Raw genomic sequence first — 72,089 nt, 5'->3', positions numbered from 1 at the left:
GCAAATTTAAGATGCCATTCCTCACTCAATCTGGCAATCTGACTCTCTCTCTGCAAATTTAGGCATCTTAAAATGTTTTTATTAATGCCAAATAAAATATCCAGCACAAATTATATATGATAGACATAAATTAATAATTTATAAATTTTATTTTAAACACGTTTTTAGTTAGCGGGACTGCAGCTTATCACCGCTCCCGCTCGCACCTGCATTGTGCACTCCCCCTCCCGCCCGCGCCCGCATATGTGCACTCCTGCTCCCGCTCACGCCCGCAATGAGCTTTCAAAATTTGTCCCGCACCGCACTGCTTTGCGGCGGGTCCCGCAAGTCCCGCAGGACACCCGCGGGAGTGCAGGGCTCTATCATGAACATTAACATTAGCCAATGTGAGAGAGGCCTTCAGTTGCTTAGAAGTTACCCTGGGGTCCTTTGTGAACTCGCTGACTATTACACACCTTGCTCTTGGAGTGATCTTTGTTGGTCGACCACTCCTGGGGAGGGTAACAATGGTCTTGAATTTCCTTCATTTGTACACAATCTGTCTGAATGTGGCTTGGTGGAGTCCAAACTCTTTAGAGATGGTTTTGTAATCTTTTCCAGCCTGATGAGCATCAACAATGCTTTTTCTGAGGTCCTCAGAAATCTCCTTTGCTTGTGCCATGATACACTTCCACAAAACACGTGTTGTGAAGATCAGACTTTGATAGATCACTGTTCTTTAAATAAAACAGGGTGCCCACTCACACCTGATTGCCATCCCATTGATTGAAAACACCTGACTCTAATTTCACCTTCAAATTAATTGCTAATCCTAGAGGTTCACATATTTTTGCCACTTACAGATATGTAATATTGGATCATTTTCCTCAATAAATAAATGACCAAGTATAATATTTTTGTCTCATTTGTTTAACTGGGTTCTCTTTATCTACTTTTAGGACTTGTGTGAAAATCTGATTGTTTTAGGTCATATTTATGCAGAAATATAGAAAATTCTAAAGGGTTCGCAAACTTTCAAGCCCCACTGTACGTGCTGTACAAGGTGTCCAAATTTAAGTGTCTAAATTTATTGTTCAGAATAAAAAGTTTGTTCTTTAAAAAAAGTTTCCATGTAAACATCTGACTAGGTCTATTAACATTCCTCAGAGCTTTGTGTGTAAAATAGTCTGGGGCTTGTACGCAACAAGATGAATGCGATTTGGGAAAATCTGTGGTCCAATAGAAGATATGGTCCAAGATGAGAGGCTGTCATAAGTGTAGATCAACTTCTTGTTTCTAGTTGTATTTCAACAAAAATGATTTTTGTGTGATGTAATGAACTTACAGCATTTTGGGGAAAAAAAGTGTCATGGATATGTCACATTTTTGAAAAAAAAAATCAGTTTTCTTTAAAAATAAAATTTTAAAAATAAAAATTTAGATTTGCATTGTTAATGTTATAAACAACCTCATAGTGTTATATTAAAGGCTCAAACAGAAAAAAAATATGGTTTTCATGCTACCAATTTTTTTTGGTAAAGAAAATATTTTTTTTTCTCAAGTTTATCACCATGAATTTATCACATTTTAGAACCAAACTCTTCATATAGACCTGGCGTAAACCATTACTTGTGGCTGTTGTCATATTTATATCACAACATAGGAGGATGCATTGATTTAAAATGTGATTAAGTTTTGGACTAGATCTCATTTAGAGATATAATGAACTAATGACCACCTGCTAACTATCAGAAACAGGTAATAAAAAAATATTATCAAAGATTTCAACACAGAATAATAAGTTATTTTTGTGCTGCCAGTACTTGTCACTAGAGTGAACAGGTGAGCAGTATCACTTACCTTCTCTTCCTTCATGTGATACTCAGTCTCAAATCTCACTTTAAGGTCCTCAAACTGTTTAAGGCCTTCCTTAGCTGTGTGATATGTGCAAATAGACATTGAAAGCATTTTAATTATTTAATTATCCTTACATCTTGAATGTACCATATATTCTCAAAACTTGGACTCCTCATTTGTTTACCTTTTAACATTTCTAGCTGGTCAGCCTTTGCTTGCAGCCGCAGATTTTCAAATGCAGCAACCATCCTCTGAAGGAGGAAAGACAACCAAATTTGAAAAGTTTGAAAACCATCACAATGGTTGTGAAAGACTGTAAACTAAAACACAATGCCAATTAACCATTTATCTTTGAAATTAGTCAAATGTGAGATTTGTTTGAAATGCATGTACAACAGTGCTTGAAAGTTTGTGAACCCTTTAGAATTTTCTATATAATGCCAACTTTACTAATCATGGCATGAAGCTTGCCATGTAACTCAATCACTTCTTTCTTTTTTTTCCTGACCACCACACATAGTACTGACATGCACAATAACACACCACCATTTTAAAGGAACAGTCCACCGTACTTCCATAATGAAATATGCTCTTATCTGAATTGAGACGAGCTGCTCCGTACCTCTCCGAGCTTTGCGCGACCTCCCAGTCAGTCAGACGCAGTCAGACGCGCTGTCACTCCTGTTAGCAATGTAGCTAGGCTCAGTATGGCCAACGGTATTTTTTGGGGATGTAGTTAGATGCGACCAAACTCTTCCGTGTTTTTCCTGTTTACATAGGTTTATGTGACCAGTGATATGAAACAAGTTCAGTTACACAAATTGAAATGTAGTGATTTTCTATGCTATGGAAAGTCCGCACTATAATGATAGGCGTACTAACACCTTCTGCGCGCTTCGGCAGCGCATTGATACGGAGCTCAGATATCAATGCGCTGCCGAAGCGCGCAGAAGGTGTTAGTATGCCTGTCATTATAGTGCGGACTTTCCATAGCATAGAAAATCGCTACGTTTCAATTTGTGTAACTGAACTTGTTTCATATCACTGGTCATATAAACCTATGTAAACAGGAAAAACGCGGAAGAGTTTGGTCGCATCTAACTACAGCCCCAAAAAATACCATTGGCCATATTGAGCCTAGCTACATTGCTAACAGGAGTGACAGCGCATCTGACTGCGTCTGACTGACTGGGAGGTCGCGCAAAGCTCGGATAGGTACGGAGCAGCTCGTCTCAATTCAGATAAGAGCATATTTCATTATGGAAGTATGGTGGACTGTTCCTTTAAATCCCATTTTGACATTGATTCTGGGTCATATGTCCTTTAAGTCAAAGCCAGACACTACAATTGTTTTTCATATTATAAAAAAAAAATAAATTCACCTGAATGTTTTCATGGTTTTGCAAGAAGAGACCATGAGTTTCTTCTCTTTCTGCCTCAACTAAAGAATCAAATTACATTGTTGTTTTAACATGGAAAAATATTATTACAATTATATATTTTGCAAGGCAATGATGTCCTGAATGCATCAGAATTTTACAGTGTCACTTACACAGGTTCATTCTCTCAGTAGATCTTTCAAAAGTGTCCTTTAGAATGTTGCACAAATTTCTTGTTGCATTACTTCTGTAAGGTTTAAAAGATATATTTATTATAGTCATTAGTAATTAAATATAACATTTATTGAGTTAAAATATGTTATACATACTTATTCCTCATATCTTCATTTTCATTTAGTTGTTCCTCTAATTTCATGCTGAGACTTTCATTTTCAAACTGTAACAAGAGTGATAAAAAAAAATATATACATAGTCACTAGATGCTATTTTTCTTGCATATAATTGAATAAAAAAAGTTTCATTGGATAAAACGCAAAATCAAAGGCTATGTTCAAACAGGCAACCAAAACCAATTTGCCTGTTCAGACCTTTACTCGGATATCTGATTGGGCTGACACAGTAATGGAGCAGGTGGCTGCAGTGGCAGTCAGTAGTGTATGAGTAATAGTATAACATTAGACACTAAAGATTTACATATATCTATTTTCATACCCTTACATAAATATTAAAATACAAATAATTAAATATTGAAATTTGTAACAGATCTGGTCACAATAGCCAGTCACATATGCAGTACATACTACAGCAATTTAAAATAAAGAGGGGGGGAAAAAAAAGGATGGCACGCAAACTTAGGTGACTAGCACTACAATTATGCGAGATTCTTCCGATTAATTGTACGTATGCTGAAACAATACGTGGAATTTGATTTGACAGGTCAGACTGAGTCACACTTTTTTAACTTTAACACGCAACCAGGAGCCAGTTTTCTCTCTTATTCGAGAGAGGAGCTACTGGCCCTGGAAACAATGGGACGAGCCGGGATACGACACCCCATCCCGGCCGAGCTGAGGAGGAAACCCAGGGGCTGCAAGGCTGGAGCTAAGCTAAAGGCTAGGCTAGTGGACAACCATCCTACAACCATCCTAGCGCTACAAACCATCCATTCCCTCCGTTATCATGGGGAATGTGAACTTGCTGCCGAATAAAGTCGACGAGCTTTCCTCTCTGAACAACCAGCGGATTTACCAGGAGAGCAGCTTATTTATCTTTACGGAGACATGGCTAACACACCTTGTACTGGATGCTAACGTGGACCTGCGGGGATTCAGTGCTGTGAGAGCCGACAGAGACACTAACACATGCGGGAAAAGCAAAGGTGGGGGACTCATCATTTATGTTAACAACCACTGGTGTAACCCGGGACATATCTCCGTAAAGACAGTTTTATGTTGCCCGGACTTGGAGCTGCTAGCCGTTAGCCTGCGGCCATATTATTTGCCGAGGGAGTTCAGTCACGTGATTACCATCTGTGTTTACATCCCTCCGAGGGCTGACGCAGCCGCTGCATGTGAGAGGATTCACTCTGTCACAGCAAGGCTGCAGACACAGCACCCTGAGGCATTTATCATCATTTCTGGGGACTTTAATCATGCTACGTTGGACTCTACTTTGGCTGCTTTTTACCAGGCTGTGGATTGTCCAACAAGGAACAACAGAACAATTGACTTGCTGTATGCTAATGTGAGGGATGCATACAGAATCACACCCCTCCCCCACTAGGGACGTCTGACCACAACCTGGTTCTTCTACAGCCGAAGTACACCCCCCTGGTTCAAAGGCAGCCTGCAACAACTAGCTCCATCAGGAGGTGGTCCCCTGAAATGGAAGATGCCCTCAGGGACTGTTATGACATCACGGACTGGGATGTGCTGCTTAGCCCACACTGTGAGAACATAGAGGGGCTGACACACTGTCTGATGGATTACCTTAACTTCTGTGCAGACATGGTCTCCCCCGCTAAGACTCTACGGTGTTACCCTAATAACAAGTCATGGGTAACACAGGAAGTCAAAGCTGTCCTCAACAGGAAGAAGGCTGCCTTCAGGAGCAGGGATAGGGAGGCAATGAAAGCAGCACAGCAGGAGGTAAAACGCTGCGTGAGGGAAGCTAAGGACAGCTACAGGAGAAAGGTGGAGCAGAACCTGAAGGAGAACAGCATGAGGGAGGTCTGGGAAGGTGTGAAAAACATCACAGGCCACAATACAAAGACCAGAGTCGTTGAGGGGACAGTGGAGAGGGCGAATAAGTTGAATGACTTTTTCCAATCGGTTCAACCAGCCCACGTCCCCCCCACCCTCTCCCTCACTGCAGCCATCTCTCCTTCTTCCCTCAACACACCTCCCTCCAGTCATCACAGCAACCCCCTCCTCCCCCACCTCAGCACAGACTCCTCCATGCATTACTGCAGACCAGGTCAGAGGTCAATTGAGGAAGCTTCACCCCAGGAAAGCAGCAGGCCCGGACAAGGTGTGCCCCAGACTACTGAAGACCTGTCCTGCTGAACTGGGTGAGCCACTCCAACGCATCTTCAACCTTAGCCTGGAGCTGGGGAGAGTGCCAACCCTCTGGAAGACATCATGTATTGTTCCAGTTCCCAAAAAGAATCGGCCCAGCGAGCTGAACGACTTCTGACCAGTGGCACTCACTTCACATCTGATGAAGACGTTGGAGCGGCTCTTCCTCAGCCTCTTCAGACCCCAGGTACAACATGCCCAGGACTGTCTGCAGTTTGCGTACCGGGCAGGTGTCGGTGTGGAAGACGCCATCCTCTACCTGCTACACTGAGCCCACTCGCATCTGGATAAGGGAAATGGCACAGTGAGGATCCTCTTCTTGGAATTCTTGAGTGCCTTCAACACCATCCAGCCCCTACTGCATCAGGACAAACTGAAGAGGATGCGAGTGGACCCCTGCCCAGTCACCTGGATCTCCAGCTACCTCACTGACAGGCCGCAGTACGTCAGGCTGAAGGACATCACATCTGACACTGTGATTAGCAGCACTGGAGCACCCCAGGGCACAGTGCTGGCCCCTCTTCTCTTCACCCTGTACACCGCGGACTTCTGCTACAACTCGGAGCTGTGTCACATTCAGAAGTTTGCCGATGACACAGCCATTGTTGGGTGTATCACTGACGACAGAGAGGAGGAGTATAGGAGCCTGGTGAGGGACTTTGCTGTGTGGTGCAATAGGAACCATCTGCAGCTCAACACCTCAAAGACCAAGGAGCTGGTCATTGACTTTGGGAGGTCCAGACCAAGGTCACGACCAGTTCTGATCGAGGGAGTCGAGGTGGAGGCTGTGGATTCCTACAAGTACCTCGGGCTGTGGCTGGACAGCAAGCTGGACTGGACTTGCAACACCAAACACTTATACAGGAAGGGACAGAGCAGGCTATACTTCCTTAGGAGGCTGCGGTCCTTTAACATCTGCAGGAAACTCCTGTGGATGTTCTATGAGTCTGTGGTCGCCAGTGTCCTGTTTTACACCGTGGTGTGCTGGGGGGGAAGCACATCCAAGAAGGACACATCCAGGCTGGACAAACTGATCAGGTGGGCCGGCTCTGTGGTCGGCATGAAGCTGGACTCTCTGGTGACGGTGGCAGAGAAGAGGTCTATGGACAAACTATTGAACATCATGGACGATGCCAGTCACCCTCTGCACACCGTCATCAGCAACCAGAGGAGCCTGCTCAGTGACAGAATGCTCCTTCCCAAGTGCAAGACGAACAGACTTAAAAACTCCTTTGTCCCTCACACCATCAGACTGTACAACTCCTCTCTGAGGGGGAGAGGGGTAACAGGAGGACAGAGGATGGGAAAGAGTAGTAGCCTAGCCTAACAATAAGCAATACCGGACAATGTGCAATATAATGTGCAATATAAAGTGCAATATCTCTCCTGCCACCCCCCCTTCCCCCCCCTCCTTCCCCCCTCTCCCCCATATCTTATTCTTTTTATATTTGTATATGTAAATACTTAATTTATTTTAATTTATCTAGAAGTTTTCTCTATTTATTTTCTCTGTTTATCTGTAATGATGCTGCTGGAATCTTAATTTCCCTGAGGGAACCCGCCCAAAGGGATCAATAAAGTTTTATCTAATCTAATCTAATCTAATCTAATCTAATCTAATCTAATCTAATCTAACCTAACATGTCCTGAATTCCAAGTTTAATCAGATTTGACACTTCATACAAAAATGTAGATTGACTCCAATCAGAAGTCAGGTTTTCTACATGTTTTTGCCATTCAGACTGCAGAAATTCTTTCCCAATCAAGGAATGCCAGATAATTAGATTTAAGCAGCCTGTCTGATCATAGCCATACATACCTGAAGTTCTTGAATGGCTTTGCGCTGTGTCTCAATTGTCCTTCTGTTCTCCTGAAGCTTTCTCTCTTTTTGTGCAATATCATTGTCCATTTTCAATTTCCATGCTTTTATTTTTTCAGCCTCTTCAAACAGTTTGGAATACAACTGACTAGATCTTAACGATGTCTGCCAAAATGTACAGAAAATAGTAATGAAATCAATCCTTACACTTGATCTTATACCAAAAACACAAACATGAATAATTCACTCACCTCTTCTTTCCCCATTGGCATCACAGCAATCCTCTTTGTGACTTCTTTAAAATAGTAAATTTGAAATATTATACCAAAAAACATTTGGTACACATCAAAATAATTAACATTTCTACTGCTTTGCTACTGAACATCTGTTAACTTATTTATTTATTTATTTATTTATTTATTTTTAAATAACCTCTCGACATGAAAAAAAAAAAAACCCTCTGCACCTTTACCTGGTCTTGGGGACTCTGGAGGCAACACCATCTTGGTACTTGAAATGGTCTCTTTCTCAAAACATTTATTAAAACTCTGAAGAAAAAACATACACATGCCAGGTAATATATTCAACTATAGTAAAATCAACAATAAAATGAAGAGTAAAATGAACATTATTTCTGATGAAATTCTACCCACCTGAACTGGTGCCATAAAGCTACTGTTATTTTCAAACAGCCCAGGGTCTTGAGGTTTTACAGCTGATACCTGACCAAGCTTGGTTCTTGGAGGCACTAACAGTTTAAAGTTAAATGGTTTTTCCATGCTGTAACATAATGAAAAAATAAAAAGAATTAGCTAACTGTCTCTTGAACAATAAGTTTTTTGAAAAGTAAACAGGCATTGCCAGTAATTGCTGTTTTTCTATTTCAAAGTGTGCTAGTACAATTGCATTTTAGACATGGGGGCGGGGCTACAAACTCCACACAGAAAGGCCCCCATCAGCCAGTGGGCTTAAACACAGAACCTTCTTGCTGTGAGGTGACAGTGCTAACTACTACACCACCATGCTGCCCTCCAGTAAATGTTTATTAGGGCCCGAGCCCTATGGGCGAAGGCCCTATTGTTCTTGTAAGAGTTCACTATTATTAGGGCCCGAGCCCTATAGGGCGAAGGCCCTATTGTTCTTGTAAGAGTTCACTATTATTAGGGCCCGAGCCCTATGGGCGAAGGCCCTATTGTTCTTGTAAGAGTTCACTATTATTATTCTTCCGTCTTCTTTATTTTTCTCCGCTGTTGGGCCATTTTCGGGGCGCTTGCCATGGGCGAAAACGCACGAAATTTGGCGCCAGTTCCGAGAATTGCCACCGCTACTCAGAACCACAAGCCCAAACTTGGCCGGGGCTCAGGGCCTCTATAGCGCCCCCTAAGTCGTTGTGATTTTGCTCTCCCGCATTAAGGTGCCTGGTTGCCATGTAGTTTGTAGTAGTGGCATGCCATTTGGTACGCATATGTGTCGCACTAAGCCGGACAAAAATGTAATGCCAATGCATTAGCCACGCCCAACAGGAAGTGAGGTAATTTCACTTTTGTGCCAAATGCATGGCCACGAAGACGGCGCAACTCCTCCTAGACCGTTCATAGGAATGTCACCAAAATTGATACACATCATCTACAGACATGGGTGACAAAAGTTACTAAATACGTTTCACGTAGCATAAACCGTTCAGAAGTTATACGTCAATCAATTTTCGATGCAAAATTTTACATGCTTAAAAATTCATAACAAATCTTCTTATTGCTCAAAACTGCTCATACTTCACACGCTAATCACTCATTGGGCTTCTGACATGTTACCCAATTTCTGTGATATTTCGCCACTGGGGGCGCTATTTTTGGGCAAAAATTCCAATCTTTCCTCAAATTTGGTCAAACTTCACGGCCACCCTCTTACTACCTCCCATGTCATGTATACCACATTTTGGGAATTTTCGTCCATGGGGGGCGCTGTTTTTGGCTGACGCAATTGCTCCAAAATGGGTTTTTGGTAAATAATTCCATAATGCTTTTCCTTCACACCACTACCTTGTGATAGTGCGTTGCTGTTGTAGACACTTATTTTTCCAACTCATAATCGCTCATGTACAGCATAGCGCCACCTACTGACATGGGAAAAACCAAAAAATTTATTCTTCAAAAATCTATATCTCATCTTCTATTTACTCAATTGTCATCAAACTTCATACACAAACTCTTCATAGCTCACCTGACAAGTACGCCAAATTATGTGCACTTTCGCACCTGGGGGTGCTGGTTATGGCGGAAATGATATTGCAGCTTCTGATTTGTCAAACTTGGCAAGCAAACTCTTTACAGGACCCTTATTGGGGCGCTTGCCATGGTCGACAACGCACGAAATTTGGCTCCTCTTTCTTAGACTGCCACCGCTACTGAGAACCAGAAGCCCAGATCCAGGCGGGCCTCAGGGCCTCTATAGCGCCCCCTAACTCGTTGTGATTTTGGCCTCCCGCATTAAGGTGCCTGGTTGCCATGTAGTTTGTAGTAGTGGCATGCCATTTGGTACGCATATGTGTCGCACTAAGCCGGACAAAAATGTAATGCCAATGCATTAGCCACGCCCAACAGGAAGTGAGGTAATTTCACTTTTGTGCGAAATGCATGGCCACGAAGACGGCGCAACTCCTCCTAGACCGTTCATAGGAATGTCACCAAAATTGATACACATCATCTACAGACATGGGTGACAAAAGTTACTAAATATGTTTCACGTAGCATAAACCGTTCAGAAGTTATACGTCAATCAATTTTCGATGCAAAATTTTACATGCTTAAAAATTCATAACAAATCTTCTACTTGCTCAAAACTGCTCATACTTCACAGGCAGATCATTCATTGGGCTTCTGACATGTTACCCACTTTCAGTGATATTTCGCCACTGGGGGCGCTATTTTTGGGCAAAAATTCCAATCTTTCCTCAAATTTGGTCAAACTTCACGGCCACCCTCTTACTACCTCCCATGTCTTGTATACCACATTTTGGGAATTTTCGTCCATGGGGGGCGCTGTTTTTGGCCGACGCAATTGCTCCAAAACGGGTTTTTGGTAAATAATTCCATAATGCTTTTCCTTCACACCACTACCTTGTGATAGTGCGTTGCTGTTGTAGACACTTATTTTTCCAACTCATAATCGCTCATGTACAGCATAGCACCACCTACTGACATGGGAAAAACCAAAAATTTTATTCTTCAAAAATCTATATCTCACCTTCTATTTACTCAATTGTCATCAGACTTCATACGCAAACTCTTCATAGCTCACCTGACATGTACGCCAAATTTTGTGCACTGTCGCCCCTGGGGGTGCTGGTTATGGCAGAAATGATATTGCAGCTTCTGATTTGTCAAACTTGGCAAGCAAACTCTTTACAAGACCCTTATTGGGGCGCTTGCCATGGTCGGTGTAATGTCTCTTGCCGAAGAAGCTGTGGAAGGTTTTTCTCCGGGACGCATGCCCCCGCCCCCCTTGGCCACTGGCGCGAGGGCCCGTCGAGGCCGCTTGCGGCTTTAATTATTCTTCCGTCTTCTTCTTCTTCTTTATTTTTCTCCGCTGTTGGGCCATTTTCGGGGCACTTGCCATGGGCGAAAACGCACGAAATTTGGCGCCAGTTCCGAGAATTGCCACCGCTACTCAGAACCAGAAGCCCAAACTTAGCCGGGGCTCAGGGCCTCTATAGCGCCCCCTAAGTCATTCTGATTTTGGCCTCCCGCATTAAGGTGCCTGGGTGCCATGTAGTTTGTAGTAGTGGCATGCCATTTGGTACGCATATGTATCTCTCTAAGCCGGACAAAAATCTAATGCCAATGCATTAGCCACGCCCAACAGGAAGTGAGGTAATTTCACTTTTGTGCGAAATGCATGGCCACGAAGACGGCGCAACTCCTCCTAGACCGTTCAGAGGAATGTCACCAAAATTGATACACATCATCTACAGACATGGCTGACAAAAGTTACTAAATACGTTTCACGTAGGATAAACCGTTCAGAAGTTATACGTCAATCAATTTTCGATGCAAAATTTTACATGCTTAAAAATTCATAACAAATCTTCTGATTGCTCAAAACTGCTCATACTTCACACGCAAATCACTCATTGGGCTTCGGACATGTTACCCAATTTCTGTGACATTTCGCCACAGGGGGCGCTATTTTTGGGCAAAAATTCCAATCTTTCCTCAAATTTGGTCAAACTTCACGGCCACCCTCTTACTACCTCCCATGTCATGTATACCACATTTTGGAAATTTTCGTCCATGGGGGGCGCTGTTTTTGGCCGACAGAATTGCTCCAACACGGGTTTTTGGTAAATCATTCCATAATGCTTTTCCTTCACACCACTACCTTGTGATAGTACATTGCTGTTGTAGACACTTATTTTTCCAACTCATAATCGCTCATGTACAGCATAGCGCCACCTACTGACATGGGAAAAACCAAAAAATTTATTCTTCAAAAATCTATATCTCATCTTCTATTTACTCAATTGTGATCAAACTTCATATGCACACTCTTCATAGCTCACCTGACATATACGCCAAATTTTGTGCACTTTCGCCACTGGGGGCGCTATTTTTGGGCAAAAAATCCAATCTTTCCTCAAATTTGGTCAAACTTCACGGCCACCCTCTTACTACCTCCCATGTCATGTATACCACATTTTGGGAATTTTCGTCCATGGGGGGCGCTGTTTTTGGCCGACGCAATTGCTCCAAAACGGGATTTTGGTAAATAATTCCATAATGCTTTTCCTTCACACCACTACCTTGTGATAGTACGTTGCTGTTGTAGACACTTATTTTTCCAACTCATAATCGCTCATGTACAGCATAGCGCCACCTACTGACATGGGAAAAACCAAAAAATTTATTCTTCAAAAATCTAAATCTCATCTTCTATTTACTCAATTGTCATCAAACTTCATACGCAAACTCTTCATAGATCACCTGACATATACGCCAAATTTTGTGCACTTTCGCCCCTGGGGGTGCTGGTTATGGCAAAAATGATATTGCAGCTTCTGATTTGTCAAACTTGGCAAGCAAACTCTTTACAAGACCCTTATTGGGGCGCTTGCCATGGTCGACAACGCACGAAATTTGGCTCCTTTTTCTTAGACTGCCACCGCTACTGAGAACCAGAAGCCCAGATCCAGGCGGGCCTCAGGGCCTCTATAGCGCCCCCCGAGCACCGTACAGTGCGAGACCCTATTGTTGCCATGTGTCCAATTCTGTGCTTTGTCGCCATTGTGGGAGTAATGTCTCTTGCCGAAGAAGCTGTGGAAGGTATTTCGCGGGGACACATGGCCCCGCCCCCCTTGGCCGCTGGCGCGAGGGCCCGTCGAGGCCGCTTGCGGCTTTAATTAGGGCCCGAGCCCTATGGGCGAAGGCCCTATTGTTCTTGTAAGAGTTCACTATTATTATTCTTCCGTCTTCTTCTTCTTCTTTATTTTTCTCCGCTGTTGGGCCATTTTCGGGGCACTTGCCATGGGTGAAAACGCACGAAATTTGGCGCCAGTTCCGAGAATTGCCACCGCTACTCAGAACCAAAAGCCCAAACTTGGCCGGGGCTCAGGGCCTCTATAGCGCCCCCTAAGTCGTTGTGATTTTGCTCTCCCGCATTAAGGTGCCTGGTTGCCATGTAGTTTGTAGTAGTGGCATGCCATTTGGTACGCATATGTGTCGCACTAAGCCGGACAAAAATGTAATGCCAATGCATTAGCCACGCCCAACAGGAAGTGAGGTAATTTCACTTTTGTGCCAAATGCATGGCCACGAAGACGGCGCAACTCCTCCTAGACCGTTCATAGGAATGTCACCAAAATTGATACACATCATCTACAGACATGGGTGACAAAAGTTACTAAATACGTTTCACGTAGCATAAACCGTTCAGAAGTTATACGTCAATCAATTTTCGATGCAAAATTTTACATGCTTAAAAATTCATAACAAATCTTCTTATTGCTCAAAACTGCTCATACTTCACACGCTAATCACTCATTGGGCTTCTGACATGTTACCCAATTTCTGTGATATTTCGCCACTGGGGGCGCTATTTTTGGGCAAAAATTCCAATCTTTCCTCAAATTTGGTCAAACTTCACGGCCACCCTCTTACTACCTCCCATGTCATGTATACCACATTTTGGGAATTTTCGTCCATGGGGGGCGCTGTTTTTGGCTGACGCAATTGCTCCAAAATGGGTTTTTGGTAAATAATTCCATAATGCTTTTCCTTCACACCACTACCTTGTGATAGTGCGTTGCTGTTGTAGACACTTATTTTTCCAACTCATAATCGCTCATGTACAGCATAGCGCCACCTACTGACATGGGAAAAACCAAAAAATTTATTCTTCAAAAATCTATATCTCATCTTCTATTTACTCAATTGTCATCAAACTTCATACACAAACTCTTCATAGCTCACCTGACAAGTACGCCAAATTATGTGCACTTTCGCACCTGGGGGTGCTGGTTATGGCGGAAATGATATTGCAGCTTCTGATTTGTCAAACTTGGCAAGCAAACTCTTTACAGGACCCTTATTGGGGCGCTTGCCATGGTCGACAACGCACGAAATTTGGCTCCTCTTTCTTAGACTGCCACCGCTACTGAGAACCAGAAGCCCAGATCCAGGCGGGCCTCAGGGCCTCTATAGCGCCCCCTAACTCGTTGTGATTTTGGCCTCCCGCATTAAGGTGCCTGGTTGCCATGTAGTTTGTAGTAGTGGCATGCCATTTGGTACGCATATGTGTCGCACTAAGCCGGACAAAAATGTAATGCCAATGCATTAGCCACGCCCAACAGGAAGTGAGGTAATTTCACTTTTGTGCGAAATGCATGGCCACGAAGACGGCGCAACTCCTCCTAGACCGTTCATAGGAATGTCACCAAAATTGATACACATCATCTACAGACAGGACTGACAAAAGTTACTAAATACGTTTCACGTAGCATAAACCGTTCAGAAGTTATACGTCAATCAATTTTCGATGCAAAATTTTACATGCTTAAAAATTCATAACAAATCTTCTACTTGCTCAAAACTGCTCATACTTCACAGGCAGATCATTCATTGGGCTTCTGACATGTTACCCACTTTCAGTGATATTTCGCCACTGGGGGCGCTATTTTTGGGCAAAAATTCCAATCTTTCCTCAAATTTGGTCAAACTTCACGGCCACCCTCTTACTACCTCCCATGTCTTGTATACCACATTTTGGGAATTTTCGTCCATGGGGGGCGCTGTTTTTGGCCGACGCAATTGCTCCAAAACGGGTTTTTGGTAAATAATTCCATAATGCTTTTCCTTCACACCACTACCTTGTGATAGTGCGTTGCTGTTGTAGACACTTATTTTTCCAACTCATAATCGCTCATGTACAGCATAGCACCACCTACTGACATGGGAAAAACCAAAAATTTTATTCTTCAAAAATCTATATCTCACCTTCTATTTACTCAATTGTCATCAGACTTCATACGCAAACTCTTCATAGCTCACCTGACATGTACGCCAAATTTTGTGCACTGTCGCCCCTGGGGGTGCTGGTTATGGCAGAAATGATATTGCAGCTTCTGATTTGTCAAACTTGGCAAGCAAACTCTTTACAAGACCCTTATTGGGGCGCTTGCCATGGTCGGTGTAATGTCTCTTGCCGAAGAAGCTGTGGAAGGTTTTTCTCCGGGACGCATGCCCCCGCCCCCCTTGGCCACTGGCGCGAGGGCCCGTCGAGGCCGCTTGCGGCTTTAATTATTCTTCCGTCTTCTTCTTCTTCTTCTTTATTTTTCTCCGCTGTTGGGCCATTTTCGGGGCACTTGCCATGGGCGAAAACGCACGAAATTTGGCGCCAGTTCCGAGAATTGCCACCGCTACTCAGAACCAGAAGCCCAAACTTAGCCGGGGCTCAGGGCCTCTATAGCGCCCCCTAAGTCATTCTGATTTTGGCCTCCCGCATTAAGGTGCCTGGGTGCCATGTAGTTTGTAGTAGTGGCATGCCATTTGGTACGCATATGTATCTCTCTAAGCCGGACAAAAATCTAATGCCAATGCATTAGCCACGCCCAACAGGAAGTGAGGTAATTTCACTTTTGTGCGAAATGCATGGCCACGAAGACGGCGCAACTCCTCCTAGACCGTTCAGAGGAATGTCACCAAAATTGATACACATCATCTACAGACATGGCTGACAAAAGTTACTAAATACGTTTCACGTAGGATAAACCGTTCAGAAGTTATACGTCAATCAATTTTCGATGCAAAATTTTACATGCTTAAAAATTCATAACAAATCTTCTGATTGCTCAAAACTGCTCATACTTCACACGCAAATCACTCATTGGGCTTCGGACATGTTACCCAATTTCTGTGACATTTCGCCACAGGGGGCGCTATTTTTGGGCAAAAATTCCAATCTTTCCTCAAATTTGGTCAAACTTCACGGCCACCCTCTTACTACCTCCCATGTCATGTATACCACATTTTGGAAATTTTCGTCCATGGGGGGCGCTGTTTTTGGCCGACAGAATTGCTCCAACACGGGTTTTTGGTAAATCATTCCATAATGCTTTTCCTTCACACCACTACCTTGTGATAGTACATTGCTGTTGTAGACACTTATTTTTCCAACTCATAATCGCTCATGTACAGCATAGCGCCACCTACTGACATGGGAAAAACCAAAAAATTTATTCTTCAAAAATCTATATCTCATCTTCTATTTACTCAATTGTGATCAAACTTCATATGCACACTCTTCATAGCTCACCTGACATATACGCCAAATTTTGTGCACTTTCGCCACTGGGGGCGCTATTTTTGGGCAAAAAATCCAATCTTTCCTCAAATTTGGTCAAACTTCACGGCCACCCTCTTACTACCTCCCATGTCATGTATACCACATTTTGGGAATTTTCGTCCATGGGGGGCGCTGTTTTTGGCCGACGCAATTGCTCCAAAACGGGATTTTGGTAAATAATTCCATAATGCTTTTCCTTCACACCACTACCTTGTGATAGTACGTTGCTGTTGTAGACACTTATTTTTCCAACTCATAATCGCTCATGTACAGCATAGCGCCACCTACTGACATGGGAAAAACCAAAAAATTTATTCTTCAAAAATCTAAATCTCATCTTCTATTTACTCAATTGTCATCAAACTTCATACGCAAACTCTTCATAGATCACCTGACATATACGCCAAATTTTGTGCACTTTCGCCCCTGGGGGTGCTGGTTATGGCAAAAATGATATTGCAGCTTCTGATTTGTCAAACTTGGCAAGCAAACTCTTTACAAGACCCTTATTGGGGCGCTTGCCATGGTCGACAACGCACGAAATTTGGCTCCTTTTTCTTAGACTGCCACCGCTACTGAGAACCAGAAGCCCAGATCCAGGCGGGCCTCAGGGCCTCTATAGCGCCCCCCGAGCACCGTACAGTGCGAGACCCTATTGTTGCCATGTGTCCAATTCTGTGCTTTGTCGCCATTGTGGGAGTAATGTCTCTTGCCGAAGAAGCTGTGGAAGGTATTTCGCGGGGACACATGGCCCCGCCCCCCTTGGCCGCTGGCGCGAGGGCCCGTCGAGGCCGCTTGCGGCTTTAATTAGGGCCCGAGCCCTATGGGCGAAGGCCCTATTGTTCTTGTAAGAGTTCACTATTATTATTCTTCCGTCTTCTTCTTCTTCTTTATTTTTCTCCGCTGTTGGGCCATTTTCGGGGCACTTGCCATGGGTGAAAACGCACGAAATTTGGCGCCAGTTCCGAGAATTGCCACCGCTACTCAGAACCAAAAGCCCAAACTTGGCCGGGGCTCAGGGCCTCTATAGCGCCCCCTAAGTCGTTGTGATTTTGCTCTCCCGCATTAAGGTGCCTGGTTGCCATGTAGTTTGTAGTAGTGGCATGCCATTTGGTACGCATATGTGTCGCACTAAGCCGGACAAAAATGTAATGCCAATGCATTAGCCACGCCCAACAGGAAGTGAGGTAATTTCACTTTTGTGCCAAATGCATGGCCACGAAGACGGCGCAACTCCTCCTAGACCGTTCATAGGAATGTCACCAAAATTGATACACATCATCTACAGACATGGGTGACAAAAGTTACTAAATACGTTTCACGTAGCATAAACCGTTCAGAAGTTATACGTCAATCAATTTTCGATGCAAAATTTTACATGCTTAAAAATTCATAACAAATCTTCTTATTGCTCAAAACTGCTCATACTTCACACGCTAATCACTCATTGGGCTTCTGACATGTTACCCAATTTCTGTGATATTTCGCCACTGGGGGCGCTATTTTTGGGCAAAAATTCCAATCTTTCCTCAAATTTGGTCAAACTTCACGGCCACCCTCTTACTACCTCCCATGTCATGTATACCACATTTTGGGAATTTTCGTCCATGGGGGGCGCTGTTTTTGGCTGACGCAATTGCTCCAAAATGGGTTTTTGGTAAATAATTCCATAATGCTTTTCCTTCACACCACTACCTTGTGATAGTGCGTTGCTGTTGTAGACACTTATTTTTCCAACTCATAATCGCTCATGTACAGCATAGCGCCACCTACTGACATGGGAAAAACCAAAAAATTTATTCTTCAAAAATCTATATCTCATCTTCTATTTACTCAATTGTCATCAAACTTCATACACAAACTCTTCATAGCTCACCTGACAAGTACGCCAAATTATGTGCACTTTCGCACCTGGGGGTGCTGGTTATGGCGGAAATGATATTGCAGCTTCTGATTTGTCAAACTTGGCAAGCAAACTCTTTACAGGACCCTTATTGGGGCGCTTGCCATGGTCGACAACGCACGAAATTTGGCTCCTCTTTCTTAGACTGCCACCGCTACTGAGAACCAGAAGCCCAGATCCAGGCGGGCCTCAGGGCCTCTATAGCGCCCCCTAACTCGTTGTGATTTTGGCCTCCCGCATTAAGGTGCCTGGTTGCCATGTAGTTTGTAGTAGTGGCATGCCATTTGGTACGCATATGTGTCGCACTAAGCCGGACAAAAATGTAATGCCAATGCATTAGCCACGCCCAACAGGAAGTGAGGTAATTTCACTTTTGTGCGAAATGCATGGCCACGAAGACGGCGCAACTCCTCCTAGACCGTTCATAGGAATGTCACCAAAATTGATACACATCATCTACAGACAGGACTGACAAAAGTTACTAAATACGTTTCACGTAGCATAAACCGTTCAGAAGTTATACGTCAATCAATTTTCGATGCAAAATTTTACATGCTTAAAAATTCATAACAAATCTTCTACTTGCTCAAAACTGCTCATACTTCACAGGCAGATCATTCATTGGGCTTCTGACATGTTACCCACTTTCAGTGATATTTCGCCACTGGGGGCGCTATTTTTGGGCAAAAATTCCAATCTTTCCTCAAATTTGGTCAAACTTCACGGCCACCCTCTTACTACCTCCCATGTCTTGTATACCACATTTTGGGAATTTTCGTCCATGGGGGGCGCTGTTTTTGGCCGACGCAATTGCTCCAAAACGGGTTTTTGGTAAATAATTCCATAATGCTTTTCCTTCACACCACTACCTTGTGATAGTGCGTTGCTGTTGTAGACACTTATTTTTCCAACTCATAATCGCTCATGTACAGCATAGCACCACCTACTGACATGGGAAAAACCAAAAATTTTATTCTTCAAAAATCTATATCTCACCTTCTATTTACTCAATTGTCATCAGACTTCATACGCAAACTCTTCATAGCTCACCTGACATGTACGCCAAATTTTGTGCACTGTCGCCCCTGGGGGTGCTGGTTATGGCAGAAATGATATTGCAGCTTCTGATTTGTCAAACTTGGCAAGCAAACTCTTTACAAGACCCTTATTGGGGCGCTTGCCATGGTCGGTGTAATGTCTCTTGCCGAAGAAGCTGTGGAAGGTTTTTCTCCGGGACGCATGCCCCCGCCCCCCTTGGCCACTGGCGCGAGGGCCCGTCGAGGCCGCTTGCGGCTTTAATTATTCTTCCGTCTTCTTCTTCTTCTTCTTTATTTTTCTCCGCTGTTGGGCCATTTTCGGGGCACTTGCCATGGGCGAAAACGCACGAAATTTGGCGCCAGTTCCGAGAATTGCCACCGCTACTCAGAACCAGAAGCCCAAACTTAGCCGGGGCTCAGGGCCTCTATAGCGCCCCCTAAGTCATTCTGATTTTGGCCTCCCGCATTAAGGTGCCTGGGTGCCATGTAGTTTGTAGTAGTGGCATGCCATTTGGTACGCATATGTATCTCTCTAAGCCGGACAAAAATCTAATGCCAATGCATTAGCCACGCCCAACAGGAAGTGAGGTAATTTCACTTTTGTGCGAAATGCATGGCCACGAAGACGGCGCAACTCCTCCTAGACCGTTCAGAGGAATGTCACCAAAATTGATACACATCATCTACAGACATGGCTGACAAAAGTTACTAAATACGTTTCACGTAGGATAAACCGTTCAGAAGTTATACGTCAATCAATTTTCGATGCAAAATTTTACATGCTTAAAAATTCATAACAAATCTTCTGATTGCTCAAAACTGCTCATACTTCACACGCAAATCACTCATTGGGCTTCGGACATGTTACCCAATTTCTGTGACATTTCGCCACAGGGGGCGCTATTTTTGGGCAAAAATTCCAATCTTTCCTCAAATTTGGTCAAACTTCACGGCCACCCTCTTACTACCTCCCATGTCATGTATACCACATTTTGGAAATTTTCGTCCATGGGGGGCGCTGTTTTTGGCCGACAGAATTGCTCCAACATGGGTTTTTGGTAAATCATTCCATAATGCTTTTCCTTCACACCACTACCTTGTGACAGTACATTGCTGTTGTAGACACTTATTTTTCCAACTCATAATCGCTCATGTACAGCATAGCGCCACCTACTGACATGGGAAAAACCAAAAAATTTATTCTTCAAAAATCTATATCTCATCTTCTATTTACTCAATTGTGATCAAACTTCATATGCACACTCTTCATAGCTCACCTGACATATACGCCAAATTTTGTGCACTTTCGCCACTGGGGGCGCTATTTTTGGGCAAAAAATCCAATCTTTCCTCAAATTTGGTCAAACTTCACGGCCACCCTCTTACTACCTCCCATGTCATGTATACCACATTTTGGGAATTTTCGTCCATGGGGGGCGCTGTTTTTGGCCGACGCAATTGCTCCAAAACGGGATTTTGGTAAATAATTCCATAATGCTTTTCCTTCACACCACTACCTTGTGATAGTGCGTTGCTGTTGTAGACACTTATTTTTCCAACTCATAATCGCTCATGTACAGCATAGCGCCACCTACTGACATGGGAAAAACCAAAAAATTTATTCTTCAAAAATCTATATCTCATCTTCTATTTACTCAATTGTCATCAAACTTCATACACAAACTCTTCATAGCTCACCTGACAAGTACGCCAAATTATGTGCACTTTCGCACCTGGGGGTGCTGGTTTTGGCGGAAATGATATTGCAGCTTCTGATTTGTCAAACTTGGCAAGCAAACTCTTTACAGGACCCTTATTGGGGCGCTTGCCATGGTCGACAACGCACGAAATTTGGCTCCTCTTTCTTAGACTGCCACCGCTACTGAGAACCAGAAGCCCAGATCCAGGCGGGCCTCAGGGCCTCTATAGCGCCCCCTAACTCGTTGTGATTTTGGCCTCCCGCATTAAGGTGCCTGGTTGCCATGTAGTTTGTAGTAGTGGCATGCCATTTGGTACGCATATGTGTCGCACTAAGCCGGACAAAAATGTAATGCCAATGCATTAGCCACGCCCAACAGGAAGTGAGGTAATTTCACTTTTGTGCGAAATGCATGGCCACGAAGACGGCGCAACTCCTCCTAGACCGTTCATAGGAATGTCACCAAAATTGATACACATCATCTACAGACATGGGTGACAAAAGTTACTAAATACGTTTCACGTAGCATAAACCGTTCAGAAGTTATACGTCAATCAATTTTCGATGCAAAATTTTACATGCTTAAAAATTCATAACAAATCTTCTACTTGCTCAAAACTGCTCATACTTCACAGGCAGATCATTCATTGGGCTTCTGACATGTTACCCACTTTCAGTGATATTTCGCCACTGGGGGCGCTATTTTTGGGCAAAAATTCCAATCTTTCCTCAAATTTGGTCAAACTTCACGGCCACCCTCTTACTACCTCCCATGTCTTGTATACCACATTTTGGGAATTTTCGTCCATGGGGGGCGCTGTTTTTGGCCGACGCAATTGCTCCAAAACGGGTTTTTGGTAAATAATTCCATAATGCTTTTCCTTCACACCACTACCTTGTGATAGTGCGTTGCTGTTGTAGACACTTATTTTTCCAACTCATAATCGCTCATGTACAGCATAGCACCACCTACTGACATGGGAAAAACCAAAAATTTTATTCTTCAAAAATCTATATCTCACCTTCTATTTACTCAATTGTCATCAGACTTCATACGCAAACTCTTCATAGCTCACCTGACATGTACGCCAAATTTTGTGCACTGTCGCCCCTGGGGGTGCTGGTTATGGCAGAAATGATATTGCAGCTTCTGATTTGTCAAACTTGGCAAGCAAACTCTTTACAAGACCCTTATTGGGGCGCTTGCCATGGTCGGTGTAATGTCTCTTGCCGAAGAAGCTGTGGAAGGTTTTTCTCCGGGACGCATGCCCCCGCCCCCCTTGGCCACTGGCGCGAGGGCCCGTCGAGGCCGCTTGCGGCTTTAATTATTCTTCCGTCTTCTTCTTCTTCTTTATTTTTCTCCGCTGTTGGGCCATTTTCGGGGCACTTGCCATGGGCGAAAACGCACGAAATTTGGCGCCAGTTCCGAGAATTGCCACCGCTACTCAGAACCAGAAGCCCAAACTTAGCCGGGGCTCAGGGCCTCTATAGCGCCCCCTAAGTCATTCTGATTTTGGCCTCCCGCATTAAGGTGCCTGGGTGCCATGTAGTTTGTAGTAGTGGCATGCCATTTGGTACGCATATGTATCTCTCTAAGCCGGACAAAAATCTAATGCCAATGCATTAGCCACGCCCAACAGGAAGTGAGGTAATTTCACTTTTGTGCGAAATGCATGGCCACGAAGACGGCGCAACTCCTCCTAGACCGTTCAGAGGAATGTCACCAAAATTGATACACATCATCTACAGACATGGCTGACAAAAGTTACTAAATACGTTTCACGTAGGATAAACCGTTCAGAAGTTATACGTCAATCAATTTTCGATGCAAAATTTTACATGCTTAAAAATTCATAACAAATCTTCTGATTGCTCAAAACTGCTCATACTTCACACGCAAATCACTCATTGGGCTTCGGACATGTTACCCAATTTCTGTGACATTTCGCCACAGGGGGCGCTATTTTTGGGCAAAAATTCCAATCTTTCCTCAAATTTGGTCAAACTTCACGGCCACCCTCTTACTACCTCCCATGTCATGTATACCACATTTTGGAAATTTTCGTCCATGGGGGGCGCTGTTTTTGGCCGACAGAATTGCTCCAACATGGGTTTTTGGTAAATCATTCCATAATGCTTTTCCTTCACACCACTACCTTGTGACAGTACATTGCTGTTGTAGACACTTATTTTTCCAACTCATAATCGCTCATGTACAGCATAGCGCCACCTACTGACATGGGAAAAACCAAAAAATTTATTCTTCAAAAATCTATATCTCATCTTCTATTTACTCAATTGTGATCAAACTTCATATGCACACTCTTCATAGCTCACCTGACATATACGCCAAATTTTGTGCACTTTCGCCACTGGGGGCGCTATTTTTGGGCAAAAAATCCAATCTTTCCTCAAATTTGGTCAAACTTCACGGCCACCCTCTTACTACCTCCCATGTCATGTATACCACATTTTGGGAATTTTCGTCCATGGGGGGCGCTGTTTTTGGCCGACGCAATTGCTCCAAAACGGGATTTTGGTAAATAATTCCATAATGCTTTTCCTTCACACCACTACCTTGTGATAGTACGTTGCTGTTGTAGACACTTATTTTTCCAACTCATAATCGCTCATGTACAGCATAGCGCCACCTACTGACATGGGAAAAACCAAAAAATTTATTCTTCAAAAATCTAAATCTCATCTTCTATTTACTCAATTGTCATCAAACTTCATACGCAAACTCTTCATAGATCACCTGACATATACGCCAAATTTTGTGCACTTTCGCCCCTGGGGGTGCTGGTTATGGCAAAAATGATATTGCAGCTTCTGATTTGTCAAACTTGGCAAGCAAACTCTTTACAAGACCCTTATTGGGGCGCTTGCCATGGTCGACAACGCACGAAATTTGGCTCCTTTTTCTTAGACTGCCACCGCTACTGAGAACCAGAAGCCCAGATCCAGGCGGGCCTCAGGGCCTCTATAGCGCCCCCCGAGCACCGTACAGTGCGAGACCCTATTGTTGCCATGTGTCCAATTCTGTGCTTTGTCGCCATTGTGGGAGTAATGTCTCTTGCCGAAGAAGCTGTGGAAGGTATTTCGCGGGGACACATGGCCCCGCCCCCCTTGGCCGCTGGCGCGAGGGCCCGTCGAGGCCGCTTGCGGCTTTAATTAGGGCCCGAGCCCTATGGGCGAAGGCCCTATTGTTCTTGCAAGAGTTCACTATTATTATTCTTCCGTCTTCTTCTTCTTCTTTATTTTTCTCCGCTGTTGGGCCATTTTCGGGGCACTTGCCATGGGCGAAAACGCACGAAATTTGGCGCCAGTTCCGAGAATTGCCACCGCTACTCAGAACCAAAAGCCCAAACTTGGCCGGGGCTCAGGGCCTCTATAGCGCCCCCTAAGTCGTTGTGATTTTGCTCTCCCGCATTAAGGTGCCTGGTTGCCATGTAGTTTGTAGTAGTGGCATGCCATTTGGTACGCATATGTGTCGCACTAAGCCAGACAAAAATGTAATGCCAATGCATTAGCCACGCCCAACAGGAAGTGAGGTAATTTCACTTTTGTGCCAAATGCATGGCCACGAAGACGGCGCAACTCCTCCTAGACCGTTCATAGGAATGTCACCAAAATTGATACACATCATCTACAGACATGGGTGACAAAAGTTACTAAATACGTTTCACGTAGCATAAACCGTTCAGAAGTTATACGTCAATCAATTTTCGATGCAAAATTTTACATGCTTAAAAATTCATAACAAATCTTCTTATTGCTCAAAACTGCTCATACTTCACACGCTAATCACTCATTGGGCTTCTGACATGTTACCCAATTTCTGTGATATTTCGCCACTGGGGGCGCTATTTTTGGGCAAAAATTCCAATCTTTCCTCAAATTTGGTCAAACTTCACGGCCACCCTCTTACTACCTCCCATGTCATGTATACCACATTTTGGGAATTTTCGTCCATGGGGGGCGCTGTTTTTGGCTGACGCAATTGCTCCAAAATGGGTTTTTGGTAAATAATTCCATAATGCTTTTCCTTCACACCACTACCTTGTGATAGTGCGTTGCTGTTGTAGACACTTATTTTTCCAACTCATAATCGCTCATGTACAGCATAGCGCCACCTACTGACATGGGAAAAACCAAAAAATTTATTCTTCAAAAATCTATATCTCATCTTCTATTTACTCAATTGTCATCAAACTTCATACACAAACTCTTCATAGCTCACCTGACAAGTACGCCAAATTATGTGCACTTTCGCACCTGGGGGTGCTGGTTATGGCGGAAATGATATTGCAGCTTCTGATTTGTCAAACTTGGCAAGCAAACTCTTTACAGGACCCTTATTGGGGCGCTTGCCATGGTCGACAACGCACGAAATTTGGCTCCTCTTTCTTAGACTGCCACCGCTACTGAGAACCAGAAGCCCAGATCCAGGCAGGCCTCAGGGCCTCTATAGCGCCCCCTAACTCGTTGTGATTTTGGCCTCCCGCATTAAGGTGCCTGGTTGCCATGTAGTTTGTAGTAGTGGCATGCCATTTGGTACGCATATGTGTCGCACTAAGCCGGACAAAAATGTATTGCCAATGCATTAGCCACGCCCAACAGGAAGTGAGGTAATTTCACTTTTGTGCGAAATGCATGGCCACGAAGACGGCGCAACTCCTCCTAGACCGTTCATAGGAATGTCACCAAAATTGATACACATCATCTACAGACATGGGTGACAAAAGTTACTAAATACGTTTCACGTAGCATAAACCGTTCAGAAGTTATACGTCAATCAATTTTCGATGCAAAATTTTACATGCTTAAAAATTCATAACAAATCTTCTTATTGCTCAAAACTGCTCATACTTCACATGCTAATCACTCATTGGGCTTCTGACATGTTACCCAATTTCTGTGATATTTCGCCACTGGGGGCGCTATTTTTGGGCAAAAATTCCAATCTTTCCTCAAATTTGGTCAAACTTCACGGCCACCCTCTTACTACCTCCCATGTCATGTATACCACATTTTGGGAATTTTCGTCCATGGGGGGCGCTGTTTTTGGCTGACGCAATTGCTCCAAAATGGGTTTTTGGTAAATAATTCCATAATGCTTTTCCTTCACACCACTACCTTGTGATAGTGCGTTGCTGTTGTAGACACTTATTTTTCCAACTCATAATCGCTCATGTACAGCATAGCGCCACCTACTGACATGGGAAAAACCAAAAAATTTATTCTTCAAAAATCTATATCTCATCTTCTATTTATTCAATTGTCATCAAACTTCATACACAAACTCTTCATAGCTCACCTGACAAGTACGCCAAATTATGTGCACTTTCGCACCTGGGGGTGCTGGTTATGGCGGAAATGATATTGCAGCTTCTGATTTGTCAAACTTGGCAAGCAAACTCTTTACAGGACCCTTATTGGGGCGCTTGCCATGGTCGACAACGCACGAAATTTGGCTCCTCTTTCTTAGACTGCCACCGCTACTGAGAACCAGAAGCCCAGATCCAGGCGGGCCTCAGGGCCTCTATAGCGCCCCCTAACTCGTTGTGATTTTGGCCTCCCGCATTAAGGTGCCTGGTTGCCATGTAGTTTGTAGTAGTGGCATGCCATTTGGTACGCATATGTATCTCACTAAGCCGGACAAAAATGTAATGCCAATGCATTAGCCACGCCCAACAGGAAGTGAGTTAATTTCACTTTTGTGCGAAATGCATGGCCATGAAGACGGCGCAACTCCTCCTAAACCGTTCATAGGAATGTCACCAAAATTGATACACATCATCTACAGACAGGACTGACAAAAGTTACTAAATATGTTTCACGTCGGATAAACCGTTCAGAAGTTATACGTCAATCAATTTTCGATGCAAAATTTTACATGCTTAAAAATTCATAACAAATCTTCTGATTGCTCAAAACTGCTCATACTTCACACGCAAATCAGTCATTGGGCTTCTGACATGTTACCCAATTTCTGTGATATTTGGCCACTGGGGGCGCTATTTTTGGGCAAAAAATCCAATCTTTCCTCTAATTTGGTCAAACTTCACGGCCACCCTCTTACTACGTCCCATGTCATGTATACCACATTTTGGGAATTTTCGTCCATGGGGGGCGCTGTTTTTGGCCGACGCAATTGCTCCAAAACGGGTTTTTGGTAAATAATTCCATAGTGCTTTTCCTTCACTCCACTACCTTGTGATAGTACGTTGCTGTTGTAGACACTTATTTTTCCAACTCATAATCACTCATGTACAGCATAGCGCCACCTACTGACATGGGAAAAACCAAAAAATTTATTCTTCAAAAATCTATATCTCATCTTCTATTTACTCAATTGTCATCAAAATTCATACGCAAACTCTTTATAGCTCACCTGACATATGCGCCAAATGTTGTGCACTTTCGCCCCTGGGGGTGCTGGTTATGGCAAAAATGATATTGCAGCTTCTGATTTGTCAAACTTGGCAAGCAAACTCTTTACGGTATTTCGCGGGGACGCATGCCCCCGCCCCCCTTGGCCGCTGGCGCGAGGGCCCGTCGAGGCCGCTTGCGGCTTTAATTATTCTTCTTCTTTATTTTTCTCCGCTGTTGGGCCATTTTCGGGGCGCTTGCCATGGGCGAAAACGCGCGAAATTTGGCGCCACTTCCGAGAATTGCCACCGCTACTCAGACCCAAAAGCCCACACTTGGCCGGGGCTCAGGGCCTCTATAGCGCCCCCTAAGTCGTTGTGATTTTGGCCTCCCGCATTAAGGTGCCTGGTTGCCATATAGTTTGTAGTAGTGGCATGCCATTTGGTATGCATATGTATCTCACTAAGCCGGACAAAAATGTAATGCCAATGCATTAGCCACGCCCAACAGGAAGTGAGGTAATTTCACTTTTGTGTGAAATGCATGGCCACGAAGACGGCGCAACTCCTCCTAGACCGTTCATAGGAATGTCACCAAAATTGATACACATCATCTACAGACATGGCTGACAAAAGTTACTAAATACGTTTCACGTTGCATTAACCGTTCAGAAGTTATACGTCAATCAATTTTCACTTCAAAATTTTACATGCTAAAAAATTCATAACAAATCTTCTAATTGGTCAACACTGCTCATACTTCACACGCTAATCACTCATTGGGCTTCTGACATGTTACCCAATTTCTGTGATATTTCGCCACTGGGGGCGCTATTTTTGGGCAAAAAATCCAATCTTTCCTCAAATTTGGTCAAACTTCACGGCCACCCTCTTACTACCTCCCATGTCATGTATACCACATTTTGGGAACTTTCGTCCATGGGGGGCGCTGTTTTTGGCCGACGCAATTTCTCCAAAACGGGTTTTTGGTAAATTATTCCATAATGCTTTTCCTTTACACCACTACCTTGTGATAGTGCGTTGCTGTTGTGGACACTTATTTTTCCATCTCATAATCACTCATGTACAGCATAGCGCCACCTACTGACATGGGAAAAACCAAAAAATTTATTCTTCAAAAATCTATATCTCATCTTCTGTTTACTCAATTGTCATCAAACTTCATACGCAAACTCTTCATAGCTCACCTGACATGTCCGCCAAATTTTGTGCACTTTCGCCCCTGGGGGTGCGGGTTATGGCAGAAATGATATTGCAGCTTCTGATTTGTCAAACTTGGCAAGCAAACTCTTTACAAGACCCTTTTTGGGGCGCTTGCCATGGTCGACATCGCACGAAATTTGGCTCCTTTTTCTTAGACTCCCACCGGTACTGAGAACCAGAAGCCCAGATCCAGGCGGGCCTCAGGGCCTCTATAGCGCCCCCTAACTCATTGTGATTTTGGCCTCCCGCATTAAGGTGCCTGGTTGCCATGTAGTTTGTAGTAGTGGCATGCCATTTGGTACGCATATGTATCTCACTAAGCCGGACAAAAATGTAATGCCAATGCATTAGCCACGCCCAACAGGAAGTAAGGTAATTTCACTTTTGTGCGAAATGCATGGCCACGAAAACGGCGCAACTCCTCCTAGACCGTTCATAGGAATGTCACCAAAATTGATACACATCATCTACAGACATGGCTGACAAAAGTTCCTAAATACGTTTCACGTAGAATAAACCGTTCAGAAGTTATACGTCAATCAATTTTCAATGCAAAATTTTACATGCTTAAAAATTCATAACATATCTTCAAATTGCTCAAAACTGCTCATACTTCACACGCAAATCACTCATTGGGCATCTGACATGTTACCCAATTTCTGTGATATTTCGCCACTGGGGGCGCTATTTTTGGGCAAAAAATCCAATCTTTCCTCAAATTTGGTCAAACTTCACGGCCACCCTCTTACTACCTCCCATGTCATGTACACCTCATTTTGGGAATTTTCGTCCATGGGGGGCGCTGTTTTTGGCCAACGCAATTGCTCGAAAACAGGTTTTTGGTAAATAATTCCATAATGCTTCTCCTTCACACCACTACCTTGTGATAGTACGTTGCTGTTGTAGACACTTATTTTTCCAACTCATTATCGCTCATGTGCAGCATAGCGCCACCTTCTGACATGGGAGAAACCAAAAAATTTATTCTTCAAAAATCAATATCTCATCTTCTATTTTCTCAATCTTGATCAAACTTGATACGCACACTCTTAACAGGTCACCTGACATATGTGCCAAATTTTGTGAACTTTTGCCACTGGGGGCGCTGTTTTCAGGCAACAATTTATATCTCGGCTTCTGATTGGTCAAACTTGATCAAACTTTACAAAACAACTCTTCATAGGTCCCTTGACATGTATACCAAATTTGGTGAACTTTCACCACTGGGGGCGCTCATTGCGCTGTAGCAGTTGCAGGAGAGGTGTTTACAATCATGAGGCACCAGGAGTATGTTGTTTTGGTTGCCTTAAACACACATGACTTGTGGACCACTGGGGGCGCTCATTGCACTGTAGCAGTTGCAGGAGAGGTGTTTACAATCATGAGGCACCAGGAGTATGTTGTTTTGGTTGCCTTAAACACACATGACTTGTGGGGAATGGGTAGGCAGTCGGGAGCAAGTGTTGTAGCATAGCACCACCTACTGACATGGGAGAAACCAAAAAATGTATTCTTCAAAAATCAATATCTCATCTTCTATTTTCTCAATCTTGATCAAACTTGATACGCACACTCTTAACAGGTCACCTGACATATGTGCCAAATTTTGTGAACTTTTGCCACTGGGGGCGCTGTTTTCAGGCAACAATTTATATCTCGGCTTCTGATTGGTCAAACTTGATCAAACTTTACAAAACAACTCTTCATAGGTCCCTTGACATGTCTACCAAATTTGGTGAACTTTCACCACTGGGGGCGCTCATTGCGCTGTAGCAGTTGCAGGAGAGGTGTTTACAATCATGAGGCACCAGGAGTATGTTGTTTTGGTTGCCTTAAACACACATGACTTGTGGACCACTGGGGGCGCTCATTGCACTGTAGCAGTTGCAGGAGAGGTGTTTACAATCATGAGGCACCAGGAGTATGTTGTTTTGGTTGCCTTAAACACACATGACTTGTGGACCACTGGGGGCGCTCATTGCACTGTAGCAGTTGCAGGAGAGGTGTTTACAATCATGAGGCACCAGGAGTATGTTGTTTTGGTTGCCTTAAACACACATGACTTGTGGACCACTGGGGGCGCTCATTGCACTGTAGCAGTTGCAGGAGAGCTCTTTACAATCATGAGGCACCAGGAGTATGTTGTTTTGGTTGCCTTAAACACACATGACTTGTGGGGAATGGGTAGGCAGTCGGGAGCAAGTGTTGTAGCGTTACATACAGACTAATAGATGTCTAACAGAAGACAGTCCTATGTAGCTATAGCTTGGTGACTGATGAGGTAAATACATTAATTTGGTTGGGAAGCCATGGCATAAAATGTTCTGTCCATGACAACATCTCAGCGCACCGTGTACTCTGTGTCCAATTCTGTGCTTTGTCACCATTGTGGGAGTAATGTCTCTTGCCAAAGAAGCTGTGGAAGGTATTTCGCGGGGACGCATGCCCCCGCCCCCCTTGGCCGCTGGCACGAGGGCCCGTCGAGGCCGCTTGCGGCTTTAATTATTCTTCCGTCTTCTTCTTCTTCTTCTTTATTTTTCTCCGCTGTTGGGCCATTTTCGGGGCGCTTGCCATGGGCGAAAACGCATGAAATTTGGCACCAGTTCCGAGAATTGCCACCGCTACTCAGAACCAAAAGCCCAAACTTGGCCGGGGCTCAGGGCCTCTATAGCGCCCCCTAAGTCATTGTGATTTTGGCCTCCCGCATTTAGGTGCCTGGTTGCCATGTAGTTTGTAGTAGTGGCATGCAATTTGGTACGCATATGTATCTCACTAAGCCGGACAAAAATGTAATGCCAATGCATTAGCCACGCCCAACAGGAAGTGAGGTAATTTCACTTTTGTGCAAAATGCATGGCCACGAAGACGGCGCAACTCCTCCTAGACCGTTCATAGGAATGTCTCCAAAATTGATACACATCATCTACAGACATGGCTGACAAAAGTTACTAAATACGTTTCACGTTGGATAAACCGTTCAGAAGTTATACGTCAATCAATTTTCAATGCAAAATTTTACATGCTTAAAAATTCATAACAAATCTTCTAATTGCTCAAAACTGCTCATACTTCGCACGCACATCACTCATTGGGCTTCTGACATGTTATCCAATTTCGGTGATATTTCGCCACTGGGGGCGCTATTTTTGGGCAAAAAATCCAATCTTTCCTCAAATTTGGTCAAACTTCAATGCCACCCTCTTTCTACCTCCCATGTCATGTATACCACATTTTGGGAATTTTCGTCCATGGGGGGCGCTGTTTTTGGCCGACGCAATTGCTCCAAAACGGGTTTTTGGTAAATAATTCCATAATGCTTTTCCTTCACACCACTGCCTTGTGATAGTGCGTTGCTGTTGTAGACACTTATTTTTCCAACTCATAATCGCTCATGTACAGCATAGCGCCACCTACTGACATGGGAAAAACCATAAAATTTATTCTTCAAAAATCTATATCTCATCTTCTATTTAGTCAATTGTCATCAAACTTCATACGCAAACTCTTCATAGCTCACCTGACATGTACGCCAAATTTTGTGCACTTTCGCCCCTGGAGGTGCTGGTTATGGCAGAAATGATATTGCAGCTTCTGATTTGTCAAACTTGGCAAGCAAACTCTTTACAAGACCATTATTGGGGCGCTTGCCATGGTCGACAACGCACGAAATTTGGCTCCTTTTCCTTAGACTGCCACCGCTACTGAGAACCAGAAGCCCAGATCCAGGCGGGCCTCAGGGCCTCTATAGCGCCCCCTAACGTGTTGTGATTTTTGCCTCTCGCATTAAGGTGCCTGCTTGGCATATAGTTTCTAGTTATTATTATTATTATTAGGGCCCGAGCACCGTTCAGTGCGAGACCCTACTGTTTTTGAAGGATTATTATTAGTTTTATTATTATTAGGCCCCGAGCACCGTACAGTGCGAGACCCTATTGTTGCCATGCAGGCTTTTAGATAGAGGGGCGTCTGGGCGTCTTTTCGACGCCCTGTACTGAAAAAAACAAGAAATTGGACGCCCTACTTTTTAGTACGATGCCCTAAAGACGCCCTAATATTTCCGCCCGTGTTATGTCCGGTCACTTAGCTGAATATGTTAAAAAATCGCCGAGTCTGAGCTTTCCGAGGATCTACAAGCTTTGTTGACACCGCCATTTTGGAAATTTCAGAAGTCTCGCTTTGACAGCTGTCTTTCCCGAAGACGCCCAGGGTTACCATAGCAACAGCACGAGCCCAGAGTACAAAATATAGGCACCCGCCGCAGAGCTACAGAAACACGCGTTTCTATGGCTGCACTAATTTCAAAGTTGTGAGAGCCCTCGTTATAAATAAATGGGTTATTAAATAAATTTGGTGTACAAAGCACTTGTAATATGCGTTCCCAGAGCAGAGGGGGAAAAGATGTATGCCTAGGAGACACTGGCATAAATATCCAGACAATATAGCCGTAGACTATATTGCCGCAGCTGTGGAATGTAGTCTATAGAAAACCGGCCTTACCTGACATGTTATTTATCCCGAATAAATCCTTTTAATAGTAAATAACACATTTTCATGCAGATTTTCCCAACATTACAGGCTACGTAGTGGAGAGTGTGGTAGTCGAGCCGGCGGGTAGTATTTCTAGTAGGCTAAACAATAAGGCGGAGGCGGAGCGCGTGTTTTCCTGTCAGAACAGAATCAAGACAAAAGCACGCACTCTCCTCTGCATTGAGCAGCTGGATCGGCTCATCAGGCTCAGCTATGCCCGAATTCCCATGCCGGAATTCGACTTCGCTGCCGCCAGAAAGTTGTACCTCAAGGCCCCCAGGCGGTTGTAAACATATTGTTGCCAGTGGACTGTTGCAGTGAAACCATTTTGTTTACATTAAGACATTAAAGAAAGTTGTTTTACCTAAAATGAATCTGGCTTGAATTTTTCCATGCACACATGCCTCCCCCCAGTCCAGCCTTACTATTGATACAAGAATGTTGTAACAAAGGCAAAAACACTTGGCTGTATTGCTCAAAATTTGCTGTCAAAATGAAGGAAATAGCATTTGAGAGCATTAGAAATTTCAAAATTTTCCGGGGGAGTACCCCCGGAACCCCCTAAAACACTCGTGCCAGCGGCGCTCAACGCGCCGCTACACCTCGCCACATACAGTGACACCTGCAAAAAAGTTAGACTCCCTAAAAAAAAATCCTGCCTAAAAGCCTGTTGCCATGTGTCCAATTCTGTGCTTTGTCGCCATTGTGGGAGTGATGTCTCTTGCCGAAGAAGCTGTGGAAGGTTTTTCGCGGGGACGCATGCCCCCGCCCCCCTTGGCCGCTGGCGCGAGGGCCCGTCGAGGCCGCTTGCGGCTTTAATTTACATTGGTATCCTTTTTCAGGAGTAATTATTCACATAAACAGGTTCAAGAGTGTTCAACCAGCAATGCTTTCTGCCACTGTGCAACTGTGACTTACTGGCAAAATCTGGTTCTCTGCATGCCTTACTACTGCATTTCTATAAGCTATGGGAAGCAGAGCAAGAAGGCGAAAGGAAAAGTACAGTGGTGCTTGAAAGTTTGTGAACCCTTTAGAATTTTCTATATTTCTGCATAAATATGACCTAAAACATCATCAGATTTTCACACAAGTCCTAAAAGTAGATAAAAGAGAACCCAGTTAAACAAATGAGACAAAAATATTGGTCATTTATTTATTGAGGAAAATGATCCAATATTACATATCTGTGAGTGGCAAAAGTATGTGAACCTTTGCTTTCAGTATCTGGCGTGACCCCCTTGTGCAGCAATAATTGCAACTAAACATTTCCGGTAACTGTTGATCAGTCCTGCACACCGGCTTGGAGGAATTTTAGCCCATTCCTCCGTACAGAACAGCTTCAACTCTGGGATGTTGGTGGGTTTCCTTACATGAACTGCTTGCTTCAGGTCCTTCCACAACATTTCGACTGGATTAAGGTCAGGACTTTGACTTGGCCATTCCAAAACATTAACTTTATTCTTCTTTAACCATTCTTTGGTAGAACGACTTGTGTGCTTAGGGTCGTTGTCTTGCTGCATTACCCACCTTCTCTTGAGATTCAGTTCATGGACAGATGTCCTGACATGTTCCTTTAGAATTCGCTGGTATAATTCAAAATTAATTGTTCCATCAATGATGGCAAGCCGTCCTGGCCCAAATGCAGCAAAACAGGCCCAAACCATGATACTACCATCACCATGTTTCACAGATGGGATAAGGTTCTTATGCTGGAATGCAGTGTTTTCCTTTCTCCAAACATAACGCTTCTCATTTAAACCAAAAAGTTCTATTTTGGTCTCATCCGTCCACAAAACATTTTTCCAATAGCCTTCTGGCTTGTCCACGTGATCTTTAGCAAACTGTAGATGAGCAGCAATGATCTTTTTGGAGAGCAGTGGCTTTCTCCTTGCAGCCCTGCCATGCACACCATTGTTGTTCAGTGTTTTCCTGATGGTGGACTCATGAATATTAACATTAGCCAATGTGAGAGAGGCCTTCAGTTGCTTAGAAGTTACCCTGGGGTCCTTTGTGACCTTGCCGACTATTACACGCCTTGCTCTTGGAGTGATCTTTGTTGGTCGACCACTCCTGGGGAGGGTAACAATGGTCTTGAATTTCCTCCATTTGTACACACTCTGTCTGACTGTGGATTGGTGAAGTCCAAACTCTTTAGAGATGGCTTTGTAACCTTTTCCAGCCTGATGAGCATCAACAAGGCTTTTTCTGAGCTCCTCAGAAATCTCCTTTATTCGTGCCATGATACACTTCCACAAACATGTGTTGTGAAGATCAGACTTTGATAGATCCCTGTTCTTTAAATAAAACAGGGTGCCCACTCACACCTGATTGTCATACCATTGATTGAAAACACCTGACTCTAATTTCACCTTCAAATTAACTGCTAATCCTAGAGGTTCACATACTTTTGCCACTCACAGATATGTAATATTGGATCATTTTCCTCAATAAATAAATGATCAAGTATAATATTTTTTGTCTCATTTGTTTAACTGGGATTTCTTCATCTACTTTTAGGACTTGTGTGAAAATCTGATGATGTTTTAGGTCATATTTATGCAGAAATATAGAAAATTCTAAAGGATTCACAAACTTTCAAGCACTACTGTAGTTTCTATCCTAAACAACAGTGTTATATTATATATGGGAAAATGAAGTCAACAAAACCACTACTTAAAGTCAATACCTGTTAGCTTTTTTTTTAATATATATAAGGATTGATTCTCAAAACTAAACCCTGAGGACTGGAAGTGTTGATACTTTGGTACTGATCTACCCATCCTTACCGACCAGGTTAAAGTGATTAGTGAAGATGAATTACTGGATGAAAAATGCATTTTTGTTGGAAGGTAGATTTTACATAGACCAAATAAACATTACAGCCTGGATGAGATCATGTATTTCCATCCTCTGAAAAGTGCAACATAGTGTCCAGAATACCATTCTCCTACTTCAAGCTGAACTTGTAATTTTCCCTTAGTTTAGTTGATCATTCACATTTTTACTGGCTAACATTTGTCAAGTGACACACTAATCCAGAGGAATGTAAGTTATAGCTCCAACCAATTAGCCAGGTGTGATTTTAGCGGCGGAGAAGCTTTTCATTCTTAATATCGGCTAACATTAGTATAGGTAATCGTATAGGGCCGAGTAAAATTAAGGATTAATTTCACGAGTTATTTCGGGCAATTTTCAAAACTTTGAAATCACGAGTGAAACTGATCCTTAATTTTACGAGGAACCATACGATTACTTGTTTATAATATATAGGGCCAAATTCATACTTTGGAAGCCATTCAAGTTCACAACATTTGTCATTCACGTTTTCTGAACCAATCAGGGCGCAAGACTATCTTGCACATTTGAATCAGTTTCTAAAGCGTCTTTCATCATGACACAAAAAAAACTGCGATAGCACCTTGTCTAACTCACAGCATTCATATGCCACTAGAGAGTCGTTTATTTGTCTTTCAGCGGCCCATTTCTTAAACACGGAAAGCCAAAAATTCGTACTTTTTTGGTATTTTCACTTTCGCTTGCAGCTTTCAATTGGTTTATCATTTCTTCGTCAAATATAGCGAAACGCGGCATTGCAGAGTCAGCCATTTTGTTTACAAAATTTGCTAATTTTTGTAACCGTAACCAAGCAACGAACTAGCCAATAGCATTTCAGAAATACGGCCCTGTGCTAAGGAAAAAAAGCCCTCCTTGATTGACCAATCAGAATTGAATAATTTGGCCCTTTGTATTATAAGCTGTTTTAATTAATATTAAACATTAGTGCAATTTATAGAACGTAAGGGGCTGATGAAATTGATCAACTGTCATTATTATAAGTTGAAATAGAACATAAAACCCCTATTTCAGTAGTTAATTTCGGCATGTTAATGTAGGCAGATGACTTCAGGTTTGGTCTGGGGAAATTTGAGCTCTCAGAAAACTCCTCAAATCCGGAATCTGAGGTGAATTTATTAGCCAATGTCGGCGTAACACTCAAACTTGTTTCTTAAACAATAAAACTGCATATTTCATCATACATAGGCCTGAAATGACTCTTAAAAATAACTGACATATCATACGTGTTTAACATATTATACAACAGCAAGTGTTCGGCTAGTGACAAAGCAGAAAAATATTCATATTTGCTAACGTCGATAGCCTGTGAGAGATGGTAGCTAATTACCACCGTATACAGTATAATAAGTGAAGAAACTGCAGTGGTTTAGAAAGAGAGGATATTAAATTACCTTTTAAGTCACAGTTTGTCAGACTTACTTGCTTAATTACCCACTTATCAGTCTTTTCTCTGGTCTTATCCCTGTGAGAAGTTCAGTCAGGCTCCTAACGGTTTTCTCATCGACTTTATGCTTTTGATGCGCGCGCGGGCTGAAATAATTCACGAGACGATTTGAAGCGAATTCAGTTTTCCAATGGAGCACATTTAACCTTACTGCATATTGGCATGGTTGCCAGATGCTGCAAAATCACACAAATATCCATATATGACTATCCCTAAACAAGAGCAAAGCACAGATGAATGAATGAATGAATGAATGAATGAATGAAAAGGGACTCCCTGTTTATTGTGGAGCTTAGAGTCCAATACTGGAAACTGCAATGTTTGACTAATCTATTTTGAGGTATCTGTCCTGTTAGCTGATCAATTTCGCCTACTTAGATCAAAAGGTGCAGGCTATCTGCTGGTTCCTCGTATAGTGAAGGCTACATCAGGGGGCAGAGCCATTTCTTACAAAGCCCCACAGCATACATGTCAACCTTTGGTCAATCAAACCTGTATAACCAACCTCCAAAATCCGTATTTCCCTTATAAAATCCTTATAAGATGCAAATTAAAATAATTTACCTAAAATTTGAATGATAATTAACAATGATATATCCAAGTTACTTTTTATTCAGTATTAATAACAATAAACCTTCAGAATGAATACAAAGCTCCAATGTTTGACAAAAACACAAAGTGTCACTCTAATGTTCTGAATTGTACTCCATGACAGCTTTTTTTAGCACTGTGCACCAATACCTCACTAGGCTGCATGTCACAGCAAGTGTCTGTGTTGATCTTGCCGGAGTGCCCATTCAGAATCTTTTCAGTCGCTTTTGAAAGTCGCTTAGGTGGAAATACGCTTTTCAAACAAAATGTTACTTCCCGGTTGGCGGGATTCTCGCAATGCGGTGTGCGCATGATCAGAAGTGGAACGAAGTCTCGCTACCACGAGATAATGCGCGATTTCATAAGACTCTTTACTGGCTGTCTGTGCTTTCTGTGGTGTACAGTACGTTTGTAAATGTTATGCGCTCTTTTATCATCATGGGAATTGATTATAGCTCTAAATAAATATTGAAGTTTTTTTAAAGAATCCGTATAACTTTATTTGTACGCCCGTATACTACGTTTATTGAATCAAATCCGTATAAAATACGGACATTCCGTGTAGGTTGACATGTATGCCACAGTTATGGAACAGCCTTCCAAGTCATGTTCGGGAATCAGACACAGTCTCAGCATTTAAGTCTAGGCTGAAAACATATCTGTTTAGTCAAGCCTTTTGTTAATGGTGTTCATGAGGTAAAGGTGTAGATCTGGAGGGTCCTCAGACATTGTATGGATGCTGTCAGTCCCCCACTCATTTGCTCACTCGAGTTTGTTGACGGTGTAGTGGCTGGCTGCTTTATGTCCCGGGGCTCGCTCATGCTTGTGTTACCTTCTGGCTCTCCCCTTTTAGTTATGCTGTCATAGTTAGTTTTGCTGGAGTCCCTGCTTGTACTCAGCGCCAGGCTCAGACTGGTAATCTGTGATTTTGGGCATTATCCCAGTGGGCTGCTGTACCTCAGACGTGCTTTGGGCCGGCCCTCACAAGTTAACACCGGTCCTGTTCTCTACATAGCAATTACAAGTGACTACTAAGCAATAGAAAATCTGCTATTACGTTTTCGACTAAGAACATCATGATTTATGGGGGGAGCGTGCAGTTTATATACCCCTTACTTTTGATACACATCTTTGTCATGGTGGGCATGTGGCGTAATTTTATTTTTCTTCTTTTAACTGTAAAATCCTTATAACAAACTAAAACAAACTAAACTAAAAACTAAACTAAAAACTTTGTTGAAGCCAAACTACGATGTTCCTTTTGTATTTGGTGGATTTCTGTTCGAAGATTTTGCAAAAATGTGTAGCGGTGCATGATGGGGTAGGAATCTAACGGCTGCCATCTACCGTTTGATATTATGAGTTGTGCAGGTTCATGGGAACATGGATGTGTGTTGTGCATATATTCACTGAATAAATAATGGAAAGAGGTGGCAAAAAGAGAAAAGGGGGAGCGGAGAAGATTCGCGACAAAAAGCAGAAAGCTCTTCAAGCTGACGCTTCTAAGTGTTTTAAAATAGATAATTTGTTTGCTGTGGCCAGTAGTGCTACTACTAGCGTTGCTGCTAGTGTTCCTGACAAGTTCAACTACAAGTTCAACGGGCGAAAATGAGGACAACGTTACTGGAGAGGTCAGTACAGGCTCAAAGCCAAGTGATGTGTATGTTGGGTCAGACTCGGACTCAGAGGATTCCGTGGCCAGTGAGCAGGTCGATGGAAAGGACGCACAGGAGATTACAGAACCCGAAGTTGTTCATTATGCTCAAATTCATGCTAGCACTTCCAGTGTTAACGTTCTTTCAGAGAAGATTACGTCTGAGGCCGAGCCTGCTATGGACTATTTCAGCCGCCCTAACCAAAACGAACTGTCTATTTTTTTAAAAACACCCAACCCAGAACACAAAAAAGACACTGAATAAGTGGTTATGTTGCAGGAATGGCACTGAACGTTCGTGGCTAACGTATAACGACATCACACGGACTGTGTTTTGTTCACTCTGCTTAGCTTTTTCCTCGCAAGATAATTCTTTCACAAAAGGTATGGGGGACTGGCGTCATATAAAACAGTGCATCGAGGAGCACGAGAGAAGTGGCCAGCACCGAGAATGTGCCAATGCCTATCTTTTATGGACCAGTAAGAGGGACATAGCGTCCTTGTTGTGTGAGCAGCAGATGTCCGCAAGGCGTGAGCAAGTGAAACGGTGCCGACAAGTGATGGAACGAGTCGTTGATATTGTTAAAGTCATCGGGAAGCGTGGGCTCAGCCTTCGAGGAGGAGGGATATCAGAAGCAGCATACAGCCTTGACGATGCCACCATGGATCATGGAAATTTTCTGGAACTCGTACTTTTGCTGAGTAAGTTTGACCCCTGTTTGCAGAAACATGTACTGTACATGAATGCATTGAAGCAAGTAAGAAGCTACATGGCTCAGGCACTACTGTGAGGGGTAGAGGGTCATATGTCACTTTCCTGTCGAAAACAACAGTCAACACTGTGATAGAGGTTATTGGACTCCTCATACAAGATCATGTTGCTGCTGAGGTCAGACAAGCTGAAATGTTTTCAATTCAAATTGATACAACACAGGATATATCTTCCCATGACCAGTGTTCTGTTATTATCAGATATGTGACTGATGCTATTCATGAGAGATTGATTGGTGTGGTAAATTGCAAGGCATCCACTGGTCAATACTTTGCTGAATTGATTAAAAATCTCCTCGGCAAAATGGGCATTGACATGAAGCTGTGTGCAGGTAACTCAACAGATGGGGCAGCAAACATGCAAGGGGAGTATAGAGGATTCTCAACTCTCTTGTCATCTCATGCCCCAGGGCAAGTGCATGTTTGGTGCTATGCTCATATATTGAACCTGGTGCTTGGAGACACCACAGGCGTGGTCATAGAGAGTGCCTCCCTGTTCTCTCTATTAAATGACATTGCAGTGTTCCTGAGAGAATCCCACCAGAGAATGGGTGTTTGGGAAGAGGTAGCAGATACTCACCTGAAGCGTCTCACAGTCATTGGGCAGACAAGGTGGTGGGCCAAGGACGTTGCCCTAACCAAAATATTTGGAGCGTTTGGTGTTCCTGATAATTGTGCATATGTCAGTGTTGTGTTAACGCTCACTGCCATCAGAGACAACACCCACATGGCATCCACTGTTCGTACAAAGGCAAAAGGGTATGTGGAGAGTTTGCTGAAATATGAAACAATATTGACAGCTCACATCTTCCTGCGCATCTTTGAACAGACATCTGCTTTGTCCAAATGCCTACAGACCTCTGGAATGAATCTAGTCACAGCTCATCGCCTCGTCACTGGCACTCAGGAGAACCTCAGAAAGTAAGAATCTGTTCAGAGGTCAGCAGATGCCTTCGTCGCATCGACAAATGACAAGCTGCAAAATGAGGAGGACTGTGAAGTGGAGATTGAGAATGCACTGCCATGGAAAAGACCAAGAAAGAAGAAGAGAATGTTTGATGAGATGGTTGAGGATGAGACCACTACTGACAGCAACACAAATTACCAAAACAAAGTTCATAATGTCATCCTGGACACAGTTACTGAGAGCATAAGCCGGCGGTTTGAAAAAAATGGTAAACTTTATGCTGAATTGTGTCTTCTTGACCCACGCTCCTTTGCTGAAATACAGTGTAAAGGTGTGCATGCATCTCAGTTCCAAGAGCTGAGTAAACAGCTTATCAGATATGACAGCTGTGCTACCGCAGATGCCCTTAAGGGGGAGCTGGAAAGTCTGGCTTCTCATTGGGACAGACTAAAGTTGTCTGTTTTGGAGGAATATATGGTGAGAACCAGCACTGAGAATGACAATGAATATGGACAGGACCAATGTGAAGGGGAATGTGAAGTGTTAAGGCCTGCACATCATGCAAAAACTGTCCAGTGTGCTGCTACCACATCCTTTCTCGTTATAATTTGTTAACTGATGCCTACCACCTTATTGGACTGGGATATAAATTCCTTCTCACCCTGTCTGTTACCCAAGTGGCATGTGAACGCAGCTTCTCCACACTGAAATTCATTAAAAACTGGTTATGGAGCACTACAGCCCAGGAGCACCTGGAGGCATTCATGCTCATGTCAAGTGAAAAAGACATTTTGATGTCCTTGGACACAGACACAATTGTTGACATGGTGGCAGAAAAGAGTAGCCTAATGAGACGCCTTCTCATCACCTAACATGTGCATGGCCATCCCCGAGACTGTCTCCTGTAAGGTAAGGCAAAGTAAACACACACACACACACACACACAAATTCTCCTGATGAGAATTTATCACGTCGACAGGATGACTTTAATTTTAATCCCACACACACACATTTTGGAGACACACAAGCTCGTGTGCTTGTGCTTCTGTTGTGTAATATGTTCAAGGTGAAATTGAAATGACAGTGAAAGTGTGTTTTCATGGTGTTTAGGTGTCTGGTATTTGTTCATTAGGGGTTCGGTGTGGATGGGTGGGTGGATGTGTGAGTGCGTGTTTGGGGGTGGTTTCATCGGGCCAATAGTGGGCTGGTCCAGAGAAAAAATGCCAGGGCCGAAATTTGTTCCCAGTCCGACCCTGCTTAGCGCAAAATGTATACTGTACCTACTTATTCAGGTGACATTGGGCATACCTAACAACCTGTGTTTTCTCCCCCCCCCCCCCCCCCATCTGTCCCTCTGAGTTACATGTCAATCCTGAGATCGAGATGCTGACCTCTTCTGCTCCTCGGACCTGCCTGATCCATCCTGATGCCCTGTGTCTGGTTGGAGTCTCATCACATCGCTCCTGTGGAGGACAACCCCATATGGACAGTTGAAAATCACACTTGGAAGATGCTCTGGACACTTACAGTAATGCTTTTGTGGCTGAGGACTACAGTTGGCTTGCTAACTTTGAGACTGTAGTTGTCATGAACAGTTTTGCACTCAAGTTTCCATTAATGAAGAGTTATAACATCAACGAAACTGACTTCATGTTAAAACTGTTAATGTTATAGTCATGTTGTCTGTTGTTGTCCGGGTGAGGATTGGTTCTCTTTTGGGTCTGGTTCCTCTCGAGGTTTCTTCCTTGTGTCATCTGGGGGAGTTTCTCCTTGCCACCGTCGCCACAGGCTTGCTCACTGGGGATAGATTATGGATAAAATTCACACATTATCTCTAGCCGCTTTATCCTTCTACAGGGTCGCAGGCAAGCTGGAGCCTATCCCAGCTGACTACGGGCGAAAGGCGGGGTACACCCTGGACAAGTCGCCAGGTCATCACAGGGCTGACACATAGACACAGACAACCATTCACACTCACATTCACACCTACGGTCAATTTAGAGTCACCAGTTAACCTAACCTGCATGTCTTTGGACTGTGGGGGAAACCGGAGCACCCGGAGGAAACCCACGCGGACACGGGGAGAACATGCAAACTCCGCACAGAAAGGCCCTCGCCGGCCCCGGGGCTCGAACCCAGGACCTTCTTGCTGTGAGGCGACAGCGCTAACCACTACACCACCGTGCCGCCCTAAAATTAGCTCCTATTTTAAGTCGTTCAAATTCTGTAAAGCTGCTTTGGGGCAATGTCTATTGTCAAAAGTGCTATACAAACAAACTTGACTTGACTTGACTTCTAGTGTTATTGTAGTTGTATTTTTATATGACTTTTATATTTTGTGACTATATCTTGTTATTGCTGATTTCTGGTGTACGAATTTAAAAATATTCTTTCAATGTCTAATCTGTTTTAGTATTTGTTTCAGTATTTTTAGGTTATCATGACACTTGTTTGAGACAGACAGGTCTTGGTTTATGAGAATTATCTTGCTCATAATCCCATATTAATATATAGGCAAGCTGATTTCTCCAGTTTCCTCCCATCTCCTTCCTCATCTCATAACATTCCGGTATGAAATGGTGACTCTAAATTGCCCCTAGGTTTAAATGAGTGTAAAAATGTGTGCCCTGCAATGGATTGGGTATTCCCACCTTGAATCCAGTGTTCCTGTGAAAGGCTCTGAAACCACATTGACCCTCACCACAATAAAGCAGTTATTGAAAATGAATGATGAAGAAATGAAAAATATCAGTTTTAATGTCATTTAATGTGTGTTGCAAAAGATTAGTTAGCACAGGGTTGAAACTTGGTGGTCACATGGTCGCCAGTGGTGATTAAAAACTGACCAGGGCCACTAAAAGTACTACGATTTGAGAAGTATGAAAAAAATACAATAAAAATTAAATAAAATGTTCCTTTCTTGGATTACCTTTTTTTCTTTGCTTTCCTTTTCTCAACTCTAAGTTCATGAATTCTAGTAAAAGTTTAGCTTGTGCAAAATTCAAAGCCGTTCATGAGTTTTCAGATTGCTCCATGATATCCACAACTTTCCTGAACTCTGACCTTTCCCATGATTCACTGCTGCATCATAGTAGAAGCCGTGAGCTTTCTTCCACTCCACCGTGTTGACGTTTGTAGTTAACGCTAACTGCTAGGTAGGTAAGATCAAGATGACTAAAAGATGGTTACACGAGTCTGATTTTCTGACATGCTCTGGGGATAATACAATCAAAGTGCCCCATCCGTCTACCCTCGTGGAATGGATAAATGACTTGAAGTTGTGGCCCGACATCAGCTACGTTGACATTGTCAATTATTTTATTCTGAGCAAGGGCACTGATGGCGAGGAGCTAAGGAACTACAAAAGCACGGAGGCATACAATTATCTATACAGTAATAAAATTAGCAAAATTCTGTGTAAAAGAGAGGGTGAGTTTGTTTGCTTAAAGGCTGAAGTTGAGCCTAGCCAGAGCAAAAAAAAAAAAAGGGAAATCCTGCAGTCATGCAGCAGCTATCATCTGGAAGATAGGCTATGTCAGAGTAGAGCAATTATATTATTATATTGGTTTACTAATAATGTTGTGTTTATATATTGTAAGTCACTTCGGACAAAAATGTCTGCCAAATAGCATAACTATAACTTTATAAACCATAAGCCCCTAGATCTAGTCTAATAGAACTCTACCAGCCTACTGTACTGTGATGTCTCTTGTATAGGCTCAAGAAGCAAAAGTCGGGAGAGAAGCATAAGCTAACCATTTTAATGCAGATGCAAATGTTGTCAAACTTTGTAAACAATAAACATACCATACTTAAATAATTCCTTGTCTATGTATTTGTCCAAGCGTCTTCAACTTCTTGACCCTGATCATTCCAGATATCTATTTGTTTACACTAGTACTTCAGTACTGGTCGCTCTTGAATTCTCTTGGCTACCTTGACGACATGCACTTATTGTTAGTCACTGAATAAAAATGTCAGCTAAATGATTGTAATGTAGGGTAATGTTTGAATAATGTACAATATCTAAACAACAATTACATAGAATTAATGTTGTTGATTAATCAATTTATGGGGGGCATGAGTTAAACACTGTGGGGTGTTATTTGAGTAAAAATGTTTTAAAATTTTTTTGTGTTCGACTAGAGGAAATTTAAGGACCACTTTATTTTGGCCTGGGCCACTAAGAATTCAGGGGTACTGGCCCGAGTGGCGACCAAGCACTGAAGTTAATTTTTAGCCCTGTTAGCACCCAAATCCAAGATGGCGCCGCAGACGGCTGCCTCGGGACTTTGCTCTCTCGTACTTTCTATGTTTTGTGTAATTGTTGTGTTAATTCTTTGTGCTTTCACGGAAAGCTGCTGCGCTGAGGTTTTTTAAATGTTTCCACATAGTGCTCCTGATAGGAACATAATGCGGAGGTGTTTTTTTCCTCTCATCTCGCATTGCTCTGCCTCTCCTCCCCTGAGCTTTCCTGCTTCTGCTCTGCTGACTCATCTTGTCTGAGAGACCCTTTCTGCATTGTTCTTCAAATCAAAATTCATGGATTTGATAAACTGGTCTCTTCACGCAATTGACACAATCTTCTCGACGAGAAGCCTGGGTTCGGGGGAACCAGCCTGTCCTGCCGGAACGTTCGCAGCTGGATATACGATGGACGCTTGGGAGAAGTGGTGTGTCGTGTGCCTGGTGGTTCTTTCTGTGGAGGACATCGAGGATATTTACCTATTCGGAATCATGATCACAGGACTTTTGCTGATTGGACTAGGCATTGCCCTGGTGTATCGAGGAAATCAGAAAGCGGTGACAGCTGTTCAAAGCCCCATAAAGCTGCCCAACATGATTGAAGCGGTGGGCAGAGCTGTCGGCACTCAGACTGTGGCTATTCAAAACTTGAGCCGCTTGGTGGATTCCATATTGGAGAAGTTGATGGCTTTGCAGAGAGATATGGATCATTTTAGTGACCAGAATGGATGAGCGGGGTAGTCTGCCACGTCTACCCCTTTCAAGCCTAAACAAATTCCAATCTTATCTTCAGCTCTCCCAGCCAGCACTGCCTCAAGGTCATTGCTGGAGCAACAATCTTCCCCTGAAGATCACTGCAGTTAGACTCTCTCTCTGTATTTCCTATTATTCCCTACTATTGCACCATTCCTTTGTTTTGTTTGTTTGTTCGTTTTGTGTGTATGCTTTTATCTGTGTTGTACTATGAAAGCTAAGCGGTACTGGAGTAAATTCCTCTTGTGTGTTCGCACACCTGGCAATAAAATTGTTTCTGATTCTGAAATGATTATATGACTCGATGAATGAATAACAGTTTTTTTTTCTTTCTGATCATATTTTTATTCAAATATTCAAATTTACTTAATTACATCCATAATGCTAAATGAAGGCATCAGAACATGCCAGGAAACAGAGATTCAATACTCCCATTTTCAAAATGCCCATGATTGGCTGTTTTTAAAAATTTCTTTAAAGATCTGAGACATTTTGGTTAGTTCATTAATGTTTTACTCCAGAACATTAAAATACACTCTATGACCAAAAGTTTGTGGACAACTGACCATCACACCTATATGTGCTTTCTGAACATCCCATTCCAGATGTAATCCCCCTTTGTTGTTATAATAACCTCCATTGCTCTCAGAAGGCTTTCCACTAAATTTCAGAGCATGGCTGTGGGGTGTTGCTCATTCCATCACAAGAGCATTACTGAGGTCAGGCACTGATTTTGGGTGAGGAGGTGCAAAGGTGTTCAATGCGGTTGAGGTCAGGACTCTGTACAGCCACTTGAGTTCTTCCATTGAAATACTAGCAAATCATGTCTTCATGGACTGACATTTGTGCAAAGGAACATTATTATGCTCCAACACGTTTATGCCCCTTAGTTCCAGTGAACTTTGTGGAACCTGTTTGGGGAAGAACCACACATGGGTGGGATGGGCAGGTGTCCACATATTTTTTGGCCATATAGTATATTAACTTGTCAACCCTTTGTTATAACTTGGCAAGAGGCTGTAAACATAAAATCTAAGTTTACTCAAAAAAAAAAATTAAAATACAATTTTTTTTTAGTTCTGGCTATTGTAATACCCTTATTAATATAATATTTTTTTAGATTAGTTTTAACTGTGACACAAATAAAAAAAAGAGATACAAATAAAAAAATTAAAATAAGTTCATAAAATTCAGTTAAAATAATGTCAAACATCAACATTACTAACGTTTTTATGTACTTAACCACCTTGCATTGTGTCCTATCAGTGATATTTTAGGCATGGAAATATCGCACAATAATAATAATAATAATAATAATAATAATAATATGCAGAAATGCATTACATATACAGTACCAGTCAAAAGTTTGGACACCCCTACTCATTCATAGGTTTTTCTGTATTGTGACTATTTTCTACATTGTAGAACTAAACTGAAGACATCAAAACTATGAAATAACATAGAACATATATGAAATTATGTGGTAAACAAAAAAGTGTTAAAAAAAATTATGTTTCATATTTTAGATTCTTCAAAGTAGCCAGCATTTACCTTGATGATGTTTTGCACACTATTGGCATTATCTTAACCAGCTTCATGAGGTAGTCACCTGGAATGCTTTTCAATTAACAGGGGTGCCTCGTCAAAAGTTAATTAGTGCAACTTCTTTCCTTATTAATGCATTTGAGATCAAACAGTAAATACTAAGTAATAAAAATACAGTACAGTAAATATCCCTATTCAGCAACTGTAGTCATCCATATTATGTGAAGAACCACTCAACTAAGTAAAGAGAAACGACATCCATCATTACTTTAAGACATGAAGTGTCTTAATTAATAAAAATAAAGAAAAAAGGTGTGTCCAAACTTTTGACTGGTACTGTATATTTCCACAAAAGTGTACAATCATGCCTGGATAGGGAAATCACACAGTGTCTTCAGCTGTTTTAGCATCTCTGTTTACAGCAGCTGTCTCCTTGTGTGCAATGTCTGTGGTGGATTCTTCCTCTTTTCCTTTTAGCTTAGATTTTCTTGCTTCCTCCTTTGCTTCCTTATCCAGTAGTCTGTAGTTAATGCCCATGCAGATAAAAAGAAACATGCTTGCAACTATTAGGAATATTCCACTGGTTATGTAAGTGAACTTGTAGTCATGGTAGATGTCATTAAATTTTCCTGTCAATGAAAATACAATTATTACATAATTACACAAGTACCAGATCAGTATGTCAAATGATTTGAATCATGTTTTAATACTAATAAATGAGACTTCTAAAGGGCAGTGTATTTATTAGAAATATAGCATTAGAAAAAAAATCAGAAACTTTGTCACACTCACCCAGCACTGGAGGGCTAATTAACACTGGTCCACACTCCACAATGGTGACCAGGCCCACAGCACTGGAGAAGCGCTGGGCTCCCACCAAATCCATCAGGGTCTCAAACAGTATACAGCTCAGCCACCCAAACCCAAACCCAAAGAAGACTGAATAGATAACAAACCCTAGATAATCAACTGAAAGAGGTGCAAGGACATGGCACACACCATTAAACAGAACTGAGGCTGCAAAGAAATACTGTATCCTCGGTCGTACCCACTTGGTATTGGCCACTGTTCCCATGGATGGCCGCACTACCATGTCCACAAAGGCCAGCACAGAAAGTAAAAAAGCTGCTTTCTCCTTTGGTATAGCCCTACTTTTGGCAAAATTACTGAGGAATACTAGTGGGGTGAAAAGGCCAAAGAACATGACAATATTGCCTGCGAGGTACAGGAGGAATCCACGGTGTTTGAAGAGAGACAGATCAATGAAACTGTTGATAAGCTGCAACACTGTCTTCTTCTTTACATCAGCACTAACCTCATTGACTGCAGGTTTGGGTTTTGGTCCAATAGGCCTCATGAGAGATCCAGCTATGCAACAGTTGAGCAGGAGCCCACCCAGGATTAGGAAGCTACCCCTCCAACCAAACTGGTCATAAAGCCAACTGTTCAAAGGAGCTAAAGTGGATAGAAACACAGGGCTACCGGCCATGGCAATGCCATTTGCAATGGGCCTCCTTTTGTAGAAATATTTGCCAATCATAGTAAGGGCTGGGTTGAGATTGAACGCGAGTCCCAAACCTGTAATTTAAACAGAGAAGAAAGTAAACACATTTTCAAATAAAGCTGCACTATTCCATAAGACTATTAAGTTGAACATCAGTAAGCTAACCCACCTCCTATGACACCCACAAAGAAATACAAGCCCTCCACTGTATTGCAGAAAGATGCAGCAATGAGTCCAACTCCTGACAGGCAACCCCCTGCCATCATTATTGGACGACTGCCATACTTATTCACCAGAATACTGCTGACTGGACCTGTGGATAATATAAAATAAATGTATTTATTGGATTTAAATGTATAAAAGACTATTGTTCTTCAGTCTCATTTGTACAGATAGGTGACAAATTGAAAGAAAAACCAGCATGAAGTGTCTTAATAAGGTGTTGGGCTATGACAAGCCATCAGAATGGCTTCAGTATGCCTTGGTGTGGCTTCTACACTTATTTGTACTGGATGAATGAATGCAATTCTTCCAAAATCTATCCCTATAATTGTTGTTTTGCTGTTGGTGGTCAAGAGGACTGTCTACCATATCAGTCCAAAATCTTACTCCCATCAGGACAAAAATAATTCATCACAGGATAAAGGTGATCAGCCGGCATGACTCTGTATTGATTTGCATCGATTCTTTCCTCTATGTAGACAAGTGTGACAACCATGCCAGAAATGCCATCTACAGCATAACACATTCACCAGTTTCCTTTAACTGTCATCCATCTGCATAATGTTATTTCTAACAAAGCATTACAAAGATTTTTGTAAACTGCACTTACTAATGCAAAATGCATTAAATGTGGATGAAATCTGGCATAGTCTATAATTTAGACGTTAGAGGGCACTGTTGCGTTAATATTTTCACATATGACAGCAGAGGGATTTGATATTGCTTGCTGTTCCTGTAGCTATCATTAATCTGCAACTTTGTTTCCCCAATTACCGACAGCTATAAATATCAATAGATGGAATACTAAATAAAGATTAATGATACAGAATATTTGCAGGTAATATATGTTGTATCCTGGTAAAAGGTGTGGCAACTGGCATTCTTCTTGTATGTCTTATCAAAATCTGTATTGCTTCCTATATCAGTGACCAGCAATAATTAAAATTATTAATCATAAGTAGTGTGAAATGCTGTGGAGACTTACAACTACTATTAAACAGTTAAAGCAGCAGTAGGCTTACACTCCAAGTTTTTTGGATGGTTAAGGATTCTAACTTATGAAAGAGAAACCCTCTGTTGTAAGCTTCTGTATAGGCAGTTCTCCCAAGTGAGACAAACCAGAGAATTAACTGCAACCTTTCTTTCAAAAGGTGTACAGCTATCTGGAGTTTATTGTAGAAGCCTAAGTTATTTGTAATTAATCTCTGACCTGTATTGTACTCAAAACAAACCAATAGCACATTATTTTATGTTTTACCTCATGATTATTTTTTTTCAAAACAAACAATTATTTCAATTTTGATTCTTGCAACACATTTCATAAAAAGTTGGGACGTAAAGCATTTATCACTTTGTAATGTTGCCATTCCTTCTCACAACAATTAAAAGCTGTTTAGAGACTGAAGACATGCAGTGATGAAGCATTTCAGGTGTTATTTTGTTTCTTTTTTTCTGTAAATAGGTGTTAAGGTGTGCAACAGTATGGGGTCATTGTTGTCATATTTTTCATTTCAAAATTCATAACACATTCTCTATTGGGGACAGAGGGGGCAGGCACCCTCTTCTTCCACAGCCATACCTTTTATAAAGTGTGCAGAATGTGGTTTTGCATTGTCTTGTTGAAATATCCCTGGAAAAGATGTCTTCCTGATGGCAGCATATGTTGCTCCAAAATCTCAATGTACTGTTCTGCATTAATGCTGCCATCACAGAAGTGTGAGTTACCTTTGCCAAGGGCACTGACACAACCCCATACCATGACAGACCCTGGCTTTTGGACTTGTTGCTGGTAACAGACTGGATGGTCCTTTTTGGCTTTGGTCCAGAGCACATGGCATAATTTTCCTCCAAAAAAAAAAAAGACATGGAATACTGATTCATCTGACCATAATACACATTTTCATTGTGTGATGGTCCATCCCAGATGTCTCTGAGCCCAGAGAAGTCAACAGTGCTTCTTGGACACGGTTAATATCAGGCTTCCTTTTTGCTCAGTAAAGTTTAAACTGACATTTGTGGATGTAATTCCATGTTGTAGTGCATGACAAAGATTTGCCAGAAGTAACCCCGAGCCCATGTATCAGCTATAGATGAATGCTGGTTCTTGATGCAGTACTATTTGAGGGATCAGAGATCATGGGTGTTCAGCTTAGGCTTGTGCCATTGCCCTTTATGCACTGAAATTCCTCCAGATTCCTTGAATCATTATTATGCTCTGCAAAGAGTAAAATATCCAAATCCCTTCATATCTTTCTTTGAGGAAAATTGTTGTTAAACATTTCAATAATATTCTCATGCATTTGTTGACAAACTGGAGATCCTCGGCCCATCTATACCTACTGCTGTCAGACTGTATAACATCCACAACTTGTAACGTAGCACCAATAACCTGTTTGTCGTTTAATTTGCACTACTTCACCACTACTACCTCTGCCATCTCTCATTGATGCAATTATTATGTGCAATAATATAGGCCCTAAACTATTTTTATGCATATATATATATATATATATATATATATATATATATATATATATATATATATATATATACATACACAGAGTCTACCGGTAATTTGCAATTTTTCCGAGCCTCTCAATAAGGCAATTTTTCTATACTTTTTCACGGTAGATAATGCAAATAGCCCTCTGTATTTAATCCTTCGTTTGTCTAATTTTTATTTCAGTTTTATTTGTTATCTGTCTGACATTTTCTTGCTACTGTAACACGTGAATTTCCCTGATGTGGGATGAATAAAGTGAATCGAATCTAATCTAATCTAATCTAATCTAATCTAATCTAATCTAATCTAATCTAATCTAATCTAATCTTTGCTCCATTGGTGAAATGCAATAATGCATGTATATTACAAATGAAATTAAATTGACCAGACAAAACATGAAATATCTTGGGTGCATACTGTCTGCAATGATATCCATCCATCCATCCATCCATCCATCCATTATCCATAACCGCTTAGCCTGTGCAGGGTCGCAGGCAAGCTGGAGCCTATTGAGGTATTTCACCTGACGTCACAGGGTCATGTGACGCCCCGGTGTCCACCATTTTGGACGGCAAGCTAGCTAATGTCAACAACAGTAGCTAGTATGTTACTGTAGCAATATTTACGTTCAGTCATTTGGATGACTGTTAAAACCTTTCAGTCTCAAGTTTTTCCTTTACTGGATTTACTAGTTTACTGAGCGAGCGTGCGATGGCTCCCGGCTCGGCCGGAGAGCGCGCGATGGCTCCCGGCTCGGCCGGAGAGCGCGCGATGGCTCCCCGCTCGGCCGAAGAGGGCGCAATGGCTCCCGGCTCGGCCGGAGAGCGCGCGATGGCTCCCCGCTCGGCCGCCGAGCGCGCGATGGCTCCCGGCTCGGCCGCCGAGCGCGCGATGGCTCCCGGCTCGGCCGGAGAGCGCGCGATGGCTCCCGGCTCGGCCGGAGAGCGCGCGATGGCTCCCGGCTCGGCCGGAGAGCGCGCGATGGCTCCCGGCTCGGCCGGAGAGCGCGCGATGGCTCCCGGCTCGGCCGGAGAGCGCGCGATGGCTCCCGGCTCGGCCGGAGAGCGCGCGATGGCTCCCGGCTCGGCCGGAGAGCGCGCGATGGCTCCCGGCTTGGCCGCCGAGCGCGCGATGGCTCCCGGCTTGGCCGCCGAGCGCGCTAGCTCAGTAAACTAGTAAATCCAGTAAAGGAAAAACTTGAGACCGAAAGGTTTTAACAGTCATCCAAATGACTGAACGTAAATATTGCTACAGTAACATACTAGCTACGATGTTGTTGACATTAGCTAGTGCTAACAGCTAGTTGCTAATACACTGCTACAACTACACCGACCCTAATAATACAGTTCTTGGTCATTGCCTGGTAACAGCAAATTTATAACGGGCCATGTCTCAACAGACTAAGAAGTTATTTCAATGACATTTAATAACATTTTGTTTATCCTGAGGACCGAAAGTAAATGAAAATGTGAACAAACCTTAGCTGTAATCAGATGGCGACCACCGGCTCCAGGGACGACCCGCTGATGTAGGCATGTTACCCAGCCTGACACAAAATATTTGTAGGCATCCAAACTCTTATACGCTTTCAGATCAATACCTGTGTATGGCGATGGGTTTTTAACGACATAGGTATACAGATCATGTGGGCCGAAGTCAGGTAAAGACGAGGGCTTCGTGTACTTCCGTACGTCAGTGAACAATCCTGGTGGAAGCAGGTAAAAGTCGTTCTCTAAGCCTGCTAACCTCAATTTTTGCAAATACCTCTCCCTCTGCTCGCCCTGTAAATGCCCTACGTCGCTGGATAGTGAAGGTGTTTTCTGCATCTCGCTCCTTTTTCTTTTATGTTTTTCGTTTGTCACCTTCCTCGCATTCAAACTGATTCGAGCCGTGCCGTCCAAAATGGCAGCATCACATGACTTGGTCACGTGAGTGAAATACCTCAATAGAGAGATTTCACTGACGTCACCCGAAACCGGAAGTAAACAGACCCTGCGCCGTTTTGGAAGACCAACAAACTCGTGATTAGGGGGAAATAACGGCAGCGGTATGTGAACCCACGAGAATAAAGTGGAGTGGCAAACGACTTAAACAAACAAATCTGAGCTGTTTCATTTATGATTTATTGGCCCAACAGTAGACTTGAAAGAAACCTGTGTGAGACTTGGCAAAAAAACTGTGGATATAATGGATAAGTCTGTGCATGATCCGTGGACACTTTGAGGTAAGCAAACACAAGAAATTCAGATTTAAAACATGCTAAATTGGCCCCAAGTTGATAACTGTATGAGGAGCAAGCCTCCCAGACTTCTACAATTTAATAATAATAATTTAGGATGGTTTGGGGCTTGCTCTCCCTCCTATTATATAAATAAAGCATAGTTGTTGTGTAGGCATATATCATAAATACATATGTATAATTTGGATAAATTAACCTAAATTATGGATACCTTAATAGTAACAAAAAGTATTAATTTTTCAACTGAAAAGATATATTATTAAAAGATAAATATCAACAAGATTACCTTGGCCATAACTATGTGTAGGTTATTCTTAACAACAGCTGTAATATCACGAACCAAGCCACTAACAACATAATTGTAAGCCTGTAGCCCTTTGTAGGCCTTCAAGTCATCAGCAGTGTAGGCACTGGGTGTAAACAACAAATAGTTTACAATGTCAGGGTAGCAAACAGATGGCAGAATTGGTGTCAGGTCCTCCTTATGTTTCCATTCTCCCTTGCCCCGAGTCTTATCATATGGGTCAAACCCATCAATCACAGCCAGTTTCTCCACATACCGTGCCCTTTCTGCAGCTGGTAATGTACTCACATAACCAGAATTATCATCCATCGTGTCACTTTACTCTCGCTCGTACTTTGTTTTATATTGTGAGTGCATGTACTTGGTCTTCCAATATGGCGCCTAACAAAATCTCGCGGCGCGGTGACATCATGCGGTAGCCCTCTATCCTAGCTGACTATGGGTGAGGGGTGGGGTACACCCTGGACAAGTCACCAGTTAATTGCAGGGCTGACACATCAAGACAAACAACCATTCACACTCGCATTCACATCTACGGTCAATTTAGAGCCACCAATTAGAGAACTGCGCGGGACTGTTTTCTTCATCCCGCTCCTGCCCGCTCCCCGCTGAATTTCTGACCATTACCACCCGCGACCGCAACGTGTCTGCCCATTCCGCGATGTGTATGTCCACTCCCGCCCGCAACCCGTGAAGCTATGAGAATTATTCCCGCACACTGATAGAGATGCATTGATTTTGTGTCTTCTCCCATCCCGCAGGAGAAAACGTAATATAGGCTATTAATAAAGAGATTCTTGGGGTTGTTTGTTTTGTTTTCGGCCTGCGCGGCTTTTGACGCACTGGTCGTGAATAGCGCTCCTATTTCGTTATTTTCGTGTAGTTTTTAAATGAAATAAAGGCAGTTTCATATTCTATTCTCCTTCTCTGTATTTTTTTTTTTATTTGGAATTACCTTTATAGACTATAATCGCGCAGTGATTGAGGTTAAGGTTTCTTTTCGACAGGCATAATTAAGAAACATTAATCAGAACACAGAAAACGCAACACAATACGTTTAAATATAACTCAGTTTTATCAAAACCCTTGCACCATCACATGGCACATAAAAACAGCCTGCTTTGCATAAAATAGGCCAATACACAACATGAAAATTATTTGGCAGATGTCGCAGGTATCTTGTTCGAAAAAATGGGCTACGAATAGAAACATTCTAACTTAGGCAGCATAGGCTTCTCAACACCGCCATCATCAGCCTCTTTATGTAGCACCTACTGGTAATTAACAACGGCTGTGAATGGCTCAAATGAAATGAATAAATAAAATAAACAAGGGTAAGAAATGAATTTAACAAACTGAATCACTTTTTAATATTGCTATGGAGGAAGAGAATATTGCTGACCGACTGCGGTCCCAATCTCGTGCGTCTCTCTTCCAAGATGCGCCCACAGACACTAAAGGCCCGCTGTGAAGGCGCACTCGATGCGGGGATACAGAATATGAAACGTGCCAACTTTGAGAGCGCTTGGAAGCGCTCTTTGTTGAACTTCCACCATTCAAGCACTCTGTCTGGGTCTGGGTTATCAGAGAGCCTGGAGCTGAGATAATCAGTAATTTCGTCATCGACTGTACTTGGTGCTGAAGTAAAGGGCGCATCATCTTCCCAGTCAGTGAATCGGTCTGTGGCTGTGCGTTGTTTTTTGGCTGATGGCTCATCCTCTGCTGCTGTGGCTGTGACCAGGTCAAACTGCATCTTCTGAATAATTTCCTTTGCACCTTTGGATAGGATTTAATTTATAAATATATAGGCAATCTATTTCTAAAATGGCTCATGCTATTATTTATTACGATATATAGCCTAAATATATATAAATAAAATGTCTCATGCTGTTATTCAACTAGGCCTAAAGCGTTCTATTTTCTGTTTTTGTGTCTTGGCTAGTAGGCCTACCTTTAACCACCTCGTCTCTCGCATCTGGGGGCAGCATCCGTAGCAGTCGCATTTTAGGAGTCAGGAGCGTTGCAATCCTGTAGATCATGTGGAGAGGGAATGCAGATGTGTCACTGGTGCCCATCAGTTCTTCCAGACGTGAGGCACACACATTGGCGACTTCAGAGTAAGGGCTCAAGGGATGCTGCTTGACAGTGTTCAATGAGTCTCACGGACCACGGCAGTGGAAATGATGCGCTGAGAGTGGTGCTGGATTCTAAGTCATTAGTAGCATCCTTGAATAACTTAAGGAACGCAACTACTGTTTTCAAAGTGTTTGCATTCATCTGTGCAATTCTTTCATACTGGTTATTGCTCAGCAGTAATGTTGAAATCTCCTCATGCTGTTGCAGTATGGAATCCAGCATATCTCATCTCATTATCTCTAGCCGCTTTATCCTGTTCTGAGCAATTCCAGCGTTATGGACGTGACACTTGAACTCAAAATGGCAACAAATGACCCAGTGCATGTTTTATTGTCTCCCAGTATTTAAACAGGTGTTGCATATTTTAAGGCTGTACCATACTGGAGAAGTGATAGAACAAGAACAATTCCCATAGTACATCTAGGGCATGCCAGAAAATGCCAATAAAAGATGCGTTATGGATGTGACAGAAAAAGTATCACTTTTCTTGGGTGACTGTACATTTTTATCAAACTCTGTGAAATCGTAAACCTAATGTCGAAATGGAGATATCCATTTGATAGAGGGGTCCAAGGTGAATATTAAATCTTTTTGTTTAAAATATTTTGTATTTCATGCAGAGTTTCGGAAGGAAAAGTCAGCGTTATGGATGTGACGAAATTCCGTTATGGATGTGACGCGTCTGAAATAGACATGGCATATGTTTAGAAAATCAGCAATTTAACCACCATAACCCTTTGAAAAACTCTCTAAATATCAGCTAAAACTATCAAAGTTCTTAAATAATATTTAGGATGGCTATTGTTTTGCTGTTTTGTGGATTTTAGCATACATTTCTGTGGCTTGTGGCAATAATATAGAATTGTACATGATCAAAGTTGATTTTAGCTTGGGGTTTACATTATAAGAGAGAAAGACTGACAGTGACATATTAGGTTGGTTACAAATTGGTTCAACTTATTCACATCTGTAAAATACAGGCCTAGGTGATATCTCTGGGAGTGGTTTTGATGTATTACATGTTGCTTTATTTTTGCATGGTGAGGTTGACATTTACATGGAATTGCCCTTCTACAGGGTTGCAGGCAAGCTGGAGCCTATCCCAGCTGACTACGGGCGAAAGGCGGGGTACACCCTGGACAAGTCGCCAGGTCATCACAGGGCTGACACATAGACACACACAACCATTCACACCTACGGTCAATTTAGAGTCACCAGTTAACCTAACCTGCATGTCTTTGGACTGTGGGGGAAACCGGAGCACCCGGAGGAAACCCACGTGGACACGGGGAGAACATGCAAACTCCGCACAGAAAGGCCCTCGCCGGCCACGGGGCTCGAACCCGGACCTTCTTGCTGTGAGGCGACAGCGCTAACCACTACACCACCGTGCCGCCGTTTTGCAGACCTGAATGCTTGAAATATTTCACCAGCTTTTTTGCATTGGTCAACAGTTCAGACAGCTCAGTTTCAGCCAACACACCTGGTGCAAATGCACTTGATAGGGTGCCATTCAGAATGTGCGCGTTGCAATTCAACCTGGTGTAGCCACGCAGGGCGGCGACTATGTTTGCTCCACGGTCAGTAACAAACACAACATGGCCAGATAGTAGTGACACATCTATTCCAAATTCATGGAGTTTCTGGAACAGCAGACTCCTGATATTCTCCCCTGTTTTTGACATGCCACTCTCGAAGGGAGCTGCGAATAACACCCTGGAAACGAGGTTGAAGTTGTTGTTTGTATAATGAATGGTGCCAGATATGAATGAAGACTTATGGTAATCCTCCGTCCATATATCGGTTGTGATGGCACATCCATACATTTCGATGATGGGCTTTATTTCTGCTGCCACTGACGCCTGCAGTGCTTGTGTTCGCCCCTCGACATGTCTGGATACAATGGTTGGATGAGGTAAAACATCTTTAACGTCAAACTTGCCATACTTAGCAGCAACACTAACAAAGTGTTGCAATATGTCAACAAAGCCTCTCCCGGCGACTAAATCATATGGCCGTATGTCTAGACAGCATACTTCCACACATTTCTCTGTAGTTTCCTGTTTAATGTGTGCAGGGAGAAATTGTTTTTGATTGAAATGCAGCTTACTCTGACCTGGAAGGACAGAGCAGGTGTGACGCCTCAACCCAGAGGTGCCGGATTTGTGTCCATTGTAAATTAGGATTTTTGAGCATTTGTCACAACGAACGTAGTCAAGTTCGTTGCCGTCTGCATCGCACACAACTGAGAAATTTTGCCAGATATCAGACTTTCCTTGTTTTGTTTTTGTACTGTACAATCCTTGTTTCAGTTTATTTTCTACATCACTTGTTTGACTCATGCTGTCGCTAGGCTAGTTTACGATCCCGCAGTGTTTTACTATGGCCGCCTATTCCTGCCCACAGCTAAGTGCAAACTGCCTGTTCCCGCGAGATTTGCATTGGGTCCCGCAGGACACAATCCCAGTGCAGACCTCTACCACCAATTAGCCTAACTGCATGTCTTTGGACTGTGGGGGGAAACCGGAGCACCCGGAGGAAACCCACGCAGACACAGGGAGAACATGCAAACTCCACACAGAGAGGTCCCCATCGGCCACTGTGCTCGAACCCAGAACCTTCTTGCCGTGAGGCGACAGTGCTAACCATTACACCACCGTGCCACCCTCAATGAAATACAAGTACATTTAGAAATCAGTTTCCTTTTTTTTTTACTTGCATTTTTCATACCATCCCAACTTTTTCTTTGCACCTGATTGTGATGTCAAAACATACATACACATGCATTTAATGCCTATTATCAGTTTGGCTATCACTGAGGTGATTACTTGCTGTAAGAAAGAAAAACTGCCATTGTATAGCCTTCCAAAGAATATAAACATGGATATAATGTTTTATCTATTATATTGGTATGGAAAACTAGTCTCTGGTTAGGAGGCAGCACTATCTGGGCTCTGGATGCATCACTAATTTATTTACCAATCACGCTCTTTCCTTAGTCATCATGCCAATAAATGTAATATTTGCATTCTTCTAGTTTGGTTTTAGAATAACACTCTGCTCGAAACATCCTGTATAACTAAGGCTGTAAGTGTTGAGCAGATGGCATTATTTTTCTTATTGTTATTTACAGTTTTCCATATTATATGGAGAAGTGTGGTATCTCTTATTTCACGTTTGAAGAGGTCACCCCATCATAACAGAGGATCTTCAAGATACAGTAACAAATGCAGATTGTTTATAAGGAATTAAGAGGCTGGAAATAGTCACGTAAAAAGGAATTATGACTAGTTTTAGAACATATGACACAATAAGTGGATTGTAAGGGAAAGAATTACAAGTGTACAATGGATTGTGTTATTTGCCCATTTTATAATCCACAACAACTGGAGCCAACAACTTCCTTCAGTCCTCTAAAGTCCTCCAGTCCTTCCTACATGCTCACACTAATCTAATGCAGAAATGCAACCTTCTAAGATGATATAATATATTAGAATAAATGTTCCCAACATTTTAAGCCTTTCAATTTCCTGCTGATTAAACACTTATTGTACTGCAAAGCAAGTTGCATTTGCCTTATAATGCCTGTGGATTCAAGTTACACATGGACCATGACTCAGCACAGGTTCTGTTAAATGAAAATAAGAAATACACTAGATCATTAATACAGTGATAATTAACTGGCTGTATAACTGAATATGAACTGGCTATTTCCTTTGAGATATTATAAGAACAAAGCTATCAGAGCAATATTGCATCAAGGAACAAAAGGTTTCAGAAAAATGCGTGACAGATTAACAGTCAGTTTTTATACTTGGTATTGTAATCTGACAATTAATTTGTTTATTTCTTTGCTTGTTTGCTTCAGGATTAAAACATCCACATGTTTGCATTTGATTTCAGTGATGAAACATGCAAAATTGTACCAACATATCAGAGTGTCTTCTGCTCTTAGCAAACTGACTTTGGCTTGTTTGGCCTATCAAAATGTTAAAAGAAGGAAACTGAAATATGCTTCAGACTGTTGTGCTATAACATCACAATGTTAAACAGGCACAAACACAATCTGATAGTTATTGTTGAATGGCTGCCTAGGTAAAGAGCAAAAAAGTCGATGTGTATAGATGTTTACTATGTGAAATAAAGAGGGCTGTGCTAAAACATAGTAATTGTTCAAAATACTGGACAGCATGATCACCTCAGTATATGAATCCATGGTGTATTCTTAGTCTTATAAGGTGTTGTCTGGCATTGTATCATTGGAACATTATTTTTATTTAATGTTTCAGACCTGGGGCGGCACAGTGGTGTAGTGGTTAGCACTGTTGCCTCACAACAAGAAGGTCCTGAGTTCAAGCCCAGTGGCCGGCAAGGGCCTACCTGTGTGGAGTTTGCATGTTCTCCCCGTGTCTGTGTGGGTTTCCTCCGGGTGCTCTAGTTTCCCCCACAGTCCAAAGACATGCAGGTAAGGTTAATTGGTGGCTCTAAATTGACCGTAGGTGTGAGTGTGAATGGTTGGTTGTCTCTGTGTCAGCCCTGCGATAACCTGGCGACTGGTTCAGGGTGTACCCCGCCTCTCACCCATAGTCAGCTGGGATAGGATCCAGCTTGCCTGCGACCCTGTAGAACAGGATAAGCGGCTACAGATAATGGATGGATGGATGTTTCAGTCCTTTCACAGCCATCCAGCCTTATTCCTAGATGAACAAGTTCAGGAATGACCATAGCCAACAAAAGTCCACCTTTTAGTTCAATTTAAAAACAAACAAACTAATCCTTTACAAGTTTGCTAATGTGTAATGTAATAGTAGTAGCTTGATAGTGAGATTGACTAAGGCAGGTACTATATAATAGAAAGTTGAAAAGGTACAATATCAAATTGTTTACTTCAAGTTTCAATATTGTTTACATCATTTCTGTAATAACATCATAATCAAATCAATAGAAACATAGAACTTGGCGAGTTTCCACTGGGTCTGTGCTCCTTTATCTGGGCTTTTGCGGTGTGAGTTAACATAGTTAAATCTGCTAGCATTTGCTCACTGTCCAATCATTATCCTGCCATAAGTGCAAGGCAACATACCTCTTTAGTTCCGTAACATAGATGGGTTTTTATCCAATGTTTTTTTTTTTCTTTTTAGCAAATAATGTGGGATTATTTACTAACACGTTTTATGGAAGATATTCATGACAATTTCAGATAAAATTAGTTAAAATGGCTTTATTAGTCCATTAGCTTGTTGGACAATTGACAGTTTCTGTAATGTCAGGGCAGTAGATGGATGTAATCCCAGGAAGAATTTTATTGAACGCACGCTAGCAAACAGAGCCAAAACATAGACAAAGGCAGAGTCAAAAAACAGGCAGTGGTCAAGTGCGGCACAGATAGGATATCAGAGGTAATGCAATACGCACAGTCCAAAAACACAAACAGGGTCAAAACCAGAAAAATCATACAAAATACAAGGCTTGATAACATCAGACGCAGGGCACAGAGCGTATACTTTGCAAAGTCTGTGTGCTACTGAGAGTCCTTGTATGCGCTGTGATTGCACTCTAATCAGGAACAGGTGCATGATAATTAGTTCTAATGGTGCTGTGCGCATTGCAGTCTGTGACTGCATGCTCGTATTATTCTATTTAGGTTGATTTTGTGCCCTTGCACATATTTTGCTCATATACTCATCAGGAGCTATGTTTTCAGGTAGGGCCTAAATATCTATATTTTCTATAATTTATATTTTTCTGTAAAGCTGCTTTATTGAATTGAATTGTTAACAGTTCAATCATTCATATCTACAGTGGTGCTTGAAAGTTCGTGAAACCTTTAGAATTTTCTATATTTCTGCATAAATATGACCTAAACATCAGATTTTCACACAAGTCCGAAAAGTAGATAAAGAGAACCCAGTTAAACAAATGAGACAAAAATATTATACTTGGTCATTTATTTATTGAGGAAAATGATCCAATATTACATTTCTGTGAGTGGCAAAAGTATGTGAACCTTTGCTTTCAGTATCTGGTGTGACCCCCTTGTGCAGTAATAACTGCAACTAAACATTTCCAGTAATTGTTGATCAGTCCTGCACACCGGCTTGGAGGAATTTTAGCTCATTCCTCTGTACAGAACAGCTTCAACTCTGGGATGCTGGTGGGTTTCCTCACATGAACTGCTTGCTTCAGGTCCTTCCACAACATTTCGATTGGATTAAGGTCAGGACCTTGACTTGGCCATTCCAAAACATTAACTTTATTCTTCTTTAACCATTCTTTGGTAGAACAACTCGTGTGCTTAGGGTCGTTGTCTTGCTGCATGACCCACCTTCTCTTGAGATTCAGTTAATGGACAGATATCCTGACATTTTCCTTTAGAATTCGCTGGTAATAATTCAAAATTCATTGTTCTATCAATGATGGCAAGCCATCCTGGACCAGATGCCGCAGGCCCAACAGGTCCAAACCATGATACTACCACCACCATGTTTCACAGATGGGATAAGGTTCTTAAGCTGGAATGCAGTTTTCCTTTCTCCAAACATAATGCTTCTTGTTTAAACCAAAAAATTCTATTTTGGTCTCATCTGTCCACAAAACATTTTTCCAACAGCCTTCTGGCTTGTCCACGTAATCTTTAGCAAACTGCAGATGAGCAGCAATGCTCTTTTTGGAGAGCAGTGGCTTTCTCCTTGCAACCCTGCCATGCACACCATTGTTGCTCAGTGTTCTCCTGATGGTGGACTCATGAGCATTAAAGTGCATATCACGGGTAAATTCAGGAGCAAGATCAATGTAATTCTATTTTATATTAAACTTTGGTCAAATATCTGTCACATTTTGCGCAATTTTTTTTTACCTTGCACAATACCAGAAAAGTTCAGTTGAAATCAAACCATTTGAGGCAAATTCATCTGCCTCTGAAAAAACTTGGCATTTGGATTTCCCGGCAAACATTGATTTTATGACGTCGTGTGCAGGACGCCTCCTTCTGAATCCTCTCTGGTTTGTTTATGTGAAAACGACCTGGTGGTTTTCTGCAAATTTCTTCAACATTATCACGCAATTATTAAAATGGTTAACAGATGTATCATAGGAGGGTGTAGCAACACCAATCTTGATGGGATTAGTACTCATCGTTTTCCAAAAGACCGGACAATGAGAGAGAAATGGGAGCGCTTGGTCTACACAGGCTGTACACTGAAACCGTGCAAGTTCTCGCAGCCTGCTGGCGCTTCCGCAGGTAATGTCACAAATCTGGCTCCAGACTCCCTTGGGATTTTTCCAGACATGTTTTGTTATTTTATTTTTTCTGCTGTAGACAGATGGCCTTGTGCAAAATTACCCTTCTGGATGAGTGCGTAAAGGGACATACTTTCATATAAAAAAAAAACAAAATTGGTCCAGGATATGCACTTTAACATTAGCCAATGTGAGAGAGGCCTTCAGTTGCTTAGAAGTTACCCTGGGGTCCTTTGTGACCTCGCCGACTATTACACGCCTTGCTTTTGGAGTGACCTTTGGTCGACCACTCCTGGGGAGGGTAACAATGGTTTTGAATTTCCTCCATTTGTATACAATCTGTCTGACTGTGGATTGGTGGAGTCCAAACTCTTTAGAGATGGCTTTGTAACCTTTTCCAGCTTGATGAGCATCAACAATGCTTTTTCTGAGGTTCTCAGAAATCTCCTTTGTTTGTGCCATGATACACTTCCACAAACATGTGTTGTAAAGATCAGACTTTGATAGATCACTGTTCTTTAAATAAAACAGGGTGCCCACTCACACCTGATTGTCATCCTATTGATTGAAAACACCTGACTCTAATTTCACCTTCAAATTAACTGCTAATCCTAGAGGTTCACATACTTTTCCCACTCACAGATATGTAATATTGGATCATTTTCCTCAATAAATAAATGACAGAGTATAATATTTTTGTCTCATTTATTTAACTCGGTTCTCTTTATCTACTTTTAGGACTTGTGTAAAAATCTGATGTTTTAGATCATATTTATGCAGAAATATAGAAAATTCTAAAGGGTTCACAAACTTTCAAGCACCACTGTATCTATCAGGAAAAATCATTATGTGTCAAAGAAACTAGAACTTAATATTAACCAAACAAACAAAGAAACAAACAAAACTGTTGCATCACTGTCCCATTGTTTAATGACCAAACAAGTACAAGATCCACTTCCTCAACTGCTCATGCAAAGATGTACGTTCAGTATTGTAATTACAGTTTAACATTTAACTTGGTCACACAAGTTAACACACAACACAGTGTAGTGTTTTTTTTTTCTGTTAATACAAAAGCAATGTGGTAGCTTTGAGTTGCTCTGACATCACTCAGCAGTGCTCCACTTCCTTCCTATATTTGACAGTAGCCAACTCAGCTCTGTGCAACTGCAGACAGAAGCATCTCATCTCCTGATCTCTCTCCAAGGAAAACATCTGACACCCATTGCTCTTGAAAGAAAAGGCTGACTGAGAACACAGGCTCTAGAGGCAGATAGAGTTGCCCATTCAGAGCTCTGTCTCATAGAGTAGCAATGTTTAAAGCTCATCTTGTAATCAAGTAGCTCATTCTATCCTTGAAACCCTTTCTATTTAGGTCGTTTCAGATAATGGTGTGTACTGAAAGCTTCATTATCTATGTCATGCCCTCACAGATCACATCAGTGGACTATGGGAGATGTTGATACAAAGCTTAGTAAAAGACAGATGGGTACAACTTTGTCCCATCTAGGACAAAGGATTATGCAAATCAAAGTAAAAGGCACAAGAAGAGGATTACAGTATTAAACAGAGTTATGTATGCTGTAAGAAACTGAGTGAAAGTTTGTGTTGTGTGCTTAATCTGTTTAAAAATCAGTGTGTCCTATTAGTGTTTTCATCCTTTTTTTTTTTTAAGCCAATTTGAGCTTCTGAAGTCTGGGAGGCGCTATAGGGCCCCTCTGGCTAAAAGTGTATTTAAAAATGTTTTATTCCAAATGCCATTAGCATTCTCATCTCATCTCATTATCTGTAGCCGCTTTATCCTGTTCTACAGGGTCGCAGGCAAGCTGGAGCCTATCCCAGCTGACTACGGGCGAAAGGCGGGGTACACCCTGGACAAGTCGCCAGGTCATCACAGGGCTGACACATAGACACACACAACCATTCACACCTACGGTCAATTTAGAGTCACCAGTTGACCTAACCTGCATGTCTTTGGACTGTGGGGGAAACTGGAGCACCCGGAGGAAACCCATGCGGACACGGGGAGAACATGCAAACTCCGCACAGAAAGGCCCTCGCCGGCCACGGGGCTCGAACCCAGACCTTCTTGCTGTGAGGCAACAGCGCTAACCACTACACCACTGTGCCGCCCCATTAGCATTCTTAACTCAACAAAGTGAGTGATCTACAGACACTGATAACTGCTATTTGTTTTTTTTTTTACTTTATTTTATTCTATTTTGCACAACCGTTTGTGTTTATCTGTGTTGCTGTTTGTCAAGTTGTGTTGTTGAAATGTGTGTTGTTTGCATGTGCTATGTGATGGTGAGCCAAAGATTATTGTCCACCAAGGTGGAAAATTAAGATTTATTCTATTCTATACAAATGCAGATATGCTTAATGAAGCAAGGTGTGTGGAGTCTCAAAGCACTAGCTCCATGCTTATAATCCTCATTTTCAGGCCATCTAAATGAGCTCATGATACATTACAGTATATGGTCTAAAGTTTCAAGACACCTGACCATCACACCCATATGTGGGCCTTCCTGTTGTACACCATAGTATAGGATACTGTATACTGTAGCATTATAATTTCCCTTCACTGGAACTATGGGGCCCAAACCTGTTCCAGCATGACAGTGCCCCTGTGCAGAAAACAAGTTCCATAAAGACATGATTTGCCAAGGTTGGAATGGAAGAACTCGAATGGCATACACAGAGACCTGACCTAAACCCCACTGAACGTCTTTGGAATGAACTGCACACCAGGCCTCATCAACCAATAGAAGTGCCTGACCGCACTAATGTTCCTGGAGCTGAATAGGCAAATTTCCATAGCCACTTTCCAAAACCTAGTGGAAAGCCTTCCCAGAAGAGTGCAGGATATTATAACATCAAAGGCAGAATAAATCTGGAATGGGATGTTCAAGAAGCACATATGGGTGTGATGGTTAGGTGTCCACAAAGTTTTGGCCATATAGTGTACACTCGCTGGCCACTTTATTAGGAACACCCATACACATGCAGTTTTATGCAGTTATCTAATCAGCCAATCCCTTGACAGCAGCATAATGCATAAAATCATACAGATACAAATCAAGATATTCAGATAATGTTCACTTCAAACATCAGAATGGGACAAATTGTGATCTCTGTGACATGGGTCTTGGTGCCAGATGGACTGGTTTGAGTATTTCAGAAACTGCTGATCTCCTGAGGTTTTCGCACACAATAGTCTCTAGAGTTTACACAGAATGATGCGAAAAACAAACAAAAAAAAAAAGCATTGAGTGAGCGACAGTTCTGTGGATGGAAACACCTTGTTGATAAGAGAGGTCAGAGGAAAATGGTCAGATTTGTTTGAGCTGCCAGGAATGATATAGTAACTCATATAATCACTCTTTACAACCGTGGTAAGCAGAAAAGCATCTTCTGCAACAGCAGAAGACCTCCTTGAGTTCCACTCCTGCCAGCCAAGAATAGGAATCTTAGAATCAAGAAAAAGTTCCTATTAAAGTAGCCGGTGAGTGTATATTTCTCATGCTGAATAGTTGTGATTTGAAAATAATGAAAGCAGTGCATTTGCGTCAATATGGTACTATAGGAAAATAAATGTTTTGTGTTTTTAATCCTTGGATCTTGAGAAAATTCGCAAAACTTTTTGCCTCAGCAGTTAAATGATCTTAATTGAACAGGAGTTCAGAGGCAAAGGTCCAATATTTTGTAGAGTTGGGGTGTACTTGGTTCTGTTACCTCTGGCTGCCTTCTACTCAAGATGGAAACAGCCTTTGTGTTATTCCAGCTGTTTGTAAATCTTAACCATCAACATAGTGGATTAATTGCAGTGGTTCTCAGAGACTCCATGCGTTGAACATCTTTCAGTTTGATCTGTTTTATCACATTTGGCTCAGCTCGAGAATGGCTTAATCATCAGATAAGAAGTTTAATTATATCTGATATACAGTAGAAGCAAAAATATGTGCAGTGCATGGCGTTCTCAATAAACGGACTCCGAATCAATATATGAAGAGAAGCCAGAAAAAATGCTTCATATAAGCTTTAAAGCAGACCTTCTACAAAAGAAGTATGCACCATGTTGTCTCACCTCCTCCATACATGACAGCTAGCATGATTGATGAGATCCAGGAGACTTGGCTACTGGTGGCATGAAAGATCACTTCAATCTCTTTGAAGAACACAGTGATGGACTTTGGGAATGCATAGGAGAAACCAATAGAGATGAAGGCACCAACCACCACTGCCCAACCCCAGCCACCATCTGGAGGAGTGTAACCTACAGGACCACCCACTGCAAGCGGCATGGTGATATCTGAATTAAAGAACAGTTGGGTATATTTGAGGAGAGATTAGGGCTTTATTAATTAAAAGGCTGGCAGGATATCTTAAATTACCTTCAGTTATAAGCATAATCTGGAATCATAAATGAGTCAAAATTAAATGAGTCAAAATTAAAATATTTTTTTTAAACCACTTGTCCCCATTTGGCCTTCAGCAAAATAAGTGGGAGGGAAGAAATGCTTATCTCAGCTTGTGATGCTTTTGGTGTTAATGTTCCACAAAACTCTTCAGAAACAATCCATAGGTCCTCATAACACCACATTCATTAAACCATGCTCATTACAAAACCTTTCTATGATCCTAATGATAATAGTTTTTAAAATGTTCCCAAATATTCAATATGATTTAATTATAGAATATATTTATATGTTAAATGTTTATTAGCAAATTAACAAAGCTGAAAGCAAGACTGGCACATTTTTATATGGCAGAAAAAAATTGATTTACAGATCAAATGTTTTCAGAACACACATGCAAGCTGGATTAGTTAGAGCATGCATCCTCACAGGTCACATTTTTTCTCAGGCAGAGCTCCTACCTTTTGCACACCCCTCAACACGTTCTCAGAAGAAAATCACAAACTTTAAAGTACAGTAGTTCTATTATTCCACAATAAAAGTTGCTGATGCTTTAGTATTTAATGCTAATCAGTACACTGAAAGCACTGACACACAACTTATCTAAGGGATATCACACACACTACAGGTCTAATGATGTAACAAGCCAGGCCCAGATTTAATTTACAATGCAAGATTGAGATCATTGCTGCTCTTATTGGCTCCTGAGGTCAACAAAGAGGTGAAAACGAAGTCCTATTGGCTGCACAGTGTACTAAGTCTACCCACTTGTGTCCCCTCGCTCCGCCTTCTTGTCCTTTGCTCCAAATTCTTAGCACTCAGTTCTCTTTCAATAGGACTCAAATTCTAATATTCATTTTCTGAAATGTATGCTTAAGTGTGCAAATAAATAAATAGGGCCTCAAAGCATTATTATGATGTGCTGAGCAGCAGTCACATTACCACACAGGTGGGTAATAGCAATACCACCATTTAAGACCAAGTTCTCTCAAATAAAGCAATGGAAAAAAGAAACCTGGTGAAGATGAAGGTTGGCGTAAAGGAAAGTCCTCCCTGAAACACAATAAATAAGTTTATATTGAAATGTTTGTGACGTTTAGTAGTTCCTGTGTAATTTGTTAGTTTATGCTGCACATTTGTATTCCCGTGATAAGTTAGGGGTGGTGTACCATGCTGATATCACAAGGGCACACAACTAGAGCAGGTCCAATGGTGTTTAATAGGGGAAAAATGTACACACTTTTAAACATAAGGAACAATGATCAGGTTTTCTGATGACCCCTGGAAGCAAAGAAGCAAGAGTTACTTTTCTCTCTCACCATTTGTCAGCAGCATTCAGTGTCATATAAATGAAAAATCCAGCATACAAAGTAGTGGAAACAGAAGACATTGGACTTAAAGTTTCAAATTGCAATGCAGTTCGTATATGATGCATAAGTTCTTTAGGTCTCTTTTGACCCAGCTGCAGCAAGGGATAAATCCCACTAACACTTCAATCAGCAGGTAGTCATATGGCATAATGGGTCATAAAGGAAAGTGAACCTGAATGAATTAACCAAAAGGAAAATAAACTAACATGTTGTTGAAAGGTGTTTCAACCAAAACACACACACCTGTGTGGGAGCTTTGCTCAATCGATGCTGGTGCTGTAAGGAGGAAGATGATGATAAAGCTGGTTACTCCATGATGGGTCAGTAAATGATCGGCTTGATGTAGTCACCACTGTATCTGGAGTAAATCGTGTGCTGCATCTTGCTGTCCTGCAGCATAAAAAAAAAATAAATAAATAAATAAAATAACAGAGACAATGTGGAGGTTATTATTCATTTAGTCACTGAACCTGAGGCGGATAATTGTTTATATATATATATATATATATATATATATATATATATATATATATATATATATATATATATATATATATATATATATAATTTATTTATTTTATTTTATTTTTTAAAATCACTTTACAAAAAATTTCAAACTTCAAAAGTGGCATGCAAATGTAATAAAGGCATGACTTGTGTCACTTATATATGCTGATTCACATAAAATACTTTGTTTTGAAATAGGTAAAATAAGGGCGGCATGGTGGTGTAGTGGTTAGCGCTGTCGCCTCACAGCAAGAAGGTCCGGGTTCGAGCCCTGTGGCTGACGAGAGCCTTTCTGTGCGGAGTTTGCATGTTCTCCCTGTGTCCGCGTGGGTTTCCTCCGGGTGCTCCGGTTTCCCCCACAGTCCAAAGACATGCAGGTTAGGTTAACTGGTGACTCTAAATTGACCGTAGGTGTGAATGTGAGTGTGAATGGTTGTCTGTGTCTATGTGTCAGCCCTGTGATGACCTGGCGACTTGTCCAGGGTGTACCCCGCCTTTCGCCCGTAGTCAGCTGGGATAGGCTCCAGCTTGCCTGTGACCCTGTAGAAGGATAAAGCGGCTAGAGATAATGAGATGATATATATATATATATATATATATATAATTTATTTATTTATTTTATTTTTTAAAATCACTTTACAAAAAATTTCAAACTTCAAAAGTGGCATGCAAATGTAATAAAGGCATGACTTGTGTCACTTATATATGCTGATTCACATAAAATACTTTGTTTTGAAATAGGTAAAATAAGGGCGGCATGGTGGTGTAGTGGTTAGCGCTGTCGCCTCACAGCAAGAAGGTCCGGGTTCAAGCCCTGTGGCTGACGAGAGCCTTTCTGTGCGGAGTTTGCATGTTCTCCCTGTGTCCGTGTGGGTTTCCTCCGGGTGTTCCGGTTTCCCCCACAGTCCAAAGACATGCAGGTTAGGTTAACTGGTGACTCTAAATTGACCGTAGGTGTGAGTGTGAATGGTTGTCTGTGTCTATGTGTCAGCCCTGTGATGACCTGGCGACTTGTCCAGGGTGTACCCCGCCTTTCGCCCGTAGTCAGCTGGGATAGGCTCCAGCTTGCCTGCGACCCTGTAGAACAGGATAAAGCGGCTAGAGATAATGAGATGAGATGAATTTGTAATTCTTGATCACTTACAGTGACAAAGTGATTGGCAGCCATTTTGCCGAGTTGCTTGAGGTGATTATGGAGAAATAGTCCAAATTTCTTGACTAATCAGTGCATGCAATTTTCTATCATCACTTGTGCATCTATACTATAAAATCTTGGATGCCCTGGAACATTACATCTTAAAATGAAAGTCAATATGGAAGTTATTTATTTGGGGTGAATTTTTTCATAAAGAAGTATAGTATGCCCCTGATGTGGGTGGAATACTGAAGCATGGCAGGTGGGAGCTGATGTTCTCACACAATTTATTTTCACTAATTTCATTGCTTTTCAGCTTCATTCACTCACTCGCTGCTCACACACACACACACACACACACACACACACACACACACACACACACACACACACAACACACATGTTCTGGTCAGGAGTGGTCTCTCCTCTTTGCTCTCCCCCTCCTTTTCTCTCCTCCACCGTCACTGCAACACACACACACAAAACATGAATCCACAACAGGTGTATTGACTTTGCCACTCACCTTACCTGGCCCTGCCCTCCATTCACAAACTGATGCTTGGCCACGCCCCCGCT

The 72,089-nt window shown here is 42.2% G+C and overlaps 2 protein-coding genes across 2 annotated transcripts in view; both read right to left on the bottom strand.

Annotated features, from left to right (window-relative positions):
- LOC132884428 (synaptonemal complex protein 1-like) overlaps positions 1–8,350 on the bottom strand; it is a 128,371-nt gene extending 120,021 nt beyond the window's left edge. Inside the window, exons 1-9 of the mRNA XM_060918272.1 lie at positions 8,225–8,350; positions 8,044–8,119; positions 7,823–7,866; positions 7,572–7,736; positions 3,545–3,612; positions 3,389–3,462; positions 3,219–3,277; positions 2,021–2,087; positions 1,840–1,913 (exon numbers count right to left, since the gene is read on the bottom strand). Coding sequence (XP_060774255.1) covers positions 1,840–1,913; positions 2,021–2,087; positions 3,219–3,277; positions 3,389–3,462; positions 3,545–3,612; positions 7,572–7,736; positions 7,823–7,866; positions 8,044–8,119; positions 8,225–8,350 — 753 coding nt within the window. The remainder of the gene's footprint in view (positions 1–1,839; positions 1,914–2,020; positions 2,088–3,218; positions 3,278–3,388; positions 3,463–3,544; positions 3,613–7,571; positions 7,737–7,822; positions 7,867–8,043; positions 8,120–8,224) is intronic.
- Positions 8,351–48,317: 39,967 nt separating this feature from the next.
- LOC132884426 (monocarboxylate transporter 1-like) lies at positions 48,318–68,387 on the bottom strand. The gene is made up of 4 exons (XM_060918271.1): positions 68,171–68,387; positions 49,610–49,753; positions 48,729–49,514; positions 48,318–48,565 (listed from the first exon to the last, which is right to left on the bottom strand). The coding sequence occupies exons 1-4, from the start codon at positions 68,385–68,387 to the stop codon at positions 48,318–48,320; spliced, it is 1,395 nt and encodes a 464-aa protein (XP_060774254.1).
- Positions 68,388–72,089: the final 3,702 nt, after the last annotated feature.

This window comes from Neoarius graeffei, chromosome 4 (genome assembly GCF_027579695.1).
Source record: "Neoarius graeffei isolate fNeoGra1 chromosome 4, fNeoGra1.pri, whole genome shotgun sequence".
Lineage (NCBI taxonomy): Eukaryota > Metazoa > Chordata > Actinopteri > Siluriformes > Ariidae > Neoarius > Neoarius graeffei.
This window is presented reverse-complemented; position numbering and strand designations above follow the sequence as displayed.

What these genes read in the sequence shown, in the direction of transcription:
- LOC132884426 (XM_060918271.1), bottom strand. Translation starts at nt 68,387, where the DNA reads ATGCCGCTTGCAGTGGGTGGTCCTGTAGGTTACACTCCTCCAGATGGT. An exon ending in AGCTGTCATGTATGGAGGAG is followed by an intron (nt 49,754 to 68,170) that starts GTGAGACAACAT and finishes TATTATCCACAG; the next exon opens with GTCCAGTCAGCAGTATTCTG. An exon ending in AATTAGCCCTCCAGTGCTGG is followed by an intron (nt 48,566 to 48,728) that starts GTGAGTGTGACA and finishes TTTCATTGACAG; the next exon opens with GAAAATTTAATGACATCTAC.